Source organism: Phodopus roborovskii, unplaced genomic scaffold (assembly GCF_943737965.1).
Source record: "Phodopus roborovskii unplaced genomic scaffold, PHOROB, whole genome shotgun sequence".
Classification (NCBI taxonomy): Eukaryota; Metazoa; Chordata; class Mammalia; order Rodentia; family Cricetidae; genus Phodopus; species Phodopus roborovskii.
The window spans coordinates 1696465-1767606 of record NW_026125675.1 but is presented as its reverse complement, the minus strand read 5'-3'; the positions used below and the strand labels follow the sequence as shown (position 1 = coordinate 1767606).

General features: G+C 46.9%; 1 protein-coding gene across 7 annotated transcripts; it reads right to left on the bottom strand.

The window, feature by feature from the left end:
- Positions 1–25661: 25661 nt before the first annotated feature.
- On the bottom strand, positions 25662–70550 carry Atp2b3 (ATPase plasma membrane Ca2+ transporting 3). 7 transcript variants are annotated; one of them, XM_051178281.1, is made up of 21 exons: positions 70182–70550; positions 64395–64592; positions 64040–64297; positions 63518–63643; positions 62547–62672; positions 59856–59897; positions 58323–58487; positions 57508–57722; positions 56604–56846; positions 55304–55545; positions 51025–51259; positions 47855–48034; positions 47669–47756; positions 46702–46808; positions 45473–45664; positions 43717–43930; positions 43233–43444; positions 41898–42005; positions 40261–40443; positions 35540–35626; positions 25662–26054 (listed from the first exon to the last, which is right to left on the bottom strand). In XM_051178281.1, the coding sequence occupies exons 1-21, from the start codon at positions 70393–70395 to the stop codon at positions 25734–25736; spliced, it is 3756 nt and encodes a 1251-aa protein (XP_051034238.1). In that variant the 5' UTR covers positions 70396–70550; the 3' UTR covers positions 25662–25733. The 7 variants fall into 7 exon arrangements, with proteins under 7 accessions (XP_051034238.1, XP_051034240.1, XP_051034239.1 ...); XM_051178286.1 differs by having other exon boundaries at positions 25885–26054; positions 35473–35626; positions 70182–70549; XM_051178283.1 differs by lacking the exon at positions 35540–35626.
- Between the last annotated feature and the right edge of the window lie 592 nt (positions 70551–71142).

The following is a 71142-nucleotide window of genomic DNA, read 5'->3' as shown; positions in this document are numbered from 1 at the left end:
TGAAAGGATAGCTGGTCTCTTCTTTCAAAATAGATGTAGTGACTCTTGTGGTCTTCTGACTTCGGGAGATATTTCCAATGAGCAAGGGGAGGCTAAGAGGTGGGGTGGGAACAGATTAGAGTGCACAGAAAGCACAGACTGAGGGAGTTCTTCAGCTGGCAAGGCCTTGCTCCATTTTCCTAGGAGGGTATCAGAGGAGGGATTGTTGCTCTGGATCCAAAGGGAAACCCAGCAGGCTGAGATCAGACCTATTTGCAAATTTCTACCTCCCCTGAGTTTACTGTACTCAGCTAACTTGGGACCTCTCTGGAAGGTACTGGAAGGTAACCCTTTTCTAGGCTTTTCTGGCCATAAGAAAAGACGGGCTCCATAGTTTTGAAAAAAAAAAAAAAGCATGTTCTGTTTGTGCATTTAGCTTTAGCTTTAGCATGTTTAGTCTCCACTGCCTCTCATGTCCTTTGATCTATGACCTCAAGAAGATGTGATAGCTTCCATTTCCTCTATGGACTAGTGAGTTTGGCACTCTGTCTCTCTCTTTTTTTTAAATTTTAATTTAACTTTATTTTATGTGCTTTGGTGTTTTGCCATAGGTGTCAGGTCCTCTGGAACTAGATAGAGTTCCAGACAGTTGTGAGCTGCCATGTGGGTGGTGGGAACTGAACCCAGATCTTTAACCACTGAGCTATCTCTCCAGCCCCAACCACTCTGTCTCTTAAGCAGCTCCCAGCTGCACACAGGGCCATCACTAGCATCCCATCATGCAAAATGGGTTCCACACAACAGGCTGTCTGATAGCAGAGTGGAAACCATGGCAACAAGAAGCAGAGGATATTCCCGTCACCTCTTAGAAAGGGCAGCCTATTTCTGGGACCAGAGCCCATTTATTCACTAGTTGTGTACTCTGCTGTGCATTTCAATTTGGGAGAGATGGCATTGAGAGTGCTGGGCCTGAGGGGTGGGTGGGGATGATGAAAAGTAAGTGGCATGTGTTCTCTTTTCTCTGAAGGACATTAAACTACTGTCTCCAAACTCCAAGGCCATTTTTGAGCTCATACATATCTTCAGAGCACAATTGGATCCCCATTTCAGATAGACAGGGAAAATGCATTAGGGGACTGGGGACACTTTCCACTTCCTGAAATCTTCTGAAGACCCTTCTCTCCTGTTACTAGCAGAGAGGTCCTTTTTGAGCTTCCAGGCTCAGGGCTGCATGGAACTTTGTGGAGAGAGGGGGGAGGGACAGAAGACAGAAGAAGAGAGAGAGAGAGAGAGACAGAGAGACACACACACACAGAGGTCCCATGACTCAGCACACTTCTCTAGTTTGTGCCTAGTGCACCCTATCACGAATGCACACATGCATCTGCACACACACTCACCTGGGTGGCTTTTAGTATAGACAACTCTGCCCCCTAGTGATGGCATATAATCAATAAGCAGGGTAGAGATGGGGGAATAGGCTGCTGCAGCAGCTAGTACCCACTGGGATCCCCTAGGGGGTCTTTGGAAATGAACTATATGGACGAACAGGCTGGGGTCCTCATCCTTTTGGTGATGAGTACAAGGAGAAACCACTGGCTGAGTTTGAGATTCCAGGAGGCACTTGGAGTTGCATGCTACCATTGCAGCTTTTCTTTTCATTTATGATTATCTGTTTGGTGGAAATCATGGTTACTAAATTCCAAGGATGGGGATAACCCCAGGGGAGACACTGGCTCCTCCTCAAAATACCACATCAGCATGAAACTCACATTATCTTTCCTGTAGCTACTCATTGTGTCAGATACTGCCTCTTTAGCACACTCAGTTGCCATGATGATGGGAAGTGGTCCCTTGTCATTGTTTGCTGGAAGGTCAGGGAGGGCTGTGTGCCAAGAAATTGGAAACCTTGATCCTATGGCTGTCTGCCAGCACTTACTTATCTGCATGGGCTCTTGGGGCCTTTCCAGATGCAACCTGTTCCCTCCAACATATTTTTTGTTTATTTTACTTTTTAAATTAAATGGCATGGGATGCTGCTAGCACAATGTAGGCAGCTGTGTTCCCTTGTCTTAGGGTTCTATTGCTGTGAAGAGACACCATGTATATGGCAACTCTATAAAGGAAACATTTAATTGTGGTGGCTTACTTATAGTTGAGAGGTTCAGTCCACCATGACAGGGAGAATGGCAGCAAGAAGGCAGATGTGTCCTGGAGCTGAGAGTCCTTGTATATTTACTTAGAGGCAACAGGAAGTCAACTGACACATTGGGCAGTATTCTGAGCATATGAAACTTCAAAGCCTGCCCACACAGTGACACATTTCCTCCAACAAAGCCACACCTCCTAATAGTGCCACTCCCTGAGTTTATGGGATTATGGGGGCCAATTACATTCACACTACCATAACCTTTTAACCAGTTTCCCCCAGTAGTGACATCTTTTTGTTGTTGTTCTCTTCACATGGGTAGCGCTGGATGTTCTAGAACTCACTATATATTCCAAACTGATCTCTCTACCTCTAGGATTAAAGGTCTGTATCACCACTCCTAGTAGCAATGTCTTACAGAACAATGTACAACTCAGGTTCAGAAGATTATTGTCCTGAAGTTTGTGCATGGTCTTCATTCAAGGTAACCTTCTAGGATAGAGCTGCCACAGGGCAGTAACAATAAAGGGGTCTCCACTGAGCTCTTCATTTCATAGCCAAATTCATGATTGGGCCCACGCACACCTTTAATCTCAGAACTCGGGAGGCAGAGGCAGGTGGATCTTTTAGTTTAAGGCTAGTTAGGGTTACACAGAGAAACCCTGTTTCAAAAAAGAACAAAACAAATATATAAGTAAGTAAATTAAGTAAAATGAAATAAAAAACAAATTTACATACTATACTTAATTCACTCAAAACAAATAATTCCATCAGTCTTGGAAGAATATTCACAGAGTTGTACATTCATCATCTGTCTTATTCTGGAATACTTCTGTCACCTTTAGGAGAAACCCTATACTCTTTAAACTCTTATTCCCCTTACCTGCTCCTCCAAACCCTGGCATCACTTCCTTATTTTCTGCCTCTGAGGATTTGCTTACTATTCTCCCATCCAAGTACTAATCAGTAAATAGGATTTACTTATTTGAATCCTTCATATGAATTGGATCGTCTTCTACATGTAATTTACTACATGTCAACTGTATGAAGGATCCAAATAAGTAAATCTTATCTACAGCCATAGTATCCTGACTACATTTTATGTTCCAAAACTTTTCCTGGGAAAACAAAATACACATGCCCACTAACTCTAGTTAGGGACCCCAGAATAGACTACAGATTCCACCAAAATCAACTTTGTGCACCAATGAGTTTTATTAGTGTTACTTATAGGAATATGAGTGAAGGGTTACTTACAGTAGAAGAAATGACTCAAAGTCAGCTGTATCACAAAGCCCATCCCTGCATAGATGATAGCTCACAAAGCTGGGAACCTGAAGCACACTACACAGCCTGAAGGCAGATCAACAGTTTGGAGAGTGTCATTTTCAGGTGCCTCAGTTGGTCTAAAATTTTTCCCAGACAGGTCAGTTGGTTTTTGCTTCTTCCAGTCTGGTCTCATAGTCTTCTTTGAAGTTCAGCTCCTCTGAGATCTTCTGTATAGCTCAACTAATTTCTATCTGAGGGGGACTATAGCTTTGGTTGTTTACTCTGGCAGGGAGTGAGGGGCTTAGTGAATCTGGTTAGTTTTAGGGACTTTCTGACTCTATTTTGAGTTGTTTCCTTTCCTAGTTAAAGAGCTTCCTGCTGGGATAGAATGTTTCACTCTGAAAAGAAACTGTTATACAACATCACATCATCACATTTGGTCTCTGAGGCTAAGCAGGGTCCAGCCTTTTATGTTAACGTATGCTTTGCTTGCTTGTATTTCTGTGCACCATATGCATGCAGTGCCCATGAAGACCAAAGGAAGGAGGCGGATCCCCTGAGACCAAAGTTACACACTGTTATTAGCTCCCGTGTGGGAGCTGGGAATTCACTTGGAAGAACATCCAGTATTCTTTTTTTGTTTGTTTTCTGCGACAGGGTTTCTCTGTGGCTTTGGAGCCTGTCCCAGAACTCACTCTGTAGACCAGGCTGGCCTAGAACTCACAGAGATCCGCCTGCCTCAGCCTCCCAGAGTGCGGGGACTAAAGGCATGCACCACCACCGCCTGGCCATCCAGTGTTCTTAACCACTGTGCGCCTGGCCATCCAGTGTTCTTAACCACTGTGCTTTTTGAAACAAAGTCGCTCCTTGAATCTGGAGCTCACACATTGGCTAGAGTGGCTGGCCAGCAAGATTTTGTGATCTACGTCTCTCTGTTATTCCCCATCCTACCCCAGAATTGGGATTACAGCTGAACACTGCCAACTCAGCTTTTTTATGTATCACTAGGGATCCAAATTCAGGTCCTCATGCTGATTGGCAATCACTTTACTGACTGAGCCATCACCTAAATCCCTCTGTGTCTGTCTTTGTGCCAAATGCCCTAAAATATTTTTAAAGGTTCTCTTTTGACTTTATTGGCAATTTATATGTATTTATATTTATTTTATATTGAGGCATGGTAGGGTCTTTCTCTACAAAGTCCTGGCTGTCCTGGAACTCACCATGTAGACCTGGCTGACTTGAACTCACAGAGATCCACCTGCTTCTCCTGTCCAAGTACTGGGATTAAAGGTGCGTACCACCACACCTGACTGGTAATTTTTTAAATTAATATTTTCAATTAGTACCCTAAGTAATAGACTGGCTGATTTTTTTACATGCTGCCACATATTCTTGATCACTATAGTTTTGTCATAAAACTTGAAATTAGGAAATGTGAGTCTTCTAAATATATTTCCCCAAGATTATTTTAACTATCTTGGAATTTTGGCAGGGAATGAGTATTTTGCCCATATGAACTTTAGGAACAAGCATGTTAATTTCTGCCAAAATGCCAGGCAAATTTTGATAGAGATTGCATTGTATTTGTAGATCAGTTTAGAGCATTGGCTCTCAACCTGTGGGTTATGACCCCTGGGAGTCAAATGATCCTTTTTTATTGGTCTCCTAAGACCGTCAGAAAACACAGATATTTTCATTAAGATTCATAGCTGTAGAAAAATTATAGTTAGGAAATAACAACATGAGGAACTCTATTAAGGGGTTGCAGCATTAGGAAGATTGAGAACCGCTTGGGTAGAGAGTATTGCTATCACAACAGTATTAAGTCTATGAGTTTGGAGATTTTAAAACTTAGATTTTTTAAAAATGCCTTTTAATAACATTTTGTACAAATTTGTCCTTTTAAAGAAAGTTTATTCTTAGGCATTATTTTTTAATTCTGTCATAAGAATTGAGCCTTGTTAGGGCAAGCCCCTGGAAAGTATATTGTGCCCCCAGGCCTTTCCTTTCTGTTTTGCATTCTCTTCACTTCCCAGATGTCATAAGGTGAGCAGCTTTGCTTTGCTATATCCCTACTGTCATGATGCTCTTCTTAGCCACAGTCCTACACTGATAAGGCCAAGAAACCATGAATTGAAGCCCAAATAAATATTTCCCCCTTTAAGTAATTATCCCTCAGATAGGTTTTCTTTCCCTCTCTCCCTCCCTCCCTCCCTCCCTCCCTCCCTCCTCCTTCCTTCCCTCCCTCCTTCCTTCCTGAGTGTCAGTGATGTGAACTAGACAGGTGGACTAGCTGATATGGATGAAAGTAAGAAGCATGGATGACACAGAGTATAGAAGAGAGGGGTCAGATAATGATGGTGAAACTGCTTAGGCCTTCTCTTTCCAAGTCAATGTGGTAGCATTTGGGGTCAAGAGGAAAGCTGAAAGGCAGCAGTCAAAACTCTTAAATTGTGAGTGGTACCCACATGCTGAGTGACATCAGGAAGTTACCTCACCTTGGATGTGATTTTTTTTTTAAATTCAAGGATATTAGGTTATAACATCTTTGAAGATGTTATCAGTTAAGAGTCTTTTCAGTGGCATAGTGTTTCCACCCTCACCGCTGTACCCCTGTTCATGTCCAAGGTCTGAGCTCACATGTCTTTATTGAGCCTTGAGCCCTCCAAGGCTCACTGGTTCTTTGCCTGCCTGGTCACCTGTCCTTCTGCCCTCCTACTTCCTTTATTGGTTATTATTGAACTTGTCCTCAATGGCACAATTGCTCAGTATAATATTTTTTAAACAAAAGCTTTATTTAGATGTAATCCACATGGTATAATGGTTATCCCTTTAAATTGTTCAATTCAATGGTTTTTAAGTATACTCAGAGATGTTCATCTGTCATCAAAATCTATGACTAAGGGCATCCTCATCTGTCACCAGTAGCAGTGACCTCTTAGTCCCTCTTTGTAGACAGAGTTTTCCTATCCTGGCAGCCGTTTCCCAAATAATCACTCAGACACTGAATATAAATTACAAATGGTCAACTAACTAGCTTTTACAACTTAACCCATTTTTATTAATCTATATGCTTCCCTGATGCTCATGGCTTTTAGCTCTATCCTGTTTTGTGTGTCCAACTCATTCTCTGCCCGTCTCCTTTCCTGCGCTCTCAGCTTGGCTTTCTCAACTAACCTTATTCTGTTCAGCTATTGGGCAGTCAGCTTATTTATTAAACCAATTGCAGTGACAAGTCTTCACAATGTACAAAGGGATTATTCTACAGCACTTATTTCCAGTGCCCTTACCTTGACTGCTGACAGTTTGCTGTCCAAAGCGGAAAAACTTGACACTTTTTAAAAAGACAGTAACTACCAAACCTTGCCAATACAAGGAAGGGAAGACCGTCAAGATTCTTGCTTCACACAGAAGTCTGTCAGATATGCTAGGCCTGTAGGCTACAGATGGATGCCCCAATGATGCAGGGGAACCTTGGGTGACTGTCCAGGCAGCCAGCTGTCTGTCATTTCTATAGTTTTCGAAGTTGTTTTCTCTGTACTTCCCGTTGACTCAGGTAATGTTATACCTTTCTGGGGTCTTTGGTGGAATTGAAGACTAGATAATTGTAATTAAAGTTTTTCTTAGTTATAATGAAAGGTAAATTAGGTATAAAAGTTTAGACTCACAAAGATAAGATAGCTTTTTTTCTCTAAATTTGTCAAATACAAATGGACTGGATATTGTAACTGTTATTCTTACTTGATAACTGATTTTGTTGTATATAATTTTACTATGTTAAAGATAAAATCCTCCTTTTTCCACAAAAAAGGTGGAAATATGGAATATTCATTTACACTGTGTAAATACATGTATCTGTGATTGATTTGACAGAAACTGACTAGCCAATAGCTGGACAGGATAAGGTTAGGCAGGAGAAACACACAAAGAACTGAAGGGCAGAATCAGACACAGACAGGAAACAGGAGGTGTAAGATGAGAGAGATGAGAATGTAGATTAATAGAAACAGGTTAATATAAATTATAAGAGCTAGTTAGTGATAAGCTTGAGCTATTGGCTTGATATTAAGACTCCATGTCAGTTATTTGGTAACTAGCAGGTGGGAAAGAAAAGTCTGCCTATAAGTCACTCTCTTAGTTAATAGCTGTCACTGTGGGAGGACTGTGATAGGAAGGAAGTACTTCTGCCAGTCTGCCTTTGCTGAGCATCCTCACTCCACTGGGACTGGACAGGAGTTTAAGGTCTATGCCCTCATGGAGTTCAACTAAGCAGGGGTGAGGGGACCAAGATGATGTGAGAGGGATGTACTACTTGAGGACAATGATGATAGTTGGCATGTAAGTGAGGGACTTTTGTGCTAGGTATGACTTGCCAGAGGGAGAGCCCTTCTTAGAAGTTTGCTAGCTCTGATTGGTCACTTGTGAATTATTCATTTACCAACCATTGTGCTGAGGTTGCCTGCCAGTATAGTGCCCTGTGACCCAGGGCTTTAAAAATTAATGTGTTCATTGAGTGATTCCCTTGACTCAAATTCACAAGCACAAAAGACCCAAGGGAGAAGCAGGCATCCACACAACACTATTTACCCGCAGGCGTATAGGCTGACTCAGAGGCTAAGTAGGCTGGCTGCTGGGGGAGGGAGAAACACCACATGTCTTGAAGTATGTGAGGAGTACGTGTGTGTGTGTGTGTGTGCATTTGGGGGTGTCATGTGCTCGAATGTATGGTGGAGATACGATAAGAAAAAGAGGCAGCACCTTGATCCCCCAAGGTTCCCGTCACTTTAGGGAGTGTGAACTTCAAGCTGTCAGTTTTCAGAGCAGGTCTAGCCCAGGCACTATGCTGTATAAGGCAGGTCATCACCAGCAGAGGAGGAAGTGGGACTGCTTGTAGCCTGAGGATAGACACCCAAGACAGGGCTCAGAGAATGACAATGTCAACAACACAGAGGCGCGGGGCGGGGGGGGGGCGTCTAATCCCCTCAAATTCTAATACGGCTATGATAATACAGACTAGAATAAGCTGGATAGAAGGATGTGTGGCAGGAGTCCTTACACCAGACCAAGTTGCCAAGCTGAGAGACCACCATCTTTAGGGGAGTTGCCTGAGGTCCATGCTATGAGAAGCAGCTGTGTAGTTTTGTAGACCAGGCTGCCACAAATTCAGAGATCTTCCTGCCTCTGCCTCCTGAATGCTGGGACTAAAGTTTTGAGCCATTGCAGGGCTCATCAGGACCACCTGTCCAGGATGTCACAGTGAACTGGGCCCTCCTACATCAAACACTAATTAGGAAAGTGTACCACAGACATACAAAAAGGTAAGTCTTAGAGAGGCATTTTCTCATTTAAGAGTCCTTCTTCCCAACTACCATGTTCTAGAGCCTTCTGAGACAGTTCACTCCCTCATACCCACATTCTATGTTTCTATTGTGTTAGAACACCAGTTGTGCGGCTTTGAGATGGCGACTCTAGAACACCACTGGTGTCTTTCCTGCCCCTCCCTTTCATGTCCCTTCTTGTAGCTGTCACCTCAGCTAAAACCAGCGCTGGGCCAGCTTCATCTGCCACCACAGCTCCACAAGGGCTTCCTGGGTGCCGGCAGGGCAGGGCAGGCATGGCCATGGCTGAGGGAGGAGGATCTTGAGGTTAGAGAAAGGGGCTTGGAAATTGGTAATATTGGTAATATCTTGGAATGACAGGCATTGACACTGAAGAAGGTTACTTGATGACTCACACAAGAATAGACACACACCACTGACCCCCACCACCACCGACACACACTCAGGTCTTCTGCAACCTCTTTGAGGCATCCCAACTCCACACTCAACTCTTTGACACACACAGCAGGTTGAGAAGGCTAGGTAAGCATAAGGACTGTTGTGATGGCACCAAAAGGCCAGAAACAACTCAGGCTATAAGAAGCTGATAGAGCAAGGAGGATCAGAGCCTCTAGAGATGAAGCCCAACCCATTGACTGTGATTACCTTTGTCCATCAGAATGTGAAAGAATACACTTTTTGCTTGCTGCTTTTGCCACTTGCTTTGGGGTCATTTATTATAGCAGTCCTAGCATACAACCCTAATTGGGACAGAGGGAACACTAAGGAGCTTGGTGGAGGCAGGCCCTGTCCAGGGAGGAGAATGAGGCTGGCCAGGTTGTGGGGATTTCTGCATCCTCATTGACCTCAGACCAGTCACACATAAGGGCTTACAGATCAGTAGCTGTTTCCATGTTCCTGGTGATCGGGAATCAGGGCAATTATTTGAATGTATCAAAATGTCCTGAGTGAGTCACTAGTTTGGGAGTTCTTTTGATGTCCTGTTCCTAACACTTGATGCACAATTTCCTATTTGTAGAAGAAATGAAATGGGATGTTAAGTAGGTGAGTTTCATACTCAATCTTCTTTCAGTAACATTTACTGTGTTCCAAGCTTGAAAGGTAAGAAACAATCACATTTGCAACAAATGTTGAGAAGCAGTGAAGGGCAAACATAAACACCCTTAATGTTTTCATCAGAAAAGGCCATCTTCACATTAGGTCTTACCTGCTTACTGAAATTCTTACAAGCCTTGATTGGGTTTTGCAATGCTAACATGTCTCATTATTGGCAGCTGTCTGCTCAGACCCTGATACCTCATAAAGAGAGCTTAGAACTTTCTTTGACCCAGGGTTTATCAGGTGCTGCCAAACTCTGTCCTAAGCCACTAAGATACTCTGAGCCACCAAACCAGGCCAACACCTTGATTGGACCATGGGAATTCTTCAGCTACAGTGTTTGGATATGCCTTTATGCCTCAGTCTTCAGCTGTGACCTTGTTGCATGCTCTTGGAGCAATATCTATAGTTTCTGATCTGGGGAGGGGGTCAGAATTTTCCTTTCCTACACCCCACTTCTCTCTCCATCTCACCCCTTATTACCATCCCCCACTGCAACTCTGCCTTGAACCTCGGGGGCAAGGGACTGCTGAACCTGAGTGCCAGGAGTCTGGTGTTGAAAGTATTTCCTAGAGGTGGGGTTTAAGTTTCTAGTGGGTGGGGTGTGAGCCTCCAGAAACCCAGTGATCACAGTGGAAGGGAAGCTAGCCCAAGCAAGTCTCTAGGTAGTGTTGGCCTCTGCTCTTGCACATTCAATACTATCTCGGTCTGCTCAGTTGCATTCACCTGGTCTGGGGTAGTGGAGTTTGCCTGGCATGGTATGGTAGCCGTGTCTGCCTCTAGGACCTGCTGGAGCTGTTCTGGGAGCTTCAGGTGGCTCCTCCTGCATTATGGAGGCCTTGCATCTGGGAGCAGGAGTCACAGTGCCAGGGGAAAGGGTGCATTTCCAAGTAGGAGGCAGGCAACCTCTGCCAGCTTGGAGGGTCTTTTGCAGCACACTGTTAGGGAGGTCCCATCGATGACTCAGGGTGCATTCAGTTCTGAACTTCGCTGTGGTGACCACAGTATTGTTTCCTGGGTGAGGCACTAGGATTCTATAGAAACATTCTAACTCTGTCTGCTGGTGCCCCTTATAGTTTGCACTTTGGGGAGAATAGTAGAGGGTCCTAGGGAATGTTACAGGATTGCTAATCTCAGTGATATATAAATATAATTTAACAGAACTGTAAGGCATATCACAAATGGACAGCAGTGTCCTCTGTCTGCTCATCTATTCATTCAGAGGTTCATGCCTGCAGGACCATCTTATTTGCCATCTCCTAGAATGAATGTGGTGATATATTGCTTATGATCTAATAAAGCTTGCCTGGAAATCAGAATGAAAAGCTACTCATAGCCATAGAGGCCAGGCAGTGGTGGCACACCAGTATTGCACCCCAGATATAAAGAGCCACCCTTCTGCCCCACTAAAACTGTGATTGGAAACATAACTGGCTTGAGTGCTTGTGCCTATGGTTCCTCTGGAGCCATTGTAAAGGGTTAGTCTTTTTGTTCAGCATCTTACAGACAATGGACAGCTTCTTGAGTTAAAAAAAAAAAAACAGTAGTAGCGTCTCTGCTAGTGCCTGTGACTTCCCAAGCCAATGGCTTTTGACTGTGCTTACCAGAAATAAATTCCTTCTGTGAGTACGTATCGAAACCAATCAGAAAGCAGTTGGTTGCCCCATAACATACTTGCCAGTAGTGCATCAGTGGACATCACTTTCCTGCTTGGTTGGTACTACAGCATGCAGGGTCCATAACTAAGACTGTTGATGACCATTCCTCCCCAGTCGCCTGCATAGTACCTTCTGGTACTATAAAGGCTAGCCAGTGGGGAAGAAGCTTCCTGGCCAATTCCAGCTTGCGTTTTTATGTCCTGTGACCAGAGCATGTGAAATCTTCAGCTTTAGGGCCTTATCATCTTATTCTAGTGCACAACCAACAATATTACAAGACACTTTAAGGTTCATCTGGAAGTCATTTGCCATTAGGGCTTGCTTTCTGGAACGATCTCATTTCTTGGGGGGGGGGGGAGAGGTAGGAGGCTGTCATTGGCCATTGTAAACATTGCAGTTTTTGTGTAGATAACTTTAGCTAGAGAAGCAACCCTTTGGAGCAGGACTAAGGCTTCTGGGAGCTCTGAGATATCATTGTGAAGCCTCCTCATGCTGAGAGTTTTGTGCTTCCAGGTCTCCTTCCTGCATCTACAGAAGGTATCTGTGTGCTGGATGCTGGCGACTGTTTCTAGTAGCTCTAACCAGGTTTTTGTTCCATAGCCTAGAAACAAATCCCTTCCAGTGTACATATGAGGAGGAGCAAGGGCATAGGAAGCTGCGAACTGGAGCTCCTGATTCCACATCTCATGATGGATCGGTTGACTTCCTCTGTATCTAGAGCTGTTCTCAGCCAGTTTTCATTTGGCTTCTGCCTTTTTGTGAACTTCTCTGTGGCCACATCTGGGGCTCCTTCTACTCTGTGAAGCCATTGCAGTGCCTGTAGCCTATCTAGATTGGTGTTCACTGAGTATCAGAGAAGAAGGGCTGTCTTTGTGACCAGATAAAGTCCCTGTTCTCATGAGTTGCTATTATATCTGAATCTGCTGTGCTTAGAAATCTATGGGAAGAGCCAGTTATTAAGTTGCATTCTTTTAACTTCCATGGTCACAGTAATCTCAGCAGCATGGGAGAAGGCCTACTCAGGAGAACTTGGATGTGCCACTTTGGCAACTTAAGTCCATGTACAGGGGCAGTAGAGGGATGGCCCACAGAGGAGGAAACTTGTGCTTGGGGCAGAACTATGACTTCTGGTATTTTTAGATGGAGCTTTTATGGAGGCAATTATAGATTGACATACAGCTTTAAGAAATATTCAAGAATGGTCTTCTATCCTTTGTCTAGCCACGTCCCGTGAGAACACTTTGTCAGACTGTAATACAGGGTCATGACCAAGATGTCAACAGCAACACTGTCTGCTGATTTTGTATATATTTTGTTCTGTATGATTTTATTGTGTATCTGCATTCATGTGCCCACCACCAGAGCACAGGTGTGAAATGACTCCATTCATGCAAGCGTCCTTCATAATTTCACCTAAATTCCTCATAACAAGAGACGCATCTGGTCTTGGGCTACTGCACAATAGATTTTAGCAGGCAGACTGTCTGATCAGCAACCTAGAAGATGGGAATTGCATTCTGGTTGAGGTTATCCAGACAAGAGTTGGAAAGGAACAACATTCTGTCCTTGGAAACTCTATGATCTGGACCCAAATCAGTGTTGCTAGCCGATGTTTCTAGGAGCCTGTGCCTCCTTCTGTTCATTGCAGCCTTAAGTAACACATGTTACATCTCTTGGCATGCCAGGATCACATGCATATGGGGGAGTCTTGCCGGTGTCTTTCTGTACAGCATGAGACTCAGGCCAAGCTTCTGTCCTCTGAGAGCAGGGCCTGACCTCTAATTTGAGAGACCATGGAGGTGTACCTGAGGCTGCCATTACTTTGGGTTCTTGTGATGACCTAGAAAAACAAGCCACCAGTTTCTAGTCATCCTGAAAGCAGTATCCTCATGGCAGGAACATCACACAAGGGAGTGATGTCTTCTATTCTGCAGATAAAGGCACTGCTTTTTGGGAGCTCCAGATTTCAAATGGTTTCCTGTCAAGCCAGGCAGGGTGCTGTACATCTGTAATTTCAACACTCAGGAGGCTTAGCAGGGGATCACAAATTCATGGCCTACTTGGGCCGTGGAGTGAGTTTAAGGTGCACACCTTTAATCCCATTTAATCCCAGTACTTGGGAGGCAGAGACGCGTGGATCTCTGTGAGTTTGAAGCCAGCCTGGTCTACAGAGAGTTCCAGGATAGCCAGGACTGTTTCATAGAGAAACCCTGTCTCAAAAAAACAAAACAAAACAAAACAAACAAAAAAAAAACCCAAAGAAAACAAAAAACCCCTAAAATATGAGTAAGTCCCCCTGAAGAAGCGATCAGGCATATATATGGGTTTGTTAGATGAAATATTGAGGCTTGAAGATACTCTGGCTTCCCCTCTTGATATTGTTGTCATTTGGGGCCAGGTTATTCTTTTGTGGTAGACGCTTTCAGGTGTTGACTAGCAGCCCTGGCTTCCACCTAGGCATTGCCGAATGTCCTACTGAAGGAGTTACAATGGTCAAGAACAATTGATAAACCAATAACATGAAGCACATACTGAATTAAGTAGGATCTTGGCATTGATCAAGATGCATAGACCTAGTTTCACCTCAGAATCCTTGGAGTTCTTATTGGCAAAAAGATGATCTGGTGAACACTAACGTGATATAGGTCAGATGGGATGATGGGTGTGTAGACACTGAGGAAGGCAGATGATGGATTTATGGGTAGCTGAGACTGGTAAATGGATTGTATAGCTGGATAGAAAGATTAGATGAATAGATGCATGGATAGCTGGATGATATGCTGAAAGTTGTATTGGTAGGCAACATACTGAAATCTGCATTTGAGAAGCTGTGTAGGTGATAAGCAGAAAAGCCTTGGTCTCTTATACATACTTCTCTGGCCTGTGTAACCCTATGGGAGAGCTGACCTTCAGGTTTTTCTCTCTACTTAATCCTGTATAAGTTAGGCATATGGTTGGTGGTCAGTGTCCTTGAATAGATGCATTTATAGTCACAGTATCAAGCCAGGAGTTCCTCTTAGGTCATGTGGGATGAAGAGGTGACCTGTGTAGACAGAAAGTTCTATTGCATGCCTTGTCAAGTCAGGGACTTTCAGGTAAATGGCCCTGCTTCCTTGCAATCAGGTGGTAGCAGAAGAGATGGTTATTCCCTGGCTCTGCTCTCTGAGGACATTTGGTGGGCATGATGGCCCTCTCTTCCAACTGCTTGGTTCTGTAATGCCATTTATTCATTTGTGCTAGCTTTTCTCCATTTTGCTTTCCTTACCTTTTATTCAGTAGCATATAAATTTCAGTTGGTATACCAGTACTGTCTCCATCCCAGTGCTCAGACCTCTCAAGAGGAATGTCAGCTACACTGATCCAGCACTGTCAGAGGAGTTGTTTCTGGACAGTACAGATCTACCTAGCAATTTTTCAGCCTGGGAAGAAGTTGCCTTTTCTGCTGTAGCAGACACATGTGCACCCATCTCTTCTTTTTAAAAAATAATTTAGATTTTGTATTTTATTTCATGTGTATGAATGGTTTGCCTGCTTATATGTGCGCCACATGTATGTGCCTGGTGCCCTCAGAAGCCAGTAAAAGGTATCAGATCCCCTGGAACTACAATTACAAAAAGTTGTGAGCTGCCATGTGGGTGCTGGGAATGTAACCTCGGTGTTATCCAAGAACAAATGTTCTTAACCCTGAGTCATCTCTCCAGCCCAATTCCACAGCCTCAGCTCTTCTTAAAGCTTGACAAACTTAATTGAGTGTTTCTGGCTCACTAGCAGCCACATGTGCTGGGCAGTTGTAAGTACAGAGATCCTACAACCAGAGCCGCCTGTACCTTTTCCCTGAAAGTAGGGATGACTTGTTTATTCCAGGCTGCTGTTGCTCTTTGTCGTACAAGTACATAGGGAGTCAATATCTTAGACAGGCAGAATCAAGTCATGAGATCTACTTGATCAGTGATGCTGGCCATGTCTTCTTACTAGACTTAGAATGTGTCCTCTCCACTGACAGGTATCACAGGATTGTCACCTGCTTTGGACATTTTTCTAAAGTTATAAAGTTAAAATATGCCTTATTCACCATTTTAACTATATAGTTAACTGGCATTTAGTACATTAATGTTGGGGTATAGCCATGACCACCATACTTTTCCAGAACTTTCACACAAACGGAAACCCTATCTCCATTAAACACTAAGCTTCCATTTTCTCTCAGCCCTTAACCCTGACCCATCAACTGTAATTTTTGAATTTGGCTCCCCTAGTAGAGACATCATCAAAATGAAACAGTATAGAATTCATTGTCTGGTGACCTGCTCATTTCACTGAGCATGTACTTCCGTGGCTGTAGCATATGTTGGAATTTCCTGTCCTTTTAAGGCTAAATAATATCTTAGTGTATGGATGAGCCATATAGTCTTTATGCACTCATTTGTTTGTGGACGCTTAGGTAGCTGCAATTGTTTGCTCTTGGTTACTAACTAATGGTCCACGATCAGTATGGGTGCTCCAGGGCCTGGAGAGTAAGCCTGAATACTTAAGGATAGTGTAGAATGTGTCAGATGTACTTCCTGAGCCAAGCCTGGAGGCTTTTCAGGTCATTGTCTTGTACCTGAGATTATAGGAGGCAGTGAAGGCATGTGTCTACTTCCCTTTGTGGAGCTTGGAGAGAGTGGGCTTAGGTCTAGTTCTTGCCTTGGTTTAGCCCAAGGCCTTGACCTCATTAGCTCCTTGTTCTCCTAGGCAGCAACCCTCCTGGTGTAATATGAGTATGCTACCCACTGAGGCTTCTTTTAGAGTTCTCAAGGCCCCATCAGGCTTGATTGCTGGGAGGACTCTTAGAACCAGAGAAGCCACCATAGCACAGTTAATTTATTAGAGTGAATGGGTCCAGATGAAAATCTGCCAAGGTACAAGATGTATAGTACAGGGGTCAGGAGAGGCCAAGTGTGAGCCTCCAGGTGGCCTCTTGGGGAGTGGTGCTTTTATCATCTGTGTGTGTGTGTGTGTGTGTGTGTGTGTGTGTGTGTGTGTGTGTGTCAGTGTGCACAGAGCACTGTTATCTGGGAACCTTACCTGTCAGGGTTTATACTGGATTCAGTCACCCAGAGATAGAGTACTTGAGTGCCTAACCTGGCTTACTTAGGCCTCAGCTACCCTGAGGTCAAGCTGTTACTGTCGCATATGTTCCAGGTCCCTCACTTGAATTCTTCTGTCAGCCTAGACAACCTGGCAGAGTGTTAGGCCCCTGGTAAACCAGGGCACTCACATCAGGCAGGATTTCCCAGGGGGCTTAGAGATGATCCCCAGGAGCCTTGGGAGGAAGTGTTTGGCCCTAGGCTGGTGAGTTGGCTCTGTACTGTGGGTTTGTGAGGATGTGCTCCCACTTTATGAGTGATCTCACACACTAGTCTGCTCTAGGTTTTCCATAGATTGGGACAAAGTGGTGACCCTAGGTTACCTAGCCTGCCTGTTTCTGGAAATAAGAGTCCCTCTTCTTTAGTCAACATTCATTAGACTTCTTCCATCTGGAATGTTCTCTACTCTGTGAAAGCTTTGATCAGCCCCAGTAGGCTGGAAGTGAATTGGCTTGCCAGGAAAGCCACCATAACCCAACCACCCAAGGTCCAGTGTACCCTGCCCTACCTGGGCAATGCCATTGTGTGCTAGTAGTCAGGAACTCACTGAATACGGTTGGGGGGGGGTTCCTACTCAGAACCTGCTTTCCTTCTCCTTTCTAGGGGTTTAGTAATGACACTCACAAGCCTGCCATTGATAATATTGTATCTGATTTCATTCAAATTTATACCATAGACAAAGAAGTTCTCTAAGGCCCTGGTCCAGGAATCTCCATAGAAGTTCAGGATGGTTGGCTGCCTGGGGATGGTGCCATCATATTACTGTGACAGCTAGTCCTTAGAGGACCAGACGAGAGGACTAGGTGTACTGCTGGAGATAGACTGGTGAAGGTGATGACATACTGCCTTTATGACTGTTCCCAGCAGCCGTAGTCTAGATGATGTCTGTAGTTGCCTCTAGCCAGACAGTCTGGAGCTCACAGGAAGGTGGCTGCCTTGAGGCTGTGCTTTAGCCTGTTGGGAAGAGTTGACTGCAATTGACGTGTGATGTCATTGACAGGAATGTCAAAAAAACATATGGGACTGCATTCCTAGCGATAAAAAAATATCTAATTATTTTACACCCTAGATGAAGCCTCCCTTCAGTCTTCCTTCACCCCTGGTTCCTACCCCTCCAATCCCCTCCTCTTCCATCTCTATCCAGGAAAAGGCAGGTCTCCCAGGAATATAAACAAAGCATGGCATATCAAGTTGTAGTTAGACTAAGCATCCCTGTGTATTAAGGCTGGGCAAGGTGACCCAGTATGAGGAGTAGGGCCCCAAAAATCAGTAAATGACTTAGAGACAGCCCTTGTTCCCACTGCTAGGAGTTCCACAAGAGGACCAAGCTACACAAGTGTAACCTATATTCAGAGGGCCTAGGTCAGTCCCATGTAGGCTCCTTGGTTGTTGGTTCAGTCTCAGTGAGCCCCTATGAGCCCAGGATAGTTATTTGTGTCAACTTTCCCATGGTGTCCTTGACCACTTCTCTTCTGTAGGATTCCTGAACTCTGTGTAGTGTTTGGTTGTCCCTATCAGTTGGTGGATGATGCCTCTCTGATGACAATCGGGCCCCTGGGGATTTTTTTTTAAAAGTCAGATTTACAGAAAGTATGAATGTGTAACATAGATGGATTTTTTTTTGTGTGTGTAAGAAATGATGTGAATCAACAGAGGTCCCCATCTTTGCACTATAGTTTGCACTGCTCTTGGTTTTTTTTTTTTTTTTTTTTTGTGTTGAGACAATGTAGAACAAGAGTCCAGGGACATTCTACCCTATGGCACCCTTCTGACTCTTATCCTTTCAGAAAGTCTGGTTCTAAGTATAGGGGCAATGGCAGCCTGCTGTGGGCTCCTTGGACCTCTTGCTGGTCTTGATGTGCATCCAGCAAATGGCAGCCCCTTCCCCTTATGTGGTAAGTTGTCACCACTGGAAAGGACTCTGGTACCTACAGCATGCAGACTGGGTAATGCCAGCATTTGCTCAGGGAACTTCAAGCAAGAGGTTCCCAACACTTGGGCCTCACTTGCTCCTGGCAGGCAAAGAGAGTGGTCACATACTAGGCACAGTTTGGCAAGGATTGCGTGACTTTACAAAGTGCATGTATTATCTATCCCGAGGGTGAGGAAGTCAAGAAAACCTTACAGCCTGATAAGCTAGTCTCTCCCAGGGCCTGGCTTTCATATCCTAAAGTCCTCCTGTGAGTGCTAGTGATACATTCACTGTAGGTTCTCATTTGAGCTATTGTCACTGTAAACATTTTGAGACGCGCAGTCATGAAACAACATTTACTGAGCAGTTGTTGTGTACCAATTCCTTTGTCAGCTGGGGGACATAGCCACACAGCAGCTTGACAAAATTTGCCTCCCTTCTGGGAGGAAGGCCCATGGGCTGGCAGTGAAAGGCACAAAAGAGAAATAAAGTGGCTATCCTGGGATAGGATTGGTCTCAATGCCTCACAGGTCCTTTATATGCCTGTATCTTGGCTTCGTGAACACACAGGTAGCAGCTTCATTTATCTCTTCACTGAACCCCTGCACAGGAGTGGGCCCTGGCAGGAGGAATTTCAGGTCTCAGAAATGACAAATGACCAGCACAGACAGGCATGTGGAACTGGATACTCCTGGACACTTTGTGACTCCGAGCTCCTTTTAGTAACTTTCTGAGTGCCTTGATCATTACACAGCTGGTCAGGTGACCCCTGGATTCTTCTGAATACAAAAGTGACTTCTTGGCATTACATGTTGTGTGAAAGAGGGCCTAGGCCTCTAATATTCCTTCTAGGAGGGCTCACAGTGGTGGCCCTGACAAAAATACTCTAAGTCCTCTTGCCACCCGTTCTGAGACACCACTGACCTGCTTTGGGAAGGATAGGCCACCCTTCCAAGCAAGCCAGGAAATGGAAGGTTTGTACAGCCACCTCTGTCCACTTTCAGCTGTTTTAAGGATACTTGCTCTGTCACCCACTCTGCATCTCATACTTCCTTATCTTTTTCTTCTTAGCCCTTAACCTGAATGAGTGCTTATAGCAAACTGTACAAATACATTTGTCTCTGAATCCCACTGTCACCAAAGTGCACCCTTTCCACTGTACCCACCCAGTGTGCTTGAGATTCCTGGAGGAGACCTGTGGTCCACCTAGGGCATAGGGAAAAGACTCTGAGTTGAAATCCAGCCTGTCCTTCCAACTGTCTGTTGTTTCCAAGTGCATTGCATGTCCCATTTTTAGCATTGACTGCCCTGGTCCCTATGCTAACCAGATCTGAATAGACTTTCGAGACACTTTTGGCTTTTTATTTTCCTCAGCGGGCTTTTGAGCCCCCCTGCCCCAGGCTTCAATGTGGGCTCTCACATTTACTTGTTTCTTGGTGTGCTTAGGCAAGAAGCCAGGGCAAGGGCTCCATCAGTGTGTTACACCTCAGCCCTGTTCCCATCTCAGCCCCTTGAGTTCATCTGACCCATAAAAAGGTGTTCTTTCAAATCTCAAAAGGTAGGACCCTGCCTTTGAACTAGCACTGGGGGATGATGGTGTTGCTCAGACCCTAAAGAGGGCTCTGTTTGCCCACAGTTACTTCTGTTTACTGCACTCCCCTTCGCAGGGCCTCTGCAGAGTACAGCATGGGAGAGATAGTTGATAAGGCTCCCTGGGTGTTGTGACAGGCAGCCACCCCCCTGACAGGGCCCCTACACAGTGTGTAGCACCTAGAAACCTGGTATTTCCTTTCCCACTGATTATCAGCAGTTCCTCTCTCTCCTTGGGACTCAGTTTCCACTTTGTAAATTGAGCTGGTTGTACCAGATAACCCGATTGTGACAGCTATTTTAGAATTCTCCCATGTGCTGTGTGCCTGTCACACTGGCCAGGAGTCTTACTGGCCTTAGTTGGTGTTATTTGTGTAGTGCCCTCTGGGCCTATCAGCTTGGTGCTTGTCACTTGGCCCATGGGACAGTGAGGAGAAGGCCTCATTTCTAGGCATCATAAAAGTAAGGACATTGTTATACTCTGGATATTTTGAATTTAATTTTTTACTTCCTGTGACCAGGGCTTTTGTAAACAAAATGATGGAGATTAAAGAATTGCAGTCTTCCATCTCCTTTATTTTAGGTTTAAAAGTCCAGCAATGACAGACTGAGGTAAGATATTCTAGAGCCTGAAGCTTCCAGGATCTTGTGGTACAGAACATATCTTACAGTGTAGTGGTAAGTGGCTGAGTCTTACTTAGCCCATGAACCCAATGGAATGAGGAGGAGAACAACCAGGTCCTGGGACTTACTTAGCCCCTTTCTTTCTGACTATGGTGCATTGAGTTGTGTTTCTCAAAAAAATCTGTGCATGTCCTCACCCTGAAATCTGTAAGGGTGGCCTTATTTAGAAAGGTCTTTTCACCTTTGTAATCAAGCTGAGGCCACTATGGTGGGCTCTGATCCACAAACTAGTGTTCTTGTAAGAGAAGAAACATAGGCAGATACACACATATGACAAGGCATGAAGACAGACAGAGATAGTGGAAAGGGTCTACTAGTCAAGTAATATCTAGATGAGTAATGGCAGAAAATAAAAGAAAGGTCTGAAACACATTCTCAGGGACCCTCAGAGGGAGCTTGTCCTTGCCAATGTCTTGATTTTAGACTTTGGGCATCTAGAACTGTGAGAGGATAAATTTCTATTGTTATTTTTTTTCCTGGCCAGTATGGGGAAGTCTGCCAAAACAGCTCCAAGACATGCAGACCTCCCTCCTAATTCCCCAGGCTCCACTGCTGTGTTGTGTTCTTGCTCCCAGTCATTTGACTAAGGACAAATTCATGCTTTATGGGCAGTATCACGTCTTATCTCTTCATGTGGAGCCAGTTGTGTTGATAGGGAATCTGTCTTGTCTAGACTTCCTTAGTCTTACAATTCAAGCTGGCCTGCTTGCCTTTTTGCTGTGGAAGCAGAGGCATAAGAGATTTTTGGAACCATGTTACTTCTTTTTGGCTCTTGCCCTGGAAAACTGTCCTTTGGTGCTAATAGATCGAAAAGGATACTGTATGTCCCAGATAAATGCAAATAACATGAAGAGGGCCTGAGAGACGGTCCAGTGGTTAGGAAAAAGGTACTAACAATAAGTGAATGTGAAATGATGGGCTTTGCTTTTGTGGCTTTAGGACAAAGAGGAATTCAATGATCAGAACCCAGGTACATTAGTGATGAGGTTGTAAAATGCATAGATGCTGTAGAAAAACAGCTGATGGGGCTTTAAAAAGTTAAACACAGGCTGATGAGGTGGCTCAGTTGGTAAAGTTCTTGCTTTGCAAGAATGGGGACCTGAGTTTGATCTCCAGAATACCCCCCCCTTTTAAAGCCAGTGCTTATAATCCCAGTACTAAGAAAGCAGAGATAAGAGGATCCCTGGGGTTAGTTTATCAGCTGGACTAGCCTAATTGGTGAGCTCTAGGCCAATGAGAGACCCTGCTTCAGAAAACAGGATGAATAGTACATGAGAAATGATACTGGAGATTCTCCTTTGGTTTCCAACACACACACACACACACACACACACACACACACACACACACACACACACGTGCATGTGGCCATTCACACCTTTACATACATGCACATGCATGTGCACATGTATGTGCACATTAAAAACAATTATCATGAAACCCAGAAATCTTGTGGCTGGATATATATTAATTCCCCAAAGAAAACAGTATCTCAAAGAGCAATTTTTGTACCCAGGTTCATAGTAGTATTATTCACAATGTCTAAAAGTGTGGGGATAGTCCAGGCATTTGTGATTGTGTGGATAAACACTGCATGCCCGTGTAAGCAAAAGAATATTATTCAGCTTTAAAAAGGATCAAAAGGTTGACACCTGTCACAGCATGGATGACCTTTCAGGACATGATACTCAGTAAACTGAGCCAGTCACAAGAAGACAATACTTCTCTCATCCTACTTCTAAGAGAGTCTTATATGAGAATGCTGCAGTCAGATTTGCTGACAAACAATAGAATAGGGACCTGGGGAGGAGTAGTGGGAAGTTGGGTGGGAAATGGTGGGAAAGGCTAAAAAATTTCTGAAGTTAGAATTGCCATAATTCCCCATTAACCCATCCAAGGACATTGGCTCGGATATTCACAACAGGCTTTACCTGGTCAAATCAGTCAGTGGGAGGCCCCACAGGTGGGGCACCTCTTGCCCACAGAGCCAGTGTCCCTTCTTGTCATAGAACCCACCAGGGCAGCAGTCCATAGGGGAGGCCATGCCGGTGGCATTTTCTTTCCTTGGCTCAGTAGCATGCAGGTATTTTTGTTTGGTTCCACATGGAAAGTTACCAAATAATGAATTACACATGTGACCCAGACCAAGATTGTAGGAGCTTTTCATTTTTTTTATACACAGAAATTTTGGTTTATTCTTTAAATTAAGAAATTCAACTACAGACTTTAATTTATTATGCATCTGTGATCTTTCTCATTAAGATATTTTGTTCATCTTTATAACAGGCAGATAAAAATGTAAAACAAATATATGAACTGAACACAGTTGATCAAGCCATTCCGTATAGCATAATGCTTTATAAAGAGAAGCTTCCAATGAGACAGGTCTCTTGGCCTGAAGACTGTATAAGAACCAGAACAGATGATGCAGGTTCCCAGGGCCTTTTCTGAACCCCACAGCTCAGCATAAAGGCAGACTGGGTATCACACAGTCGACATTGACATCAGGCAACTTTACACAGCAGCATTGAGGGTTGGCTCTTTAATATATAGTGGCCATTTGCTCTATCTGTGTGTCTACAACAGAAGATGACAAGAAGCCCATGAACATAGCTGGACACAGCTGACCCACTTCAATCGCAACACTCCACATTTTGATTTCTTATCGAAGAACACAAAGACCCTCAGCAAGCCAAGTTGCCCTTTTGCTGTGGTGGTTTAAACAAGGACGTCAGGGAACAATTTACAAATGGGAAACATTCTCAATATGCCCTTTGGAAAAAAGGGATGGCTTTAAGTGATCTGTGGCTGGCATTTTAAAGTGGAGTTTCTCTTGTAACTGTAATTCTTTTGCCCGAGATGTGACTACTCCTGCTCAGGGGTGACATGGCATTGGTGTGAGCAGTGAGCACATTTCCATTTGACTTTCTGTGGATGCCAGGGAGCTGAGACACGTTTTCTGTAGGGGTGGTGTGGGATGGGAGTGGAGCAAATGCAGCTCCGGAGGGTGCCCGTCCTTATCCTCCATCTCTTAGCCCACATCAGTCTCATGGCAGAAAACCTTGGGCCCAGGTGACAGACATGTGTGGGAGTGGAGTGAGACTCTAGCCACCTTCCTGCAAAGTACAACACCCACAAGTTCAGAAGGTGAAGGAACCTCAAGGGCAGGATGCTGTCCATTTCACTGGTGTCATTGTGGGTGTCCAGATTCAGGACCTAGGAGCACAGGGGAGGGTCAGCTTTCCACTAGGAAGATTCTTGTTAACTTGGGATTCCCTGTAGGGCAGGCGACATTAGATCTCTCTCCTCTGCTGTCTTCCCTCAGGTTATCAGTTAGGCTTGGCACAGTGGTTGCCCACACTGCTTGGATAGGCTTCTGAAGCCTAGTCCTGATTTTCCTAGCCTCACCTGCCTAGGTGGGCCCACGCCCTGCTGACCCTGTGCTCAGTCCCCACAGGCCCAGAAGAGCCACCAGCAAGAAAAGAGCAATGGCAACAGTGATGACGGCCATTTCTCCAAGAGGTTCTGCTTCCATAGTGTTGTCTTCTGGGTTGTATTTGGCCTGTGAGCAAGAAGATCTGAGTTGGAAGCATGCTTTGGTGGGTGGCACACCCATGCCCTCTCAGACACGGAGGTGGTCTAGTAAGAACTCCCTATTCTTTGCCAAATCACAAAGTACAAGTCTAGAGGAATGACAGAGATGAACCTGGACTGTCCTTGCAGTTGGTGTCTTGATTTTGTTGACCCCTCTTCCTCAGGTGGCCTCTGTAGAGGTTAGGCCTGGTATCTGTCTCTCCTCTATCACAGTTGTTCCTAGGGTTCTTCATGCTTTCAAAATTGGACAAAGAAAGCCATCAGCCAAGATGAAGGTGTTGGAAATGAAGTGGAAGGAAGCCAAAACCAAAACTTGCTTTGCTTCATACTGGAGGGAACCATGGTCATCAACACTTTGGTATTTTCCTTTTAAGTAAAAATGCTGTTGAAAAGTCTTTTCCCCCTACAGGTAGAAGTCTCGGAGTGCAAAGGTTCTAAATGCAATGCCTCTAGGCCTTGCACAACACTCTCCAGACTGCCTCCTCTGGAATCTCAGCAGAGTCAGGCATGGAGATTCTCCATTCAGGGGCTTGGAGCTGTTCTTGCAATCTTGTTCCCTGGAAAGAACCTGGCTAAATTCAAAAATGAAACTTTGAAAGGAAAAACGCCTGGTGAGAGGAATGAAAATATCATGCCGATAAATAATTCCTTATTCTTGAAATATGCATTTTGCCTTATATATGTATATGCATATAGACACACATACATATAGACACACGCACACACATGCCGTCTGCAGATGGGTCTAGTGTGCTTTGCAGTAGAAGGTACCTTTGTAGGTGGCTCCCTCCGGTGGCCTCCTTGAACAATGACCTCCTTCTTGATTTTGTGTGTGTGTGTGTGTGTGTGTGTGTGTGTGTGTGTGTGTGTGTGTTTGTGTGTGTGTTCAGCAAAGCTCCAAATAGCCTCAGCTAACCCCTACCACGCTGCACAGCCCAAATAGTGAACATACAGTGGAACTAGTGTTTGTTAAAAAAGAAGCATCAGTAGAAAAAGAAAAGGTGGAAAGCACATCTTGTCTCATGCTCTTTTTTTGTTTTTTCCGTCTCCTTCCTTTTCCTTCTTCCTCCTTCCTGCACCTCCTGGGGCCTAGTGAGAAGCCCAGTGGGCTGTGCCATTATTAAATGCAATTGGCTTCTTGCAAATACCACATTAAGAAAAGTCTTTCATTTCTTTAGCGGATTTTCCCTCGTTGGCAGGTGCACAGTTCTCCTCTCTGTGTGTACATGCACATGAGTGTGCATGTGTGACTGTGTGTGTGTGTGTGTTTGTGTGTGTGTGTGTACATGTACACGTGTGTGTATACATGTGTGCTGAGAGAAGTTCTGGTTAGAGGGATGTCTCCATGCTGTGGAGTGGGCTCCCAGGCCTGGAAGAGAATGCTGAAGAGGTAGCTGACTTGGTGGCATGCGTGGTCAGGTAGATGCCGCTGTCTATGGCATTGTTGTTCTGGTTAGGGGGTGAGGGAGGCGGAGCCCTCAGGCGCTCTTCATTCTCATCCACATCTGTGTCATCGATGAGTGGGATGTTGTGGGTGTAGTCATTGATCAGAAACTCGGGCGTTGCCATGAAGTTATGGATGCAGCTCTTGGATTCTGGTTTCTCAAGGCCTTCATAAAGCGAGCTACGGAATGCTTTCACCACCCGGATCTGAAGTGGAGGGGAGGGACAGATCCCACATGAGAAAAGGGAAGGGCAAGGAAGGGAAGCAAAGGGAGTGGAAAGGGGAGAGAAGAGGGGAGAGGCGAAGGGAGGGAGAGGAAAGGAGAGGAGACAGTCAATGGGTAGCTGGTATGGAAAGTTGTGCCCATATCCGAGGCTGGCACATTGCATAATGAATGTTCACACACTGGGGGACTTGTAAGGAATGGGGTGGCTTTGCTGGACTGTGGTAAGGGTTTACAGGTATGGGCCTTGGTGTTGAAAACATCTTGACCTGGGTAGATATCCCAGGTCAAGGGATATCTAGGCTGTTGCCTGCACCTTCTTGGTCCTTGCCCTGGGAACAGGAATGGCTTAGGTGGCACCTGGGGTTTTCACTCACTTTGAATTCCAAGTTGGTGGAAGACACACTGAGATTCTCCAAAGAGTGTGCCAGTGGCCACTTCTGCACCTGCATCTTAGTCCTTCCTTCAGGGGCACACTACATACTTGAATTCCCGTTTCTAAGAATGTCTCAAGCCTCCCTGACACTGTTGCTCACTTTACCAGGTGCTCTGAAATCACTTCCTTACTTCTTTGTCTTAGGATGTCCCAAAGCTCCAGACTCTTCCTGTTACTCTTCCTCTCTGTCCACATCTCTGTACAGTGGTGGAAGCTATCTACGGATATGGCACTGAACTTTCCTCAGAGGCCTGGGCCGAAGAGTTCACTGGCCCTAACCTGGAGGCCATGACTGAAAATGGCCACACTTGGATTTGCACATACCAAGCTTGCTCCTATTCACTGTCTTCGTCTACCAGTTATCCTCATGGTCTTCTTACAGCTCCGGGTCATAACTACATGGGTCTCATTGGGTCTGATTAAATAGCTGGTGTCCTCAGCAGCACAGCCCTTTGCCATCTACCTTTCAGGCCTCTCTTCTCCAAACTATCTTCCTTCTCTTCCTCCTCATTAAGCTTCTGTCCAGACAGCCCTGTGCTTTTCCCCGTGTTTCGTGTCCACCCAGTCTTGTTTTCAGTTCACAACAGCGTTATATTCTGCAAGGAAGAGCTTCCCACAATACGTGGGCCTTCCCACCGCTTTCCACACATGCTCTGAGCCAAGCTTGCATCCCCTCCACCCTCCTGCATCTCCCGCAGGGCAACGTTTTAGAACTTGACTGAGAATCAGCCTCTCTCTTTTCTGGCTTTGTCACGGTCACTCACAGACTGACTTGCAGTCTTTTCAAGCCACAGAATAGCTGCCTCTCCGATGTTCCCCTGGCCCCACATGCTGGGCTCCTTCCTGTTTCTAGAACCACAGGCCAATCAATAGCCCTCTGATAGACATCACACAAGCCAGTGCCTGCACCGCTGCCCATATCAACTGGCCGCATTCCAAAGGCAAAGCCAGCCCTGATGGCCTCCGGGTAGTGTAGAGGATAACTGCGTTTCCCAGCTCGTTAGTCTCTCCCTGTGCGAGCCATTCGAAGTCTTTTCAAGGAGCTAGGATTTGGTTTTCATGATTTAGGTAACGTATCTGTAAACTCTGGCCACAAGGTGAATGAACCCTGGACCTCTTCTGGTTTTGTAAGTAAAGTTTGTTGGTGAGGCCATGCCCATTCATCTGCTTACTGTCTGTGGCTGCTTTCTCACTACAAGGACGGGTTGTGTGGTGACAACAGGCCTGAATGTCTTTACTTGTTGGTCCTTTATAGGAACAGTTGACAATGAATCACCTGGGCTACAATGAGTCCCTTTCGGCCCTCCAGTCAACACCTTAGGGCTGACAAGTCAGTCAGGTCAAGCGCACTGCTCCTAACTCACTTTAGAGGAGGCAGACCTCACAGCCTTTGGAATGCAAAGAAGTGAGTCAAAAGGCTTTAGAAAATAGGGGTTTCCTAAATCCACATCTGAGGTCCAGTTAGTTTTTTTTTTCTGTCAGATTGTTATTGGCCAGCTGTTCTTCAAGCCACTATTTTCAGACTGGTTGCTTAAATAGGGTTAACATAGGAACTGAGAACCATTGCCAATGTTAATTAGAAGAAAACAATTGTATCTAATGCCAATTAGTAATGGCATTAATTAGGTTTTCTAGGGCATGACTGCAATGTTGGTGCTGGGGACATCACCTAGCTCCATCTGTCAACCACGCCATTATGTCACAATCTAGAAATGAGCTGCGTATTTTTGCCCTTGACTCTGGGGGAATCTAGTAAGTCTTCCAGCAATGCCCAGGTGACTGGCCACAACATTCTCCTGAAGTGGACCTCACATGGTCAAGCCAGACACATGTTCACAACTGTCCCATGGTCTCTTACTGCACCTGGCTCAACTCCAAAGTCTTTCCCTGAGAAGCCTCAGTCACGAGGCAACCATCGTATGCTGTCCGTGCCTCTTGCAGCTCCTGGCCTATTCCTTTTGCTTCCCCCTTCTGCCAGATCCAGGTACAGAGTGTCCAGTCTACCAACACCTGGGAACCACATGAATGACATAAGTGAATGAGTGTTGACACTCACTCCACTATTTTGAGTCATCTTGAGGGTAACATCTGGGAGTGAGTCAGCTTTTTCTTTAGCTTCTTTCTTCCCTGCATTGAAATCTGGGGCTAGAACAAACTGGCATGCTCTTGATCTTATGACTGGTGTATTTTCAGACACCCAAAGGGTGTGGGGCACAGGCACCTCCTGGGAGACTGGTCTAGGCAGAGCAGCAACTGTCCAGAAGAGTGGCTTATTATGGAAGGCAGGGCTTGTGAGACCCTGGGATTCCTTCTTTCAGACCTGGAGTTCAGTGTTTTTGGCTAAGCTGCAGCCAAGGCTGAGTTGAGCCCATGCCTTGTCCCAGCTCACAGGTTGCCCTGGCCTCTCTTCAGCCTTCTGTCTGGGTTTTCCAGTGTGCTATGCCTCCCCAGGACCATTTACACCCTCACGGCCCATCAGACCACCTGGATGCCATCAATGTCAGGCCACCTTTTCCCATGCCACTCCTACTGCTCCTATGTATGTCCCTTGGAGGACCACTGGAACTTTCACTCTCCCATCCTCACCAGCTCCCATCCTTTCTACATACTTTACTGTCAGCTTGTTCAATAGGACCAATCCCCAAACATTTCACCCGAGTTCCTCTCCTCCACCACAGCTTCCATGTGCTAACTGAAGGCCTGATGACCTTGTTTGCCTGGGGCCTCCATCCTGCGTCTGTGCCTGACACACAGCTTCTGACTAAGAGTCTGATGACCCTACGGTGGCCTGCAATGTCTCATGTACAGATGATGTTTTCATGCTTTCTGGTCACTGAGTCAGACCCTGTCACTTCCCTACCTGACAACAAATATTCTTGTAAGTGATGGAACTGGCCTGGGTGCTGACTGGGGGTGGGGATAAAGGATGTTTGGATTGTTTGACACAGGGTTTCACCATGCAGACCAGGCTGGTTTCAAACTCCACACCATGTGTTTCAGCACTATCCCAGTACTGCAGTGACAGGCATGTACCGCTAGATCCGGCTCTGAAGGACAGTTTTACATAAAAGATGTCTCTCTAGGAAAGATAAATCCTAGACTATGGCTGAGGCTTCTGGGGAAAAAAGGGACTTAAGTAGTCTTAGCTTACCTCATAGTCTATCCTTCACATGGCAACAGGTCAATCTTTTCCAATGCAAGGTAATTACTGGCTGAATCTCCCACAGAAAAATAGGAGCCCCAAACAAGGTTCTGCCTTGGCCTCTCTCCTCCCACTTTTTTTTCTGCCTCTACCCCCTGACATGTTCCTCTCACAGGGCACTGTCTGTTCTACCACAAAGATTCTTCCTCAGCACTCCTTTTCAGTAAGCTCTGCCCTATTCCCCCAGTACCCAATCAGTAACAATAGTTATTTTCTCTTCTGTGTCTTGGTTGAAGCTAACCACTCCTCCTAAGATAGGACATTTTTGTAGGGTTCAATGGTGGCCCCAACATCCAGTGAACTGCTCATACTCAGAAGACAGTGAGTGGGTATAAAATATCTGGTCTATCTTTGCCTCTGTCTCCTATGGTAATAGCATCACCCCTTCAAAGCTCTACCCACTTGGGTGTAGCCAGCTAGCTGAAGCTGTCTGAAACACCTAAGGATCCCAACCCCAACATCTGCTGGGAGGTGACCAACTCCCAAACCCTAGATCCAACATAACTTTTCCCAGATCCACCACAGCTGCACTTTCTCTTTGCACACAAAACTCAGAGAGTCTGTCCTGAGTAAACTGGAACCTAGAATAGCACTCCTAATGCCTTGAATGGTCTTTTCACTTCTCCTAGGAGGTCTATGACCATCTACATCCACTGTCTTTGCTGATCACCAATTGCTGCCCAGAGGAGACTCACAATGTCTCCTCTCCATTTTTGCCCAGATAGCAGAGTTAAGGCCTCTAACTCGACACAGACAAAGCCTCCATCCATAAGCTGCAGTAGAAAGGAATGGAGGATGCTTTGAGGAATGGGAACCTCAAGCCCTCTTAGGTTACACATGTTCTTGCCTAAGCCTTCACGTAGGGGTGTGTGTGTGTGTGTGTGTGTGTGTGTGTGTGTGTGTGTGTGTGTGTATTGGGGGTTTTCATGTGGAGATTAGGCTGTGTGTGTAAGGTGGAGCAAGAGTTTAGAGGATAGGAACTAAGTTGAGGCTCATCCCAGTAAAAAGAATGAAGAGAGAGAGAGACTCTTGAATCAAATGGTGAAAGCAACAGTAGAAAATGCCTGATACTCTCTCCCCTCTTCTTTACAATTTCTTGGCCAGAGAGAAATTCAACTTGGCCACTGCTGCCAGAGGCTCTAGGCCCTGCAGGGGGCTTGCCCATGCTCTCTGCTACTAAGGCTCACCGAGCTTATAGGCTTCTGTCTGACTCCTTCTTCACCTTTGTATTACTCTTCACAACCACCAGTTCAGAACCTTCTTGAGAAAAGGGACCTGTCAGGTGCCTTGGCACTCTGGCCCAGTAAATGTGGAAAGTGAGGAGAGGCAGCACTAACTGCCCAGAACATGAGAACTCGATTGGCTCCTGATAGTAGCAGACCGGCCCAAGCATTTCATGTGGTCAGGCCACACAGAAAACAGGAGGAAGTACTGCTGATTGTCTTGCCCTTTCAGTAGCCAAGGCCAGCTCTGGTGGTGGGGTGCAGTGGGTGTGGGCAGGGAAGGTGGGGGTCGAGATCTTAAATAAATTCTACAAGTTGTCAGCTGCTGGTTATGTGGCAGTACTCACAGCACCTACCTGCAGGGCCTCAGACCAGGGCTTCCTGGGGCAGGCCAGTACCTAGGCTGCATTTTGTTGTGTGCTTTAGTAATTTCCTGGAAGCTTGGTTCCCTGGGATTTAGCCTGTAGTTCCAGAAAGGGTAGGACAGGGCCCCAACTAGAGGACTGATTGATGCATTTCCTAGTGTGGAGACGGTGTGCACACTGTCAAATAGCTACAATGACAATATACTCTCCCAGGAAACACAAGTGGGGTGATTTGGCTCAGCACTGATTAATTTTTTTGACAATGGATCAAAATTAAGACTATCTGCCAGCTCCTTCCTTGTTGGGTGTGTGAGAGTGTGAAGAGCATGCTTTCCTGGGCTCTGGAAGTTTATGTCCAAGCAAAACTGTAGGGGCTTACCTGGCTGGGTTAGCTCCCTTCTCCCAAAGGGTGAAAGTTTTCCATGTTGCAAACCCCCTTTAAAATGAAGCAACTGCTTTGACCGGTTTCCAAATTCTTCATCAGAGCCCAAAAGAGGCCTCTCTGGCCACATGGTGCTCAAAGCTTTGCTGTCCTGTGTCAGAAGGTATCTTATCTCAAACTACGGAGACAGTAAACATTCGAGTATAGAGGACCAGTGCTGCTACCCGAAGGACAGGCTGGACTTGGCTGCTGGTTGGAATGAGAGGGTCCCCCGGGGTGAGCGGATGGGGAATAGACTTTGGCGCTTGGCTGGAGAGGGTCAAGTATTTGTTCCCATGGGAAAGAGACACACAAAAGAACTCGGGTGTTGGAACCCACAAAGAGGCTTCAGTGATGCCACGATCCAGGCTTGCCTTTCCAAAGATCATGTGTAAGTGTCTGGCTGTGGACATCCAGTAAATAGGATTTCACAGCTCCATTTTTTTTTCCTTGAGCCATCCAGACAGGCTGGCCTCCAGCTAATGGTCCAGGTCACAAGAAATGAGGTGGCAGCTATGAGAGGGAATACAATATGCCCTGGACCCAGAGGAGTATGAATGAAATGGCTGTGATGGGGAAAGCCTTGAGGTCAGGCAAAGGAGGAAAAATGGCTGAGTAGGGTAAGGCTGCACAGGCCATTCTGGAGCTAGGAGTGAGAAAGTCATAGCTAGTTCAGACTCGCAAGGGGAATGTGGGATGTGGAGGGACTCTTGTGTCCAGAAGAGCTGCAGAGGAGAGAGAGAGAGAGAGAGAGAGAGAGAGAGAGAGAGAGAGAGAGAGAGAGAGAGAGAGAGAGAGAGAGAGTATGCACACAGTGTGGGACATTAGAAAGGATGAGAAGGGCATGTTGAGCCCAAAGGATCATGGTCACTTCTCACTCTGGCCCCAGTGCAGCGGATGAGTGGCTTTTGTCCCTAGAGAGCCTGAGGCTCTTAATGGGGATACCTTTCAACAGGAAGCTTATCCACTACCCAAGAGCTACAGGCATGGTCCTCTGGACTCTGAGGGGTGAAAGGCAATCTGGCCTGGAGGAAGTGAAGAGTATGGAAAATTCCTCACACATGGGGCCATGGCTTATCCTTGGGAAACCTTGTAACTTTTAGGGCTATTCAGGATAGCTGTGGTCAAACACCTTGCATACCATTGTATATGGTCCAGGGAAGCTCCATCATGACCCTCACCCTGCTTTATTTTCAGCTGCTCCGGTCTTCTCTAGAGGTCTAAGGCAATGGGTACAGTGAACTTAGTGGCCACTCTGCCAGGCCTGCTGGCTTATGAGGTCCTGGCCATTGTAGGTACTTGTCTTCTTCTGGTTTATTTGGATGCTGGGTGCTGTGATTTCTGAGAGCCCTCAAAATTCAGGAGTTAGGCTCTGAGCTCTAGATGAAAGTGCTGTGTGGCAAGAATAAATTTTGGCCAGTGGCTTCCAAAAGCAAAGCCAGGTGACCAAATCTGCTTGTTCCTCCATAGTGAGTCTTTCTTGGGCTGCCTACCTTGGTTAGTTGGGACAACAGGATCCCTGTACCTTCACAACAACCCCCTCCTTGGAAGACCCTGCCACTGGCTCTCCAATCTGCTTAGGTTCCCCTGGAATGGCTCATGAACAGCAGGAGGGTAGTGTCTCTCCCACTGTACTTACCAGGCACTGTTGGGATCTGAAGGTGGAAAGGAGGGGAACAGATGACCATGGAAGGAAGGAGGGAGAGAAGCAAGGTACTATGGGCCAAAGAAGAAAATAAAGACCATCTGTAGGGAGGAAGCAGGAGAAATGGAAGATGAAGAGTAAGTAGGCCTCCCTCTAGATAGTGGAGACAGATAAGGAGGGGCCTCAGTGGCTGATTGGTCCAGTGATGGCTAAGAGCCAAGCTGTGGAAGAGGCTTGGTGGGTGGCATATATAGAAGAATCTTGTCAACTTCCCTCTTCCCTGAGGCAACAGGTAGACAGGTAGATAGAGGCATGGACAGACAGGCAGGCAGGTAGGTAGACAGACAGATGGGAAGTGCAGAAAGATGACAGTGAAAAATGTGTTGGAAGTCAGTGGGGAGAAAAGGGCAGAGCAGATCTATGTGTGTCCTATATCCACTCTTCATATTGTTTAGAGGAAAGAAGATGTTTCTGCTCACCTGGGCATGGCCAAGGTGTGCTGGAAGGCCACAGGCCAGTATATCCTTAACTGATTTGGTAGAGGCTCCTGCTGCCACCTAAAGTAGCCCTGAGATCTTTCTTGGTTCCATTTGGGTATGCCAGGAGCACTGATTGCTTTCCATACCAACAGTGACATGTGTTAGTCCATATCTGTGTTCCAGGTGGGTGGTTCAGGGTACAGACAAGCTGGAGGTGCATGTGGCCCATGGTTTGGGGAAGGGATATATGTGCACACACATCTGTACAGTTCCTGAGGGGCCCCTATCTTTTCCATAAAAGGCAGAGCGGCCCAAAAGAAGAGCTTAAGGAAGAGGAGAGGCACCTCCCACTGGGGACCTCTCACCAGTTCCTAAAAAAAAAAATAATAAAAGAAAGAAAAGAATAGAAAGGAATCAAGCAAAAAGAAACCCGAAGACTCTGTGATGGGAAAAAGGTGAAGTAGTTAAGGCCTTCCATCTGCGTGGGAGTGGCATGTTCACGAAGGGTGCTGCAGGGGACTCACTGGAAGGAAAGGAAAGACTTAGCATTGAAGGGTCCCAGCAGGGGACTTGGGCTCATACTCGAAGGTTTACTGTTGACTTTTTGAAACCTCCCAACTTTGTTACCAAAGAGTAGGCAAGCTCCATAGGAGTGACCCCCGCTTCCATGTGGTTGCACGTATTCTTTCCTGTTGGGAGCACTGTAGGGTGACAGGTTCAGCAGGCTAGTGGCCTCTTCTTAGTCTTTGCAAAAAGATGTGAGCAATTATGGAAGCTTCTTTCTAGTCAGGCTAGCCCCGGGATTCTTTTCAAAATGTGAATTGAATGATGGGAACTTGTCATTGAAATGTCCTGGCTTCTCTGAGAAAGGAGCAGAGAGGATTGCACAAGATTGGATTCAGATCCTCCAGTACTGAGGCCTGTGTGGAAAGAGCAAGATGCTTGGGGACGTACAAAAAAAGCACCTGCCTGGCCTCTGAGCTCCTGTTATCAGGGTGCCTTTATCAGATCCTGGGTCAGGGTGGGGCCTACAGGGCAGGCACCAGCTGCTCAGAAGAGGTACTCTTGGTCACCACTGAGCCCACCTGGGAACTGGAGACAGGGGCATCCTTTGGAAGCCACCTCAGGGACAATGCTGGAAGTTGTCACTTTCTTCTCCGAGATTTGCTGTATTCTTCTGCTGCAAATGATACCACACTGAGGGCCTTTGCCTACCCCAGAAGGATAGCCCGGGGCCACATGCTTTCCTGACACTCACCCCAGAACATGGAGCAAGTCCCCAGCCTGACACCAGACACCACTAGAAGAAGCTTAAGTTCATGAAGAACCATGGGTACATGCAGACAAATTCAAGAAAAGAAAACCAATGGTAGCAAGGGTACTAAAATGCAAACCAAAACCCAAAACAAAGCAAAGGACGAAAGGCTCAGCAGTGCTGTGGGGTCATTTCTTAAGAGAGTATGGCTTTGGAGAGACACCATCTGGCGGAAGGACTGGACAGGGCAGAAAAGAAGGAACAGAAAAGCCACGGTGAGCAGAAATGCAAGACTGGAAAAGAGAAGGCAGAGTCGGGGAGCCTTTAACTTCCCCCAGGTGCCATTTATGAGAGAAAAGGGAAGTCAAGACTCACTGCCAGCAGCGCTGGTGGGCTTGGCGGCAGAGAGAGTTACGTGAGTAGGGGTAGAAAGATTGGTTACGTCATGGAGCTGGCTGAGGACCGAAGACCGCCGGCGCACAGCACCCTGAAATGACCCGCTTCTCTTGAAGGTACTCACTACCTCCATCTGTGGGAGAGAAAATGAGATAAAGGTTGGCTTGCATGGAGGTCCAGGCTACCTCACAGGGTGGGGCTGGGTGAGGGTAGGGGCCACACTAGGGACATATGGGGCCAGCGAAGCCTCAGTTAGGTCAGCCCCATCCCTGCAAGCTGACAATGCTTTTGACAAAGCCATGACTGAGAGAGGGCTTTCTGGGCAAATGGTTAGTGGTCAGGAGTGTGGGAGGGAAAGGTCACTGGTGGAAACACACTGCAAACATTTTGTAGGTAGTCACTTGCATTCATGATATGCTCACTGAGAGCCACTAGTCCGTAAGTACCTGTGTCTGGCAATACTTCCTTATCCTACTTCGGTAGTTCTCAACATTTTTTTTTCTGCCCCAACACACCTGAGGGATATGACATGCTCTTATTAGAAAATGGAAGCATTCTCCAGTGGTGTGTGGGCTGGAGGCTCTTGCCTGGATCTCTGAGAAAATCACTGCCCTTGTTCAGGGTCCTCTTGGCAGAGGGTCTCTTGCTCTGTCCTGCTCCACTGGTGGTGGGGAGATAATAACCCACATTTCTGCATCTCATTGAAGTAAGGGGGCCCTCAGCAGAAGATAGATTTACGCAGAAGAGGGCTTTCCAAAGCATAGCCTTTGTGTTGTCAAGACTCTTCCCACAGCCACCAGGCATGGAAGTTGGGAGAACTGGGGGACAACTGTGCCTTCTGCCTTATCCCCACCCTTTGAGCATCCTAGAAGATGAAGGGGAAGTACATATGTGGTAGATGAGACCCATGGGAGAACCTTGTGGATAAATCATGCTAGAAGCCTCTTGACTCGTTGTCTTTGGATTTTCTGACCTTGTCTTTGATTATGACTATATAGGAAGTAGGGTTTAAATAAACTATATCTGAGGAACTATAGCCAGTGTCATGGCACTGGGAGACCCCGTGCCTAGACTCTGGGAGGCCAGAGGCAAGGCACACTGGCAGCCTTCTCTCAGAGAATGGCGTTAGTGGGGAAAGAGTTTTTGAGGGTGGCTCCAACTTCTCGAACGTGCCATATAGTTCACTGAATAATATAAGCAAACAAGCCAACATGCATTTCTGGAGCCCAAAGACCCTTTAATGTCTGGCCCACCCCAAGCCCTGCAGTGGGAACTCAGTGGCCTCCAGTCTTCTCTGGCTTTCTGACAGGGCTTCTCCAAAAGAAGCAGCTTCACTGCTGACACCTTTTTCCAAAGTGCCTTTCATTCTCGGACCCACTGTGGAAAGGCTTATCATCCTTCAATTCAGCCTGCCCAATGCTGTGTTTCACCCAGCACAACCCACTTTCCTTTCCTTTCTTCAAGAGAAGGCAGGATTTGAGGCTGTGACTGCATCTGTGAGGAATATGTTGTACACGTGGTTGGGTCTTTCATGGAAGGAAGATGTTTGCTGCAGTGGTGTTGCAGACTCTGTGGTGTTGGGTGGTTTCTTTAAATTTCAGTGTTTCTAGGCTATGGAAAAGACAAGGCATGGGGAACCTGCCCTTGCTGCCTCAGTTTTGTATCAGTCTCCATGATGTTTTCTGTAATGTCCCATGGGATAACCATATCTATGAAAATATGACCATCACCGCCCTACCCCCATCAGAGAGCCCCAGAACTAGCCAGGAACAAGGGCTTGGTCATTGGTAAAGAGTCTCATTAATTTGTAATGGAATGCAAAAAAAAAAAAAAAAAAAAAGACAGACCACGTAATGAACATTCAAAAAGCTACATGCTCTAGGTTTGAGGCACTCTCTTTTATTGTGGAACAGCACCCTAGCATCTGGTGCATTGATACATTATTATAGAACAGTAGTGAGAGTGGGCATCAAGTTACTTTGCAACAGAAAATGTTGTGCAGGCCTCCGAAATCCGGGGAGCAATTTTGTGGTTCACAAGATCCAGAAATCTGGGGGCAGTTGCCTAGAAAACACGTACAACCTCAAGAGCCTTCCAAGGCTTTAGTTCTGTTTTTCAAGCAGGTTTTTTTTGAATCAAATAGAATAAGATGAGCTAAAGTGACTGGTTCAGTATTCTTGAGAGGCATGGTGACTCTGACATGACAAAGCTACCTTGAAAAGCCATGGGAGTTGGGGAATCAGTGTGGCTTTACTGAGGACTGAGAAGTGTGCTGGAGGAATTGGGACTAACCCTGGCTCTCACTGGCTGATTGTGGACCACTCCTTCTTTCCCTGGGATTCCATCTCCTTGCTTGTAAAGCATGGAACAATTAGAATGACATGGAACATCAAGACTCCAAGTGGTGGGACCCACTTCTCCTAGTTGGGCAGCAGTGGCATGCCCAGGACCTTACAGACACACAAAAATACAATATACAATATACATTCGTGGCCAGGCTACCATTGACACTGTAAGTTGGGGTAAAGTTGCTGTCTCTATTTTGAATTACACGACAGAAGTAAAAGAGGCTGATGTGGAGTGGGGTCACTGCTGTATTCTATTCCTGTGCTTTGCATCAGAACTGGAGCATGAATCAGATCAGGATGGGGTACAGGGGGTAGTCACATACATAGTCTCCTGGAAGGCACAGTTAGATGGGCACATGCACACTGGGAAGGTATGAAGGCTGTTTTCTGACATTTGCAATGCATTTATGCTAGTGAATGAACATTTATTATAGGAAACAAGTCAAAGTTACTTATGCTGCAGCAATGCCTGTCCTGGGCACTGTGTTGAAGGCACTGGCCAACCCCATGGGGAGAGGAGGCTTGGGCTAGATATCTAATCGTGGCTCCCTTTTCCAAGGCTCTGTCTGATTCATAGTTAGGGTAACATGGCTCAGATGTGGACCCACTATATCCCTCCTTGGACACAATGTAGTAGGTTCTCAGGATGCTTGGTCTTTGAGGAATGCCTTCAACTTGGACTTCCTTGGTGCCACCTTAATCAGCCCTGAAGGATCTTGCTCTCTAAATAAGTTCCAGCAAGGAATTGTGGCATGCTTAGATTCAGTGTCTTGGCCTCAGTTACATAGATGGCTTATAGTGTTAGGAAGGGGTAGTATGTGAGAAGAAGGCATAGACTTGGCAACCTTTCACTAGGCTTTGATAGCAGGGCTAAGAGCCCTGAGGGTACACAGCAGCAAGCAGGAGGCACAGCAGTATGGGTGGGTAGGGTGCACACCTGGAAAAGCAGTGTCATAGGGGTATCTAGAGAAGTTAGAGCTTTAAGACCACAGTCAGAAGCTGAAACGTCATCCTAGGGATAATGGAGATAAAGTATCTCCACAGGCCTCAGGGTGGCTTCAGGGGACAGGCATGAACAAAGACAGATGGAAGGTAAGGAAGGATCCCAGTGCCCTGCCAGTGGCAGGCATACCCACAGAGTCTAAAAAGGAGAAGAGGGACTCCCTCAGGATGGATACCATTAGGTCACTAGGGGTTGTACTGGAGTAGCTGTGTGTACTTTGGATCCCTGGGGATAGCCTGAGTATGAGTACTGGCAAGACTGCTGGAAGAATATATGGGGAGGGAATCAAGTGAGTGAGTTGCCAAACATCCTCAAGGAGAATCTACTCATCTGTCTTAACTGATAAGTTCCCAGAGAAGAAAAGTAATTGTACCTACAACAGAGGTAGTGAGACTAGCATCAGAGAGAAGGTAACCAAGAACTTGGATGAGAACAAAGTAGTGAGTACAAGTGCCAAGGTCATTTAGAAGATGCCAGCTAGACCATGGAGGAATTGTTTAGGCTACACATCAGCCCAGGAGGCTGTAATATGAAGAGGTCTGGTGACCTGGTGGGATGTTTGGGCTCAGGCACTTCCCCAGGTGGGCTCTCTCAGGCATTTTCAGCATGAGAGAGCAGGGTTGGAATGGGAGGCAGAGATACAGTGAAGATAAAGACAGAGAGAAGATGGAAACCCAGAAGTAACAGCAAGGTGTCAGGATAAACAGAGCCAGTAACACTTCCAGAAGGCAACTGGGAAGCATGGAGTGGAAGAAGGCCTTGCACATAGTGGTGAGAGCCACTAGGGGGAGTAGTGGGCAGTACAGTCATGACAGGGTGAGAGGGGAAGATGAAAATAGGCAGCAAGTATGGAACCTTCCAGTAAGAAAGCTGGCCAAGAAGGAAGTAAGGAAGAGACCAGGGCACTCTGATATTTTTGGGAACTATGGCTGATGGCTTTGGCCTTTACTAGCCTAGCCTATGGAGATTTGGACCCACTTGTGCCAGATTCCACTTCCTAGAGATGCTCTTGCACAGTAATTACAGCAGACTCTAGTGAACAGAGAGCTAGCCAAAGGCTCCTTGAAATGGACATTTTCCTCCCACACACCCAAATGCATCTTGCCTATTACCTGAACAGCCCTTGCCAAGAAAAGCAGACAGTGCTGTTTTGTGCCCCTAGAGATCCACTAGCTGCTGGCACGTGTTCTTATCCAGCTATGAGAGAAGCCACATGGGCACCGAGGGAAGTGTCAAGGAGCTGTAATCCAAGTGGCCAGCCAGTGGTGAGCACCTCTGTGTGGTAGGAGGGGAACTGCATACTTGAGGGCCAGATCCAGGGAGTTCCTTGCTCACTTTGGGGTCTATATGCCGAGTTTCTGCTTCTTGTCTGCTTTTTAAGGTAACAAAATAGGGGTCATGTGAACAGTAGCTTACCTGTGTCTGGATTCGGTTGAGGCCCCGGAACCAGAGGATCTGGCCCCTGCGGAGCTCTCGCTCAGCATGGTCGATTTCCTCCTCCCCCTCGGCCAGCTCCTCATCAGTCATCTCGTCCTTCCCAGGCCCATGCCCTGCTTCCTTCAGGCATTTGAGCTGGCTGGTGGGGATGGTGGCAATGACCTGGGAAAGCCACAGTCAAAGAGCAGCAAACAGAGGTGGCCATGAGAGCAGGCTCTATTGTGGCCAGGAATAAACCAGACGCCCAATCTCTCAGAGACAAAGCCCACATCCAAGGCTTGGCTGACCCTAAACTCCCCCTTCCTTGTAGCAGATTTCTGCTCTACTGAGTGTCATCCAGGGTCAGGGAGCAGAGAAACCAATGTACATAATACCATGTCAGAAAGAATGCTAACTTTTGGACACTTCTGAGAAGTGTCTTGAAATGTCTGGGGAATCCTTTCTGAAAAAAAGTGGGCTTAGTTGGAGCCTTGGGCTACCTGCTAGTATATGAATTCCTTATGGGACACAGAGGAGGTGGAGACTGATCCCAGTCATGTGAGTACTAGGCGCTACACTCAGTATATCCATGTGATTGACCTGAAAGAAAAACTGCACACCAGGTGAGTTTCCTAGCTGATAGCACTCCACATCTGCTGGCCTTCATGGTTACTGAAAGAAAAGCTGTTTGCCATGTTCTCTGAGATAGAGCCTCATGGAAGCTTGTGTTTGGCATTTCCTAGAGAAAGAAGTACTTAGAAAAGGGCTTGTGATTAGAGGCTTCCAGGGAGGAAGCCAGGAAGGGACCCTTACCAGACACTAAATTGACTGCCCTTGATCTTAAACTTCAGGCTTCTAGAACTATGAGAAAATACATGCCTACCATGGGACCTGCCAATCTCTAATAGTTTTCCAAGGCAGCCTGGGCTGATCAAGACCTAAGGAGAAGTAGATCCTGGACATGGTCTCCCATAGCAGTGTTCCTGCACTCTGGAGAAAATGTTTTCAGTACACCATGGAGGGTGCCTAAGATTGTACTGGCTGCTAACACCCAAGATGTTTCCTAATCTCATCACTCAGTGCTGCTTTTGCTCAGCTGTGGCTTTGGTCTGCAAGTGTTCTCCTGCCACTTCCCAATAAGTCAAAACACCTCGTTTTTCCCAAGTTCTCTTTGCCCCACAGATTTCATAGCCGGGTGTTATTTAATTTCACAGGCTGCCCCCTTTCCATCCTGTTTTCTGTACCCTTGGACTTTAGGAAAGCTAAGCAAGTTCTCTACACCCAGATACATTACAGTCCTTCAAATATCCAGGTTTAGGGGGCAGTTTTTAGCTTCTACTTTGGAGAAGGAAACTGGATGATTTCCCAGGACAGTGTGAAATTTCTGCTCTATGTTCTCATTCCTGAGGATGTCACTTGTGACCTTGCCTCTAGGTTATAGTATGTCATAGTCCTGAGCCTGATCACACACCACACACTTTCCAGGTAATAGGCTTCAAGACTGCGGGGCAGGGAGTGGGGATAGTGGGAGGAGTAGATGGAACAGGATGCCTGGCTTCTTACCCACTCTGAGGGCCATGAACAGAAGCAACCAGAATAAAAGCATTGGTGAGAAAATCGATGAGGCAGACACTCACCTGTCCCCAGACCAGCTCACCAACACCAACAAATAGGCACCAGAGCCACTGTTCTGTGGACAGTGGGGAACAGCTGAAGGGCTTCCCACCAAACTGGACGATGACAATCTGGGGGAAGGAATGAAAAGTAGTGGGCAGAAGAGCAGTGTATTACTACCATAGCTCCTGATTTCTTTGTGTCTTGCCCAGCTTTCTACAAACCTTGCCTTCCAGATTGACTTTGTCTTCTGGGCGGCAGACCAGCCTGGCCATAGACAAATGTTAGCTGGCTTCCTGCCTTTTGGTAGATCCTAGGAAACATCTTGGCATTCCTTCACAGCTTATTCTCCTCTTTTGTCCCTCAATGAGTGCTTAAAGATGGCTCCATAAACTAGCTGGCCACAGGCCAAGGGTAGCAGGATGGGTCAGTGTGTAGCTTCACATGCTAACACCCACACCCAGCTATCCTCTGGTGCCTCCAGCCTCCAGGTGAGACTCAGCTGTCTGGACCATCTTTCTAGCTTCTCCAAGGCTGTTTTCATATTTGTCTTCTCTGCATGACCCTACACTATGAGGGTCACCATGCCTTGGCCTCTTGCCTTCCTTGCTGTTGACTGTAGGAGAAGTCCTACACCCAAGAGCAATAATTTCAAATGCTAACCAACCAATCCATAGCGTATAACCCAACCTATCTCAGAGCCAATTTCCAGGCAACCAGGGCCAGTCTACATATCCCATGGTGGGTAGAAATGATTTAATGCTTAGCCAAAATGAAGTCTGTTGACCCCCTCAATCCTTTGGTCCTGGGAAATCACAGTAAAATTCACCTCTCACTGGTTCCTTACAGGCATTTGGGGGTAGCCACCAAGGTCTAATGTGCCTCTCCTATTGGGAATCTGTGAACAGTGAACTGCATTTGTATGACTGTCAGTTTTTAATTTGTGGGACTTATGGAAAATGAAGTTTTGTCTGAAGACCGTATACTTTAGAGCATCCAGCCTCTCCTGGGGAGATGAACTTGCCAACCTGCCAACAGTGGTGTGGCAGCCAAAGTTTAACATGTCAATTGTGTGCACGACAAGCATTTCCTAGAGAATGTTTATACTTATAGCCCAGCAAGGGGTTAGGCGCTAGAAATGGAGATGGTTGACCCAGATAGAGCCAGGAAAGAATATTTCTAGCAACCATCTGAGCAGGATGGGAGCATAAAGGCCTTCCATAGTCCCCTGGAAGCTAGCAGGTTAGACCAAAATGAGCCTGCAGTGTTTGGAAGATGAAGAACACCTGCTCTAGAATGCACAAGAGATTTGGGGACAGGGAGGCCAGTATCAGTGCCCCTACAATTTTGTGTCCTACCTGAATTCCAAAGGTGCCCAGGACAATAGTGCAGAAGATGGGGTTGCTGAAGATGCCATCAAAGACATTCCTCTCACCATGGATCTTACGAGCATTGATCTCATTGAAAAGCTGCATCATGACGAAGGTGTTGAAAATGATGGTATAGTGCTCTGAGGGTGGTGAGTGCAGGGGTGCATTTCTTCCACTGTCGATGTCAAAGAAGAGCTCTCCTGAAGGGAAGAGAGAGGCAGGGGATGAAGAAGGTGATCTCTCTGTGCCAGTGGCCACTCTCCTTTACCATGTCTGCCTTTAGAGATGTGCAGTAGGGTACATGGTGAAGTAGGGAGGTATGGGTCAAAGGTATAGAAAAGGCTTGTTCTTTTCAGTCTAGAAGTTCTGTATCCCATCCTGTGCCAGATTGAGGATACAGACAGGGCCCAAACATAAGACCACATCAGCAGTGCCCTGAAAGCCTGAAGCATGTGCTTCTGGTCCAACTTACCAACAAAGAGCAAGGTAAAGATAATAGTGAGCTGGTAGACGGCATGGCCAAGGATGTTCTTCATCATGGTACGTGAGATGAGGGGCTTGTCCCGGCCATATGGCTTCCGCAGCAGCAGTGACTCATTTGGGGGCTCTGTGGCCAGGGCAAGTGAGGCAAATGTGTCCATGATCAAGTTCACCCACAGCATCTGCACAGCTTTGAGAGGGGAGTCCTGCAGAGAGGTGGCAGTCATAAGTGAGCAGATACTCAGCTTCGCCAATGTCATGGGAATCTCATTCCCAGAAGCCTGCCACACATGTTTCCCCAGATTTGCAGTTTTTTTCCCACTGGGCTTCCTAATTCCTGCCTACCATTGAGCATTTCATGGCTGGGGAGGAGGCAATAAGGAGTGGCTGCTAGTGGGTGTGAGGTATCCTCTGACCATGAGAATATTCCGAGAGTAAATTGAGGTGATGGTTGTATAGCACTGAATATGGCAAGGTGAACAATTATGCACTTTCAAATGGTTAGGACGGTTATTATGATGTCATTTATGCTTGACTTAGATATCAAGAAAAAGTCCCTGAGGGGCTGGAGAGTTATGTGAGTTAGTAAAGTGTTTGCCTTACAAGCATGAAAACCTAAGCTCAACCTCTAGAATTTGTATCAAATCTTGACACGGTCATGTGCATTTGTAATCTCAGTGATGAGAAGATGAAGATGTGAGGATCTCTAAGGCTTGCTGCCTAGCTAGCCTGTCCTAATCAAGTGAGGCTGGGGTCCTATTGAGAGTTTGTCTCTCAAAAAGCAAGGTGAAAAGATTCCAGAGGTTGTCCTGTGACCTCTACATTAACATGAATGCTTGTGTTATGTACACCTTGCATACACACACACACACACACACACACACACACACACACACACACACTTGAAAGGACCAAGCTAATTACCAAAAATAGTTAACTGCTTTTTTGCCAGTAAAGTCAACCATCCCTAACAAGAAGTCAATAAATTCTGGCCTCCAATCAATGGGGAACATTGAGAAAATGGAAGTCTGAAGTTTCTTTGTGACTCAGTCATTGTACTTCCCGATCTATACTCGAGAAAGTGGAAGACATATGCATATTGAAGCTTGGACATGAGTGTTCCTAGTAGTGCTACTCAGAATTTAACGAAGTGTAAGTGGCTTGAAGCTTGGTCAGCTGATGAATGACAAATGACTATGAAAATGAATAAAGCACTGTCCCAAGCTGCAACATGGATGAATCCTGAAAATATGCTGAATGAGATGCAGGGTGCACAGGCTTTATGTCAAATCTTCAAATTGGCACAGTGAATAAAGGCACAAACATAATGGCCTGAGTTCCCACATACATGTGACCCTCCTCCTTTGCAAAAATGTGAAAACAAGCCCCAAAGGCCATATGTCATTTCATTCTACTGATACAAAATATCTACAACTAGCAAGTACAAGCAGGAAAGGGTGGCAGTTGTCAGGGGCTTGCAGGGAAAGAGGTAATGACTGCTAGTAGGTGAAAGGTTTCCTTTGAAAAGGATGAATGTGTTTTGGGACTAGATGGAAGTGATGATTGACACTGAATATAATAAAAAAAATCTACTAAACAGCTACCATGAACAGATAAGATTTTTGGTGTGTGAATTTGATTTTAATAAAAAGAATCCGCAGCAAACAAAAGACTCTCAACATGGTCCTCTTGAGCCCACACTACTGCCCTTAGAAACCCAATGCCCTCGGTAGGTCCCTGGTGCCCACCTGAGTGATGCAGGCACCCGTGAAGGCCACAATCACAGCCACCACATTGACTGTCAACTGAAACTGCAGGAACTTGGAAATACTGTCGTAGACATTGCGGCCCCACATGACTGCCTTGACAATGCTGGTGAAGTTGTCATCGGTCAGGATGATGTCAGAGGCCTCCTTGGCCACGTCAGTGCCTGCAATGCCCTGGGGGATGATGCACAAGCATAGTGCTCATTTCTCAGTCCCTTCTTGGCTACCTAGCCTACCTTCCTTTCTCTTCCAAATAAGGCCTTAATTGAACAGCACTTGTTTTTAACCTAACACACTCTAGGCTGCAAAGTGCATGTTGTCACATGTGGCTGTGAGGGGAGAATAAACAACATGGTTGTTAACAACATGGCCATTTGTACAGTCTTCCATAAAGCCCAGCTACCACTGGGCAGGCACTCACCAGTCCTTTTTCTGGCTACCTCAAGAAGCCCTGGAAAATAGACCTATCCCCTGGCTACATGGCAGATTGTTGCTGCTCTACACAAGCCTGGGCACAGTAATAGACACCGAGTTTGAGTAGCCCTCACCCACTCCATCTTGGGCTTGGCCTTGTGACACCAGCCACCCTGGGAAGCTCAGCTTGCTCTCTGCTCCAGGTTGTGGGGTCCAGGAATGCTGTACTTTCCCACCCCACTATTGAACCAAATATGGACTGAGTGAAAGGTCATTCTTTCTGATAGGGTGGGGAAAGGTGACACCAGGCTGCTACCCACTGTGAGTTGGGGACAAGGCTCACCATGCAGGCAGTGCCTAGAAGGCCACCCTGTTCAGTAATAATAGGTAGATCTGTGTGAACAAAAGAGAGAAACCAGAGGAACAATCTACTATGGTCTCTGCTCATCACTCTTGGGGCCTGGGGCTACTTGGAGTGGACTGAGAATAGGTGATGGTAGGCAGATGCCACTGTTGACAAGCCACTGTTCAATGTTCCTCCCTTTCTTTGGTGATGTAGTTAGACTCTACTGTCACCTCTGGTGTCTTCATACCACATGTCTTTAAACAAATCATATATACATTTGTTAATAGTCAGAGCCCATAGAGCCCCAAGAGATCAAAGATGTACGAGAAGGAAGCTTCTGGCACTTTGTTACTTGCCCTGACACTGTCTTTCCACTTTCTGTCACAAAGTTAAGTCCAGGACAACAGGAGTTCATCTGTGGGGTGAACTGGTCTGGTATCAGGAGACTTACCATGGCAAAGCCAACATCTGCCTTTTTGAGAGCAGGCCCGTCATTGGTGCCATCCCCAGTCACAGCCACCACCTGCCGCTGCTCACCAGTTGTGCTGTCGATAATGCCTGGAACACAGAGTGGGTTAAGATAGGGTTGGTTGAAGCTATCTGCCACAGATCAGTATGGCCTGCTTCTGTGCCCCTGGTCCCTTGTGAGATCTAGTCTTCAGGCTTTAATGTGATAACTTTGTGCCCCTATTTCCACCAAGGGTCTTTTGCTCAGTAACATAGGGTGGCATGACTTGGCAAAAGGGAAGGTATCATGTTGTCTAAATTGAATGATTGTGACAATGATGTGAATAAATAAAATAACCCAAGACTGATATTGGGTTTCAAGCTTCAAGCTGACGATCAGAGAAGCAAAATAGCTGGACACTAGCTCTCACCTCTACCTCAGACCAAAGTGACTGGTCCTATCTCCATGAATCCTCAGAGGCAAAAGCTCTCAGTTCCTGTTTCCTCTTACCTTATGTTCCTCTCTTCACCCAGCCATATCACTCCTGTCTCCACCTCCTTAGTGCTGGGATTAAAGGCTGTGATCTCAGGGGCTGAGATCACCTTTGTGTGAGCTCTGCTTCTCTTTAGGATTGTATCAATGTCATGTGACCTTGAGTGAACAGAGATCCATCTGCCTGCCTCCCGAGTACTGGTATTAAAGGTGTGTATCACACCTGCCTGGCCTCTATGGCTTGTGGCTAGTGTTGCTTTCTGTACTCTCAGGCAAACTTTAATAAATTATAAATAATTTATTACCACATTTCCCCATTTGTTCCAATGAGGGAGCAGCTTCTATGAAACTTTTTTAGACTGATGTTTTCTAGTCATTGATCTTTAGAATCTTCTACTCAAAAATGTAAGAGCATGTGACAACATGCAGGGATGCCAGAGGCAAACACATGTTCAAAAGGATGAACACATCTGGTTACCTTTGACCAGAGTGTGTTTGTCAGTGGGAGATGACCGGGCAAGCACCCGCAGCTTGGGCCACACCTTGTCCAGACGCTCCTGTTCTATCTGGAGGAAATAAAGGAGACATCAGAGTCTAGGCTGCAGACAGGCACTGTGGCTGGGAGGCAGAAGCAGCAGCCTAGGATAGAAATGCAGGGAACTACCTCTCCTTTCTCATTTCGAATCCTTCTGTTGAATTCCTTCCCCTCCAGGCACAGGAAATCTTCACCTGGATGGATGATGCCACACTTAGCTGCAATAGCCCGGGCAGTGTTGATGTTGTCGCCAGTCACCATACGGACTGTGATGCCAGCACGCTGGCATTTGCGGATGGCTTCAGGGACCTGGGAGATATAAGAATGGTGGGTGGGGTTGGCAAGACAAGCCCATACTTTGTGTCTGGTACAGATCTGCAGCACTGTAGTCCCAGCAAATCTGGAAATATAGTGAAACCTTATGGTTATAGTGAAGGGTCGCTGGAGTGTGGTGTGAAGGAATTCAGAGGATGGCCTGTAGTGGGCAGGTACCCTCCCCAGACTCCTAGCCCACTTTCCCTGGATTCTCCTTCACTGTGCCTGGCCACAGTAATGAGCAGTGACTTAGACCCAGCTATGCTGAGCCTCTCCCTCTCTTGTCTAGTTTGTTTTTGTTTTACAGTATAGAACTCAACCATTTTCCTCAGTAATTAATCTTTGTCTCAGCTGTAGGTTTTACATAATGTAATCACTAGAGGATGTGGGGCATTACGTGGCATTACAATGCAGGCATTTCTTTTTAAAATGATATAGTAGGCTCTAGAACTAAGGAAAAAGAAGGAAAATGTCCAAGCACAAAGCACAAAACAGGACAAGAGAGTAGGAAGCCATAAGACCAGCATAGGCACTGTAGCATCATCCCAGTAGTGGGCAGATGGAAAAGACAGTTTCCAAACACATGATATGTGTGTCCCTTCAGGCCCTGGGACCACAGAAGGGACAAAACAAGCAGGCTGGAGTAGCATATGCACTGGGGAGGAGGAAGGGCAGCTCAGAGTCTGAAAAGTGGAATGAGGAGAGGACTAGGTCTTTGAATTCCTTTGTGGGTACCCTGTGAACAGTGGTGGACTGGCCGCTGAACCTGAGAGGGAGAGAATGGAGGAGGTATCTAGATTTGGACTAGTCCTAAACGTGGGAGGCACAGAGGGAGGAAGCAAGAACACAGTGATCCATACTTAAGGTATTGATAGTGATCTGATAATCAAAGCTGAACTGTTAAGTGACAGGGAAGGACATGCCTTGGATACAGTCTAGCTGTGGTAGCTCACTCACCTGTTCCTGAGTGTGTGTGTGTGTGTGTGAGTGTGTGTGTGTGTATGAGTATGTGTGTGAGTGTGTGTGTGTGTCCATATGCTCAGTCTCAAGGACACATTCTCTTGGGGTTTTAAAGTGCTGCAGAAAGATCTTAGGTACAGAGAACTTCCTTTCAAGCAGGGGGGTGAAGTGGCTCTGCAATTTTATTTCCCAAACTGTCTTGAAATAATTTTCTCTGCTGCTTCCAAGTGGCCATGATGAATTTGAAAGCTAGGACATTTGGACAGAGTCACCCAGGGTCCAGGTGCAGCCACGACTACAAGGCCCGCCCATACAGGCAGTTTCCCAACTGTCAGCCTCTTAGACAGGTGGCGGGAACACCACCTCTAGAGGATATGCCCTCTGCTGTAGGACAGACTGCCCTTTCCTTGTCTGCTTTGACCTGTCACCCTATTTTCTCCTCAAGGCCCCCATAGTACATGTACAGATGTCTGTAGCAATTCCCAGGTCCTCTTGATATTCATAGGCTGAACTTCCTGTGGACACAGCTCTCTGCTTCCCCCTGGTGGCCATCCTGTGCTTTCCCGTGCAAGTTTGAGCAAGACACATGGAGGTTTTGCTGATCCCCAGAGCCAGGACCTGATGTAGCTTTATTGCCCTCTCAGTCACTTTAAGCCACAAAGGAGCTATCCTTGTTCCCTGGGCTCCTCTGTTATCACCCAAACTGAGATACATTCTTCCTGTCCTGAGCTTCTACCTTACATGGTACAATAACAGTTTTGAAAGTTTTCACCTCGAGAAATGTGAAACACAAAGAAGCGGTACGATGTACAGCTGGGCCTGGGGCTCACTCTGCTGCCAGCCAGTCCTAGGCCTGTTTGTGCTCACTACATTTGTCACTCCATCCCCAGCTGAGTAAAGGGATAGTCACTCTTTAGAAGTAGGGGATATTTGCTTTGGAACCGAGTACTTTTGCTTTGTGACCCTGTCATACCCAAAGCTCCAGAGCAGTCCCCACAGATGTGTGCTTTCGGGCTAATGGGCAGGTTGAAGGTAGTTTAATATGAGGTTGGTAGCAACAGACAGCTGGGAGGATAGAGGGCTCTTCCATACTCTTTTCATGAAGATCCACTCACAAGACTCCCCCATCTTTAAAGACCAACAAACACAACCATCACATGAAATGTGCTCAGGTCAAAGGCTTTAGTGACCTCCCAATGCTAAGGCCATCAAATGCAGACTTATTCTTTCTTTCCCCTTTTTTAATTTAAATTATAAACAAACTTAATTTGTATATCAATCCCTGTTCCCTCTCCCTCTCTTCCCTCTTCTGCTCCACAGAAAGACTGAGGCCTTCTATGGAGGGCAGACTTATTCTTTTTCATTCTGTGCTTGCTTCACTCATATGACCCTTGAGATCCATCCCTCCCCGTAAATGTGGCCTCTATTGCTGGAAGTTACCCTCAGTGATATCACTATGTATAAGAAGATGCTTCTGGGATTTCTTTCCAGTCAGAACCTATGCTCTAAGCTCTCCATCCTATAGCTACATACCTACTTGACATCTCCATGGGTGTGCCCTGAATCTCATTCAGATACAATCTAGCCCTTGACTGACAGCTGCCCACCATGTCCCCAAAACAACATTCACTCAATTCAGCTGTTTCCGGCTCTGCTCCTCAGTTTCCCTCATCTCCTCCTCCAGTCCACTGGTCCTGCAAACTCTCAGGCTCTCCTTTTGTACCTGATAGAACTGGAGTGTGAGCCTTGCCCAGGGGCCAGGCAGGCCCACAGAACTCCCATAGGCCAAGGACAAGAGAGCTTGGCAAGGGGATCAAAAGCACGGAGGAAGGTCCCATTGCCCTGATTGACTCTAAGTCTCTGTTTTCCAGGTTGCTCTATCTATTAATAGGGCAGGAAGAGGTGTGTGTTTCTGTCTTATAGTGTGGAAGCTCCAGTATGGAAAGAGCCACTCTCACACCTTTTGGGCAACCTTGGATCTGGTGAATAGTTACTAGAGCAGGTTACAGAAAGAAGGGAGCTACCTCAGGTCGCACAGGATCCTCGATGCCCACAACAGCTATGCAGGTAAGGTCACCCACCACCTCATTCTCGTTGTCCCAGTTGGGCTCCTGGATTGCAGAGAAGTCCCTGTAGGCAATGCAGATGGTGCGGAGGCCATCACAAGCCATAGGCTCAATGATCTTCTTCACCATGTCATCCCGGTCCCGAGGACGGAATCCTCGGAGTTCACCATTGCTATTTAAGATGTTGGTACACCTGCCAGGGGAAGGGTGGTACAGTGAGGTGGGGACAGGGAGTGAAGAAGAGGAAATAGTGCCAGTCACTCTGGATTATGATAATACTTTAGCCAATGACATTATAAAGAACAGAAGACACAGATGTGCACAGGCAGGGGAGAAAGCCATGTGACCATTTGTAAGAAATTGGAGTGATGCAGCTGCCTGATAGCTCTGCCTCCCCAGGGTTGCAATTACAAGTATTACCACATCTAGCTTTTTACATGGCTTCTGGGGATCAGACTCAGGCTCTTGTGTTTTTGAGGCAAGAACTTTACCAATTCAGCTATCTGATCAGCCTTAGACTTCTGTTATCTTAAGTCATCACGTTTGGGGCCATTTGTTACACCAATCTGTGAACACTCACTGGTTGACTAAGAGACCCAGGTGAGAGGGGGCAGCTTGAGGCTTATTGTAGCTTTCCTACAGGCCCTAGAGGACATGGATGGGTGTGGAATGTAGGTGAAACCCAAATGTAATGTAAAGCCCCCTGGAACAATGGGGCAGGGACAACACATGGCAGCATCAGTCCCAGTCCCAGCCCTGACAGTCTGGGTGCTTCACAAGGGACAAGCCTAGGAAAGCCAGCTACAGAGAAGTGTTGGGTGAACTGAATCTAGCAGGTCTCACAAGGAGATTAGTAAAGCTGACTGTTGAGGTTGGGGGTTGATTTTGTTTCCAAGGACCTTGAGTGTAGACAGCAAGAGCCCTGTGGGTGAGGCAGAGGAATTTAGGAAAACAAAAAGGCCAAAACCAAGGGGAAGTCCAGGATGAGAAAGGATAGGGGGAGCAGAGATGTTCAGGGGCAAGGGTTCATGAGCCTTTCCTCCTTTGGGTTTTGTACAGCCTACTTGAGATACAATTTACAAACCATATAATTCACCCATTTAACATGTACAATTCAACAATTTTTAGTATATCTTCAGATACATTCAACTATCACCACAGTCAGCTTTAGATTATTTTCATCACCTCTGAAAAAAATCTCATTTCAGATATGGTAGCACATGCCTGTTGTCCCTGAACTTAAGAAGCTAAGGCAGGAGGACTGCAAATCCCACACTAGCTTGGGCTACAGAGTGGAGAGTCTAAGTCAAAAAGCAGACCAAACGGGGACTGGTGAGGTAACTCAGAGGGTCAAAGTGCTTGATGCCTGCCTGATGACCTGAGTTCACTCCTGGGGACCCTCATGATAGAGGGAGAGAACAGTCTCCTACAGGGTGGCCCATGATTTTCACTTGTGTGTACATATGCATGTGTGTGTGACATATACATGAATTCACACAAACAATAAATAAAGTAGGAGAAAGAGACACAGCACAGTTAAGAGCACTGGATACTCTTCCAGAGGGCAGGTTTGGTTCCCAGCAACCACATAATTACCTGTAATTTAAGTTCTAGGGGGGTATCTAATGCCTCCCTCTGTCGGACACTACATGCATGTGGTATACAACCATACATACAGGTAAAAACCCCACATACATTAAAAAATAGGGGCTGGAAAGATGGCTCAGTTGTTAAGAGTAGTAGCTATTATTCCAGAGAACCCTGAATCGATTTCCTGCACTCACATGACAGCCCTTCTACAGGGCCAGTCATGGTGGCAGCAATAATACTGGTTCTTGGTACCAGTTTTCTAAATATCCTTCAGTAAGTCAAGGTGAAAATCAAAGTGAATTATCACCAGGGAATAAAACAGTTGGGTCACATGACAGTGCCATGTTTAACTTCCTGAGCAACTAAAAAATATAAAATGAGTCCATTCATGTGTGTGTGTGTGTGTGTGTGTGTGTGTGTGTGTGTGTGTGTAGGTATATGTATATGTTTGTGTGAGTATGTGCATGTGGAAGCCACAAGTCACCTTGAATTTCTTCCTCAGTTACTCTCCACCTTATTTCTTTGGATAGGTTTTTTCACGGAACCTGGAGCTCATTCATTTGGGTAGAATGGCTGGCCAGTGAAATCCAGTTATGTGTTTCTTCCCCTTCCCTTCTCTCCATGGAACAAGTTGCACATCCAACATTTACATGAATACTGATTTTCTTGTTTCTCTGTGTAACAGCCTTGGCTGCCCTGGCCCTCTCTTTGTAAACCAAGCTGGTTTCATAACTCAGAGGTCCACCTTCCTCTGCCTCCTGATTCCTGGGATTAAAGGCGTGCTCTATCACCACCTGGCTGGAACGCTGGTCTCTTTGCTTGGTGTGGCAGGCACTTTAACAACCATGCCACCTCCCCAATCATGGCAGCAATACCATTTTACAGTGCCACATAGAAATATTTTAATATCTTTTCATTCTTACTGGTATTTAAACATGTAAATTGAAATTACTAGGAGGTCCTGTTTTCTACTCCAGAGACCCTACTTTCTACCCATTAGAATGGTAACAAGAACAGTAGAGAAAGCCTAGAATGTTGTAAACAGGTAATTGTGGTTCAAACTCAGGGAACTAGATTGTTGATGGGGATGCAAACAGTAAAGCCCATGCTTGTGAAGTTTCAGATGACAACAAGGACAATATTGAGAATTGGACTAGAGACCATTTGTATTATGTTATGGAAAATTTTTTGTCTGCATTCTGCCCATGCCCTCATACTCATTGTGAAGTTAAATATGAAGGTGATAGACTAATTAATCTGGCATCCCAGCATTCAGTCTGTGACACAGGCATTATTGGCTGTTTTTAGCCTAATTTAATGTGATCAGAGCAAGAAGGAAGAGAGGGCTGGTGAGAGGCAAGACAAGAGAGCTAGAGCTGTCTAAGCCCTTTCTAGCTCACATCCCATCACCTCATGGCTCAGATGCCATTGGACCAAGCTACATGATTTGATGTTATGCTGGTTTTCTGTCTCGCTCTGGTTCAATCTTCATCCACTGCGCTTCATTCCTGCCTTTTGGAATGGGAATATTTACTCTGTGTCATTGTGTGTTAAATGTACATAACTTGTTTTTGAATTGTATAGGGATTCAATCCTAAGTGTGAGTGAGACTTTGAACTTGGACTTTGGGAACAGTTAAGACACCGAGAAATCTTGGGAGTGGACTGAGTGCATTTTGTATTGTGAGGTGGACATGAACTTTTGGGGGACAGGGATAGAAGGCTACACTGAATCTATAATGTCCTCCAAAAGGCCTATATGTTAAACGTTTGGTCTCCACTTTCATGCTGTTGGAAGGTGGTGCAATCTTTAAGATGGGGGCATTTGAAGGAGATTTTAGGTCAATGGGAAGATGTAGTCTCTTCTTCCCTTTTCTCATCCTAGCTTTTTGCTTTACCACATACTCCTTTCCATGGTGTTTCATCCTGTCATAGCGCTATAGGCAGTGGGGGCAACTGACCATGGAATGAAGCCTTTCAAATTATGTCTTGGTGATGGTGGTGGGAGGACAGGGCCTCCCTATGTTGCTCAGGTTGGCCTCAAACTCCTAGATTCAAGACACCCTCCTGCCTCATCATTTGATGCAGCTAAGACAAGAGGTGTGTATCACTGTGCTCACCTCAAGTATTCTAGTAACAGAATGTATACTCAAACTCATACCTGTACTTCAATGACCATAGCATTATTGACAGTCCAAATGTAAAAACAATCTGGGTTGTTCAGCCTTCAAATGGAAGTGAAGTTCTGATAGATGAAGGAACTTTGACAACATTATGAACTATGATGGTAGCTAGACACAAAAGACTACAAAGTACAGAATTCCATTTTTTATGAAATCTACAGTATAGGTCAAGGACAGGCCAGAAGTTGCCAGAGAAAGACAGGGAGCAGGAATATCTCCTTAATGGGGTCTGGGGCTTCTTTTGTGGGTGATGAAAATTTTTTGGAGTTCCATAGCAGTGATAGCTGCAGACATTAGAAATGTACTTAATGCCACTGAACTGTATACAATTGTATACTTTAAAGTGGCTAACATGGTCAAATTTATGTTAGGTCTACTTTATCACAAAAATAAAACAAGAGATTTTATGTCCTTTAGCTAGCCTTCAGCCACCTGGTCCCTGGACCCTTCCTGTCATCCACTCACTTTTTGAGCAGGATCTCTGAGGCTCCCTTGCTGAAGAGGCGGAAGCCACCATCGGGCATGCGGATAACTGTGCTCATGGACTTGCGAACTGAATTGAAGGTGTACACTTTGTAAAGTTTATCTTCAGGAATCTGTTCACGTACAGGTTGGAAGTCTCGTTTCAGGTCCAGGATGAATCCCAACAGAGCACACTCTGTTTTGTTGCCCACTTGGCGTGGGAGAGCGCCTTCTTTCTCTGGAGGCTGTAGGCAAGGACAGTCAGCTTAGCATCAGGGCCCAGAGTACCCTCCGTTCCATCCCCAATGTCAAGGTTTCCATTTGGCTTTGGCCACCATGTAGCTAGGGGGCTGTGACATGGAGCAGAGTGAGGCCACCCATGTTACTAGACAGGCCATGCCCTGGCTGCAAAGTGGCCCTTTACAGGTAGTTCCCCATGCTTGGGAAGGATTTCTAGAACCCCCCCCCCCATCCCACCTAGCAGCAAGAGTACTCTGCCATGCTAGGGACAGCGAGAAAGGCAGCCAGTACTCTAGAGATTCCTCTTAAAAGTTCTTTGTTTTTCTTGTTTTGTTGAGATGGGGTCTGTCACTGGCCCGGAGCCCTGGATATCTGCCTGTCTCTGCTTCCCCAGTACTGGAAGTACAAGCAGGCTGATTCCTAGCTTTTTAAAATATGGGTTCTGGTGAGTGAGTTCAGGTCTTCATGCTTACTGTAAAGCAAAGCCCTTTACTGACTGAGCCATTTCCTTAACCATTGTTTTTGTTTTATTGTTGTGAAATCTTTTTGTATGCTGTGAAGATGTGTTACTCTGATTGGTTTAATAAAAATCTGAATGGCCAATAGCTACTCAAGATTTTCAGGACAGAAAGGATGTTGGGAAGAAGGTGGAGATGCCATGGATGCAGAGCAAGAAGGATGGACACTATGGAGATGAGGCAATAAACCCACAAGGCAGAAAGTAAATTAGTAGAAATGGGCTAATTTAAGTTATAAGAGCTAGTTAAAACTGATCAGCCTAAGCTATCAGACAAGCTTTCATAATTAATAGTCTCTGAGCCATTATTGGGGAGCTGACAATCCCTATGAAAATGTCCATCTACACCTTTTCCCTTGCTCTGTGTTTTTTTATAGTATGATGGGACAAACCTCATATATACCAGACAATTTTTTTAACCAATATCACTCAGCTACTTTCTCAGCACTCCAAAATTTGTAAGTGAGCCTCCCACCCCCCAGGGCAGTTCATGCCATGCCAGCAGCCCTACCCCCTTCTCTCAACTGCCCTCCTCGCCCTGCTCACTAGTATTTTGGTGGTGTAGGCACTGTTGATGGAGATGGCATGGACCAGAAGGTCAAGGATTTTGGGGGTCAGGGCACTGGGAGCTGGAATTTCTTTGTAGTGGGTGTCTCCTAGGTAGGACTGGACCACGGTCATGCGGTTGGTGGTGAGTGTGCCGGTCTTGTCGGAACAGATGGCTGTGGCATTGCCCATGGTCTCACAGGCATCCAGGTGGCGTACCAGGTTGTTGTCCTTCATCATTTTCTGTAAAGGGCAAAGATGGAGTGGGGGGTGCTTAGTTGTTTACTCATAAGGATAAAGACAATGTGAGTGACACTAACAGTCCATTTAGTGAGCTTGGTCATGTTTGGGCTGGGTGGTAATCAAACAGAGAGTATGTATGTAAGATACAATGGCTGCTGACAGATGGGGAACAGTTGAGCTTCCAAGAAGCTACTCTACATGGATGACTTGGAAACTATCTGCCAGAGCTCCCTCTTCAATTGCCTGCTACCTCCATGTTCCTCCATACTCCCTTGGTTCTATTTTAGTCTTTCACTGCCTCCCAGTGTCCCAGAACCTTTTTCTAAGGCCCCCGTCTCTCTGCCTCTGCAAGCAGCCACTATTTCTCTCTTTTTTTCTTGGTTCCTCTGACTCTCCCTGCCAGTGTTCCACAGATGAGCCAAGCCCAAATCTCCTTCAACATTAGCTTGCTTCTAGCTCCCTTCACTGTGTCCAACAGATAGGTGGGCTCAGTGGAGCTCTCTGTTAGGATGTATTAGCAAAGATCAACTCATCTAGCACCCTCCCCTCTTAGCAGCTACAGCCTTCCTTAGTCCCCGCTACATCTAAGGTGCTTGATGACATCCCACTCCAGTTTTATGGTCTGTGTTGTGGAATTAATTGTAAGTAGTACTATTATTACCTTGACAGAGTAAGCCAAGGAGATAGTGACAGCAAGAGGCAGGCCCTCAGGGACAGCCACAACCAATACAGTGACTCCGATAATGAAGAACTTCACAAAGTACTGCACATAGACAGGTGTGCACTCTGCCAGCCACACCCGGCCATCCACGACGAAGGTCTCAATCACAAAGTAGAGGACCAGGATGATAACAGTTATGGCAGACATCACCAACCCTGTCAGGCCATGATGAGAAGGGCCACAAGAGGTGAGAGGAGAAAAGAAAGGAAGAAAAGTTTAGGGCCTTTGCAAGGGATTGATGGATTTGTGTCATCTTTGGGGATAAACAGCTGGAGGGATGACTCCATGGAGTGAGAGGTCCTAGGGTAGACTTTGCTCTAGTTTTCCTGGACGGACAGTGTGGGATAAAGAGAAGAAAGCTAAGGGTAAGAGAGACACTTATGTGAGGGACTAGCCATCCTTATAATTTGGGGAGCTGGCCAGCAGTCTCTCAGGAAAGTTGGTTGCCTCTTGACTATGTTGTGGCTAGAAGCCGTGCATCAGGGGGTCTGTTAGGTAATATATGAGTGTGTGACTTAGGTCTTATTGGGGTGGAGGGTGCTAAGCTAGGACTTGACAGTCATAGTTGGCTCTGGCCTGCTCCTATGGCCCCACAGTATATGCCACATTCTTCTAGAACATTATCCATCTCTCTGTACATGAGTTTGCCTAGGGCCAGGACAATATTCTGTCCTTTGCATTCACAGCATCTGGAACTATTTCCAGGAGCCCAATGTACTCCAGGTTCCTGGCCTGCTGTCTCTGGCTGAACATACCTGCTTTCCCAATCTGCACAGCCAGTTTTGTGAGCTTCCCTTGTAGAACCGACTTCTCCTTCTTGGGTATATTGGCTTTCTTCTTTTCTCGCTCCTCCATTTCTCCACCCTCAGCACTCTTCAGGGGCTGCATTTCCATGGCAACAGCCCCGTCTTGCTTCTTAGCTGTACATAGAGGAAACCCTTGGATGAAGTTAGGGCCTAGCAGGGGTAAATGGGCTACAGAGGGCTCATAAGGAAAGACATGTCTCATCATATAGGATTCAATGGCGCACTTTTAATTTCAAGGGATTCTGTAGGCTTCTGTTGCATTCTAAGCCCAGGGCCTTTCTGAGGTATGCAGGCAGTTGCAGCATTGTCCTATATGATGGGGCTGTTGCCATGGAAATGCAGCCCCTGAAGAGTCTTTTGTTGGAAGGGTGGAACTTGTGCACAGACAAGGTGGCCAGTCCAGTAATGCTCCGAATCTCAATACCTGAGAGAAGTCCTGTGGCTGGTCCAAGGAATGTTCTGGAACCAAAACCTGATTCATTTGCCCACAGATATCTGAATCACTCTACTTTCCCCTCAAGGACACTAAGAGGCCCTAGTGTATGTTCCTCTTAGCCCAGGCAGCTCTGCTCAGCTCGGCTCCTCCCACGGGCTCTGTGAACAAGCCTATTCTGTCCCTCCTACTATTTTCCCATCTTCTTCTTGGATCAGGTGGCTCCTCTCATGCTTTTTTTTTTTTTTTTTTTTTTTTTTTAGGTCCCTCAGTTTTTCATTCTTGCTGCCTTTGTGATGGTGACATGGATGCCTTATCTTCCTCTTTGCTAAGCTTTACAAAGTCCTTGGGCTTGGGGCTCTCCAGCTACACTGTTTCCTCCCCTCTTCCTAGGGACGGGACTAACATACCAGTTGTTGGGATATCCTCCAGTTTGTCTTTTTCTTTTCTGCATCTCTTCATTTCACCTGGCAACTCAAAGCCACTTACTATGGCTCCTTCCTCCTAGCAGCCTTGAGGATATGTCAGACTCTATCTAGCTGGGTCATTCTAGCTTTGAGTCGCTACCTACTGGTATCCTACCAAGCTCTAGCCAATAGAATGCCTCCTGTCCCCAAATCCTTAACAACCTCAGTTATCTTCCAGGTTCTAGCTGACTCCCCTTACCTGGGAAATTCACAGGACTGGAACATAGGAATTTTGATAAGTTACCCTTTCTATGCCTCAGTTTCCTTATCTGGCCAAAGTGGGCTCAGAATGTCCATGGATAATTCTCATACATGGACAAGTTCAAGCCATGCTGATGGCCTTGACACTGACCAGCTGTTTTCCAGGTAGCTTGTCTGGGCTTCATGCAGTATCTGGTGGAAACTGGAGCATCCTCCAAGGGTGTCCCCCTTTACTGCTGAGCCAGGATGGGACTTTGGGGCCCACTTACCTGTCTCTAGGTGCTGCTTCTTCCCTGGCAGCAAGTGGTCCCTCCCCGTTCCCCCCTCTCTTCCTCCTCCCCACAAGCTCCTCAGCTGCCCTGAGCCATGCATACACGTTACCTCTGGTTTGGCTACTGTCCATCGCCCCATCCTGCTGCTTGCCTAAAATGGAAGAGGAATGACAGACACGGAGAGACTTGAGAACACTCATGTGGTCATGACATACATAGACACACAGGAGAGTGGGAAGAGCTTAGGCACACACAGCAGTTTGTAGCTATATGGGGTAGAGGAGGAAAAGTAGGGGCCTGATTGTTGGTAGCCATGACCTTGCCTATGGAGGGGTCTTCTTGATGTCCTATACTTTCCAGGAGCAAGCTGTCAGTACCTGCCAGCATACGTGTTCACTGCATATACTCTGGGCTTCCTGGGTCAAAACCCTATGCAGTGTTTCCCACTGGGCTTTGACCTCAGCTGTACAGTGAGTCTCTAAAGTCAGTACTGGATGGGATCTGCGTCAGGTGAAGTATCTGTGGACATTTTCTGGAAGGCCTGCTGCCTTAAGGGGTGCCCTTTCCTTAGATGTCCCAAAGGAGGTAATTCCCAAGCCATGAACCAACCCAAACCCTTTCTCTGAGGCCACTACTAGGAGGTGTGTTCTTTTAAAGGGATAAGGGCTCTGACTGTTTCATGGACCTGTTGGGCACAGTTAAAGTATGGGATTAGGGTCACTGTGCAGAGGAAATCTAAATGTTGGGTATGTAGTAGCACTAGGAAGAAGGTGCAAAGAGTGGACTCCAGGTAATCCTGTCTGAAGCCTCAGCTTGGGTATAGCCCACAGTTCCAGCCACTCTTTCTTGGAGCTGCACATCTCAAGTGGTAGTTATAGGAATTTAACTGGGGGGCCAGATCTTCACTGGTCCCCATTTAGAGAGAATCTGCCACCACAGAATCAGTTTCCACCTAGTAGCTCATGTCACTAGGGAATCAAAGGACAGACAGGATGTGAGGTAGCTTCTAGGTAATAGGACCACAGCCTGGGGTCCCAAGAATGAAAGAGACACCTCCAGCCATAAGTACAGTATGTATTAGACCCTCTCTGCTCAGGGCCCCTGTGTGGGTTGGTGTAGTTTAGAGGTGAAAGGGATTTCTCTTTCTTTTTATTATTTATGTATGTATTTATTTTTCTCTCTGTGTGTGTGTGTGTGTGTGCGTGCGCGTGTGTGTGCATGCGTGCCTACATGCGTGCCTGCCTGCCTGTCCCATGTCTCTTTCATTTTCATGTGTTTTTTCAGGTCAATGGAGGCCAGAAAAGGACATTGGGGCCTCTGGAGTTGGAGTTACAGGTGGCTGTGAACTTTCCAATATGGTGACTGGGAAGCAAAGTGAGCATCACTAGAAGAGGTAGCCTGGACTAAGGCAGAGCACAGTAGGAAAGGGAGGGACTCTGGAAGAAAAGGGTATATAGGAGTCATGATAAGAGGCGGGAATAGAAGATAAGGGTAGCAGGTTGACATGGAGCACCTTCAGAGCATGTTCACTGGGTTTACAGTCCCACAGGAGTAAGTGAGACAGTAGAAGATGGGGAGGGGTGGGTGCACTGGACAAGATAGATATTGTTTCCCAGAGCCCCCAGGATACGTCTCCAGGATACGTCTCCAGGAAGTTGGCCTACTCTAATTCCCTAAATGTTACAATTCAGCAGTGTTGGAGAAGTTCAAGTAGTCTGTCTGGGAAGGTTTGGATGAAGACTGTCAAATTCAATGAGGAGGGAGGGCCTAAGACCAATCTGTGAAGCATATATATAGGAAGCCAGGAGCTTGAAAAGGAGCTACCAGGGACACCAGTGCAGGTGATGGCAGTTCAAGGGAGAGACCATTGGCTTCAAGGGGAGGAAGTGGATTTCCTAGAGGTCCTTATGTGGAAGGGGCTCCCTGTCAACCAAGCAGAACCAAGAGGGCACTAGGCAAGGTCATTTATCCTAGGGATTCAAGCTAAGCTCAGCTGAGGTCCAGAGACTACCTATCATTTGTCTGTGTATTCCTGGAGCACACATTAAAGCTGTGGGAAATCACTGGGACTTGGTACAGGTGGCAGGAGGCCTTCCAACAGTAGGAAGGTGCACATACAGGAAGCACAGGGCCAGACTGCCAGCTCATGTCTTTAGGTCCCCAGGGACAGGGGACCTTGGGAAAGGGCCTAAGGCTAGGGCAACTAACTTGTCCTTCCTCATTCTGGTCTGTCCCAGTATAGTATAGTATAGTATAGTATAGTATAGTATAGTATAGTATACCCACCCATCTTCTAACATTGGTAGACATGCATCTGGAAATGTCTGTTCCCTACTCATCTGGGGCTGTGGAAAAGAACTGAGGACAGATTGTTCACAAGAGCTACGGTGTGTGCTTGAGTCACAGAGGAACAGGGCCTGGTAAGTGGAAGCTCTGTAACTTCACAGTTTTGATTACCATGACTGGAGGGGGGAGTAGCTAGGTAACCAGGGCCATAAGGAAGCCGGACTCTCTAAAACCCTCTGATTCTGCATTAGTGTCCCTAGGGACAGGGATACCACTTGCTGGAGAGCTTACTCTGACCCACCCCATCCAGCATCCTCTGACCCTGGCTGTCATTTTGGGTCCTATCCCTATGTCCTCATGTGACTTCCACTTTGGACTTTGTGGATGCCCTACCCATCACAGTTTTCCTTATGGAAGTCCAGGATTGGCCAGCAGGCTGATAAAGAAGCAAGAACAGTAACATAGAAGGAAGCTGCCTCATCATCTTTGGACACTGGAATCATGGCTGCCCTACCTTTTTTTTCTTTCTTCTCCTCTTCCTCTCCACCTGCTCCAAGCAATGTAAAGATGATGCCTGTTTGGGAGTTCACACCAACAGCTGTTACCACCATTCTTCCAGAACCTTCCATGACATGAGTGCCTGGCAGAGAAACACAAAAGAACTAAGACAGATTTGCACAGCCTGGTAGGACATACTCAAAAACCACAGACTGGCTCTCAGAGTTTCCCTGAGGCAGGTATTTGTCTCCCTGAAGTCACTGCAGCTGTTGACCCCCACATCTGGACTGCAACCTGTTTCTAGGCTTGGGGTTGTAGGAATGACCCAGAGGACCATAAACTGCTAGGTCTTTGTCATAAACATAGAGGGAGCCACTCACATGGCCCACCTGGGCACCTCTGGTGTTCCTGTTCAGTTTCATATTATATTTCCCATTAAAGTAAAAGTGGGCCGAATGAGAACCTCCTAAAAAAGGAGGAAAGCACACATGGAGTCATCTTCAGAGTCTATATGTGGAGGGATAACAATATGGACCCCAGAAAGCCTTCTGCTTGAGATGTCCCATCCACAATCTCAAAGGACCTCTTTTTTATTTGATTATGAATCATTTTATTTTACATATCAATCCCAGTTCACTATCCCTCTTATCTTCCCATGCCCCATGGACACCCCATCCCACCCCCTATCCCAAGGGAGGGTGAAGCCTTCCATGAGGGATCATCCAAATCTGTCAAGTCATTTGGGATAGGGCCTAGGCTCTCTCCTGTGGGGGTCCATTTCTTTGTCCTGTGGCTGGAGCCACACCACCAGGCCTCTAGTAACCTGTTCTGTCATGGCAGTAGGTAGAATTCTCAGACTCCTCAACAAGAAGGGCTATTTAGGGAGACCTTAGTTAAGGCAAGTTCAGCAGGATGGCTTGAGTGGGGATGCTGGGCCAGGCTTTCAAACTGGCCTTACACTGGGCTGGTTGAGAAGGTGGTCCTTACCTGAGAGCAGCATAGGATCTTTGTCTGCTGATTTGCGTACATGATCCGACTCGCCAGTCAGGGAGCTCTCGTCAATCTTGAGATCATTGCCTTGGATGAGCACACCATCGGCAGGCAGAAGGTCTCCTATAGGCCATCCCAGGCCAGAACCAGAGGCTATGGGTCTGTGGGTCCATGGGACCTCCCTCCCACCTTTCCCAGGGAATGTCCTTTGAGGGGGATCATCCACATCTAACCATGTTGTTCAACTCTTAAGGAACAGGGACAACACTTATATCTTATAGTTGTAGGAGAAGACCACTTTAGAGGTTGAGGCTAGCCTGCTTCCTGTGGACACTGCTGTGTCTCAAACCCCTTTTCTGCCCCTAATCATACCCCCTATGCACCAATCTCAGGCCCCTGTGGGTGAAAACACAGACAACCAGGGAAACAGTCTGAGCTGGGGAGGTTCCTCTGGCTCACCCTTCTCAGAAATGGTATTCAGGCTTTCTGGGCAGGGTGGATGAAGATGGACACACTTACCGTATTTGACCTGGGCAATGTCCCCCACCACCAATGCTGCCACTGGGACCTGGAGGAGCTGCCCATTTCGGATGACAGTAAACTTCTGCTCCTGCTCAATACGGCTCTGAAGACCTCGGAACTGCTTTTCCTTGCTCCAGTCATTGAAGGCCGTGACCAGCACGACACAGATGACAGACAGTAGGATGGCAGCCCCCTCGATCCAGCCAGCTTCAGCCTCTCCCTCATCCTCTGCCCCACCAGAGACATTCCCACAGGCTGTGTCCAAGGATGAAGGAGAACATGAAGGAAGGAGAGGTAAAGTCATGGGAGCCAAGACCTGGAACCTCTCCTATCCCAGAGCCTTGCCCCTCACCTTCACTTTCCTCCCCAGGTGGTGCATAGAAGGAGAGGCCCAGGGAGACGATGGCAGCCACCTCCAGGATGATGAGAGTCACGTCCTGCAGGGCTTCCCAAACCAGTTGCAGGAAGGTCTTGGGCTGCTTGGGGGGTATGAAGTTCTGCCCATAGATCTGCCTGCGTTTCTCCAAGTCATTGGTGTTGTCTGCCAGGCCTACACAGCATCCCAAGAAAGTGGTAGAAGCACAGAAAAAGGTAACACAGGCTAACCCTTGGTACCATAAGTATCCCTGACTAAGCTGCTGCCCTTGTGGCTCTCTGACTATAGCCTGCCTCTCTGGAACTATGGAGTGGATGTCTAGAGAAGGCAGACTAGTACAGACCTGGTACTATAAGACCTAGTACGAAACATAGGGGACCAAGCACAGCCCTCACAGGGAGTATCTAGTCTGAGGAAGGAATGATAACCCAGGAAAGGGTGTTATCAATTTCCTGATGTACTTACAAGACACCAGTCCTGTGGAAGGAGGCCTTGGAACTGAGGATGTCTCAATTACTGAAACACTATGCACCTATGTCTGCTGTCACTTCCATGCCCAAGCTATCTTTGAGGGATGCTTGCAGGGAAATGATAACAGCCAACACAGGAAAGGACATCAAGGATACAGGAGGATACTGTGTCGCCAAATGTAGCCCAAATGTAGCTGAGCCAGGAGCAGAAGAGAGCACCCAATGGTTCCCTGGGTTGAGGGTGGGTAGGGAGGTGAACTAATATCTAAGTGGCTTCAGTGGATTTGTAGGGAGGTTACCAATTAAGGGGATCCAGGTAATATTAGCCCAGTTTTATCCAAGTGACAAATAATTGGCCAGGACCCTCACTTAAGGGATCAGGAAAGCTGTCTGTCTCCTAACACCTAGATTCCATATTTCTCTCAAAGTACTGGTCACTAGGTCCCACACAGGCCTGAAAGATGTGACTGTGTTTGAGATACTGGCACCTTAAAAGTAAGGCAGCCTCTAGACCTTGGCCACCCCACCCTGTGGCCTATTGTATCTAAAGACATACAGGCTTACCTAGCCTAACCTGCAAAGGGGGCAAGGTGCAGGAGAACCAGGGACTAGGGAGATGGATGTGTCCAGAAGCATAGCTATTGAGGAAGACAGAGCAATGTCTTCTGGAGATGGATGGAGGCCTACTTTCTAGACATTTCCCAGGGAAGGACCAGAAAGAAAGAGTGAGTGTGATAGCAAGTTATTATATCCAGAGACCTATATAAGGAGGCTATTTTATGAAAAGAAGACTCAAGGTGGAAGTATGGGGCCTGCAGGGAGAAGCAAGGGCAGAGGTATGTGGTATCTCCCACCTACATGTAGCCTGGGAAATGATCCTCTAGGTTGTACAGGGAGGCTATTCCACAGTGGGGAAGAAGCAACTGTTTACCAGCTCCAGAGGAGGGTGCTGAGGCTGGAGTTTAAAATAACCAACACTGGGAAAGGACAACAGAGTTCCACAGAGGCTGAGCTACCATGACACAGAATTGAAGAGAGGATGACCCAAGGTCTGGTGCCCATAGTGCCCAGGAAGATGGCTCCCCTATACCTAACACCTTCTTAGAGCTTGACTTTGGGGCCAAACATAAGCTCTGGGGTGGGGACTGCATGAACATGGTGGCTTCCACCCATAGCCACTCTGCAAAATTCAGTGGCCAGCCTCCCCAGGAGCCCCATGGTTGGCTTTGGTATTGCAATGACTCCTCATCCAATTCTTTCCCTTGTCATCTCTGAGGATGAGAGATAGGGGTGGCTAAGGCTGAGGAGACTGTCAGTGGTTCATCTGGAGAACAAGAAGAGGAAAGGAAAGGGAAGTTCCAGCACAGGTCCTCTCAGTCCTAACATGAGACACTTCAATCACTGCAGGGTCCAGGGGCAGAAAAGGCCTTAACTCATGGCTCCAGGACCCTGGAGGTGACCTCCATATAGATCTCAGGCAAGTGAGAAATTGCCATACCCTTATCCTTGATTGGCAAACTTCTCAGCAGGTTGATCCCCCTCAGGTTCACCCAGGACTGCAGTGCTATACCCCAAAGGGACCAGCTCCATGCTGGCACCTAGTGGCTGGATGGCAGCTTGAAGCTCCCACCAGAATCATTGGCATGGCTTGTACCACCTGCTGAAGAAGCTGAGTGGTGAATAAAAGGGCCATCCAGTCCACGGAGCATGCCCAGCAGGCTGGGCTTAGGAAGGCTCATAAGACTAAGCTTCAGATTGCTCACCAATAAGGAAGTGCTGACGGTGGGCCTTTTGCAGAGGAGCAGGGTGGAGCTTGAATGAAGTGGAAGCGACTGACAACAGCAAAAGTTGCAAGCAGCACAGCCTTGGCATGTCCACACCATCTAGCCACATGGTGTCCTTCCCACCCAGAAGGGGTGCAGCTGTCTATGCCTTTCTCTCCCTGGCCTCATTGAACCTGGGCTGGGCTGGCAGCTCAGATTTCTGCTGGGGCCAAAAGACCTCTTCTGAAGGCCCACAGCTTTCCCAATATGGTGTCTGGGAGACCTCAGCCTCTGTGGTAGCAGTGGCGGGGGTAGGGGCCAAGCTGAGGAGGCCCAGCCTTTCTTCCAGATTGAGCCTTTTCTCCTTCAACTTCAGGAGCTATGGGAGATGCAACACTTCAAGGGATGAACCAGTACTCTGAGCTCCTAGACACTTGGAGTCCACATTGCCTTTGGCCTGGAGCCCCCAGAGAGGGAAGTGACCCATTCTAGCTTCTAGAAAGCCTGACTTCCATGGCAACATGTGATTCTGCTTCCTGACTATCCCATTTCACATGCCCAGATTGTTCCCAAGGTCAGTGAGGCCCTTGGTCCCTTTCCCCCAGGAGCTCACTCCCTTCCATTCTCCTCCTCTGCCTTGCCCTTGGACTTGGATTGTCCTTGCTGCTGCCAACAATGCTCCCCAATCCCCTTTCCTGAGACTGGCAGTTGCCTTCAGATTGGCCCTGAAGCTTTGGCCTTTCCGTAGGGTTTGGGGTTCCGACAGCTGCTACAACTGCCATGGTACCATTGTGTGTGTGTGTGTGTGTGTGTGTGTGTGTGTGTGTGTGTGTGTGTGTGTGGTAGAGAAGGCAGCTGTGACCCCCTCTGATTCTAAGCATGTCTAACCTAGCAGGTCCAAGACATGGGGACGGAGGCTGGGTGGTTGGCATGGACACAGTTGGGCTGTTTGCCCAGAGCAGAAGCCAGATACCATCAGAATTGGATTAGGACCACATTGTGTTGGCTCTCAGCTAATCTGCCTCCTTCTTATGGCTGCTTGTGGAGAGCAGACAAGGAAGGCAGGGTGCCCCATAACCAGCCTGTACTGAGGCTCCTCACAAGCAGGCAGGCCTTTCTTCAGGATGGGTTCTGGAATCCTTCTGAGTAGCTAAAGAGGCTGAGAGATTAGTGAATTGGTGCAATAACTGCCAAAGTCCTAACTACATACCTACCTGGCCGCTTGTCATCTGCCAATCCCTTCTGGGTACCAGAGGATTGGCATGGGGTCAAAAGTATAGTTAAGTCTGCCCCTTCCACTAAGTAGGCTGTGGAGCCTGCCTGCTCAAAGCTTGCTGCGCTAAGTAAATGGAGGGGTGAAAATCACCTGCTTCTGGCCCCAGGCAGCTGGGCCTTAGGAGCCTAGGGGGAAGAGCTGGTCCTTGGTCTGCCATGGGAACCTAGGGTCTCAGGGGCTTTTCAGGGGTTGAGCCACCCACCTGGGCACCTGCCCTTCTCCATGCCCACCCCATTTACAGGAACCAGATGAGCTTTGGAGCTCCATGGCAGAATCGGGCAGGTTCCCAGGGGCCTTGACATTTTAAATATTTAACAAGGCCTGACAGGCAGAGGGAAGAGCTGCCAGCCATAGCCCATCTGCTTCCTTTGATCTGGGAGAGGCCAGAGCCCTTGTGGCTAAATGGCCCTCTACCCCAGCCTTCTCAGAGGCCCCAAGTCCTCAGGGGGCTGGGTGGACACGGAGGAGGACAGAAAGAGATCCTTTGGCATGAAGCCCAGCCATCTGCCCCGACAGAGTGCTGCTTCAGGCTGGTTATGTGTGTGTGTGGTAGGCAGTCTGAATAGGCTGTCCATGGGTGTGCAGCAACTCTTTAGCTCAGTTTAGGAAGGTCCAGATAGCCCAAGGAGGCCACCATACCTGGAGTTCTTAACCTGGCCCATGGGCCTGCCTTCTCCTATCTCTCTAATGCTCCATTGGGCCCATGAACCACTTCCAATAGACAGATGATTTCTTCAACCCATTTTGGGCAAGGTTTAAGAGCATATGGTGTGAGCTCTAGAGGCTCTGAATGGAGGCAAGGGCAGAACAAGGAGGCTTGAGGCGATGAGCATAAGTGTTGCAAGCAAAGGATTGTTTTACAAAGAAGACTGGGCAAGAGCTGGTGATGGGTAGAATGGGGAGCCAGGGATTAGGAGGAACCCAGGTGGTGACCAGGACTTGCAGGACTGGGTGGTCCAAAATGCCACCACTGAGATGGGTGGTTGATAAAATCAATCTTCACTGGCTGGGAAGCAGGCCTGGCATCAGGTTGGGATAGTTACAGCAATCCTGCCAGGCCAGTGTCAGATGAGCCAGAAAGGGTTCCAGCTCTTGAAATCTGGGATAGATTTGGCTCTTTGGTAATCCAGTCTCACAGAAGACTCCAGAATCATGGAGTTGAAAACCCAAGATGACAATCAGACCTCACTCAAGATCTTCTAGAGGATTCTCACCTTGTTTCTTCTCCAGAGGCTGACTTGCACTGCCTTAGGCTTTATCTGCCTGGGACAGCCTGGGACTACTGTCACTTTTTTTCGTGTGTGTGTGTGTGTGTGTGTGTGTGTGTGTGTGTGTGTGTGTTCATATGTTCATGACCAAAGGTCAATGTCATATGTCTTCCTCCACCTAATTGTTTGTGATAAAGTCTTTCACTGAAATTAGAGTTCACTGATTGGCTACATGGGTTGATATACAGCTCCCATGGATTCTCCTATCTGTGCTTCCTTAGTGCTGCGATTATAGGAACATACTCCATGATCAGCTTTTTACATGGGTGCTGAAAACTCAAATGCATGCCCTCATATTTGCACAGCAAGCACATCACTGAGCAATCACCTCAGTCCCAATGACTGCCACTGTTAATGGTACAGTGTGACGATTGGTCCCTACTTTTCATCTGCTGTTCCCACAAGACTCAAATATCTCTGTGCCATCCTTATGTGACTCCTGTAGCTTAAAGCACAGAGGACCTCCACAGTGCACCTCCCCCTTTTTTTATTCCTCTTAACTGAGCCCAGGTTTATGCACCTGAAGTCCAAATATATAGCCAGAGACCATTGTTTCCTCATGCTTTGGTAAGAGATAGTTGACCGTGCCCTGTTTCTTGAAAAGAAGTTCAGAGTTTCCATTCAGACCTTCCACCTTTGGTGGTTCTCATTTGTCATTATGTCTCTTTTCCTCTTGTAGGGTGGAAAGTGACTGATCACAGAGGTGTGGAGGAGGTCTCAGCTCACATTCTCAGAATTTAGTTGCCCAGAGGATGACAATCTCCCCATGCACAAGGCACCTCCCATTCAAGACCAAGTGGCTGAGCAGAGGGTAACAATCAGAATTTGTGTTCTGTGTCCTGCAAGGGTCAACTGAGGCTTACCTCCACAGAGCCATTCAAGGCAGTCATACTAGCCAGAACACAGAAACCCACGTGTGCCCCAAGGGTAAGGCAGACCCTGAGTTCCTAGGATATCCCTTTCCCCGCCCAACCCGGTGGACTTACCCTCAGTAGGCGATGTCTTCAGCCTCCTGCACAGCCCACTGACGTCTCCATAGGCTTCCTGAATCTTCTGCAGTGCCTCAGCACCTCGGAGCTCCATGAGGCTGCGTAGCTCTGCTAGTGTGCACCCAAAGCCACCCACATGGGGCACTTCCCGCTGCTGCTGCTGCTGCGGCTTGGGGTGGAACTCGATGGAACTGTTCGCCATGTCACCCATCCTGTCTGTCAGGCCTTCTCACAGGTGCAGCTTTGACTCAGGTGTAGCTAAGGACAGGTGGCCACCTAAGATCCCAGCGCTGAGGTGAGGCAAGGTGGTGGTGGGAAAGAGGCTAAGTGTGAACACCTGGGGAAAAGGAGGCACAAAGAGGCCCAAGGGACTGGGTCAGACAAAATGAAGGCCCAGAGTTCTGGGAGTATTGGACCCATCTTCATTCAGTGTACTCGATGACTCACAAATACCAAATTGACCGTCCAGGTCTCACCTGCTAGACCGGCCCCACTAGTCCTGCCTATCATGAGCCCAGAGCTAGAGGGTTTGTTAGGTGGGGAAGCAGGGGGTGGTGGGACCCTTCTGCCACCAGCACCAGCCAGCTCTCACTGCCTCTCTAAACCACTTGAAACCCCATTTTGAAGTAAGGCAATGTATTTGGGGTCATCGGGATCTGCTCTTGCTTCATTTGCACAAGGGATCAGTGCTTACAACCAGCTTCGTGCTTTGCCCTCTCATCTTCCTATTCTTGCCTGAGCAAGACTTGCTGAGTGCCATTGCCATGTCTGAAATCCCCAGAAGTCCTCAGTGACTCAGGCCTGGGCTGTGCACAGGAGGGTATACTGAGCAATGGAAAGGGCCAGCTACACTACTTGTCAAGATTGAGCGTGCAGGGTGTTTCTCCAGTCATCAGGGTACCTGGGGGTGGGAGGAGGATGGAAGGAAGCAACCACAAGTCACTAGTGACTCTGATGA

Coding starts and splice junctions, on each gene's coding strand:
- Atp2b3 (XM_051178281.1), bottom strand. CDS start 70,395: ATGGGTGACATGGCGAACAGTTCCATCGAGTTCCACCCCAAGCCGCAG. Junction 51,260..55,303: donor TCAGAGATCCTGCTCAAAAA/GTGAGTGGATGA, acceptor TTCCCCTGGCAG/GTGTACCAACATCTTAAATA. Junction 48,035..51,024: donor AGGATCCTGTGCGACCTGAG/GTAGCTCCCTTC, acceptor TATATCTCCCAG/GTCCCTGAAGCCATCCGCAA.